Source organism: Pleurodeles waltl, chromosome 6, assembly GCF_031143425.1.
Source record: "Pleurodeles waltl isolate 20211129_DDA chromosome 6, aPleWal1.hap1.20221129, whole genome shotgun sequence".
Lineage (NCBI taxonomy): Eukaryota > Metazoa > Chordata > Amphibia > Caudata > Salamandridae > Pleurodeles > Pleurodeles waltl.
In genome coordinates this window covers 1,403,699,459-1,403,771,547 of record NC_090445.1, presented here as the reverse complement: position 1 = coordinate 1,403,771,547, position 72,089 = coordinate 1,403,699,459, and positions in this window count along the sequence as shown.

Genomic DNA, 72,089 nt, shown 5'->3' with positions numbered 1-72,089 from the left:
GTCAATAACCCCTCCCCACTCTAAGTGAGCCATGGGATAGACCTTAGTCACATTGTCAGCAGTGGTGACTGGGTAGGTTTGTCCAGCCAGATAACATCCTGGGGAAAAGGTTTTTTCTGTCACCATGGTGACACTGGCATCTGTGTCCGTCAGGGCTTCTATCTTAGTCCCATTAATCAAGGGATGCTGTCTGTATTAGTTCATATTAGAGGGCTAGACAGCAAGAGTGTCAACATCTACCCCACAGTCAGAAAATACAGTAGCTTCAGTGTGGACCCTGATTTGCTCTGGGCATACAGTTGATCCCTCCTAGACACTGGCTATGCGAGTGCTAGCTGGTGCAGTACTAAGGGGATTCTTTTTGTAATAGGCCAAGTCTCCAGTTTGGTGACTATGCTGTGTACAGTTGAAACACCAGGCCTTACTGTGATCAAAGTGTTTACCCTTGTACCCATGTGAAGATTGAGAAGAGGCTCAGGGCCCACCCTCCTGCTCAGGTTTAGAGGGCCATTAGAAGACACTACTTTTATCCTTAGGAGCCTCACCATCCTTCCCCTGGGAAGGCTTTGTAACCCCTTTCTTTTGGTCACCCCCAGTAGAAGTCTTGGTCACCCTAGTCTTGACCCAATGATCTGCTTTCTTTCCCAATTCTTGGGGAGAAATTGAACCTAGGTCTACCAGATATTGATGCAACTTTTCATTGAAGCAGTTTCTTAAACGATGTTCTTTCACAAATAAATTATAAATCCCATCATAGTCATGCACTCCACTTCCAGTTATCCAACCATTTAGTGTTTTCACTGAGTGGCCTACAAAAGCAATCCAGGACTGGCTCGAGGTTTTGTGAGCCTTCTGAACCTAATTCTATACTCCTCAGTGGTTAATCCGAAGCCGTCAACAAGGATGGCCTTCATGTGGTCATATGATTCAGCATCTGCACCAGTGAGTGTGAATAACCTATCCCTACACTTACCGGTGAACAGTTCCCAAAGGAAAGCTCCCAAGTGAGACTTTTTCAATCTTCTTGTTCCACAAGCCCTCTATAAGGCTGTGAACGACTCGGAGATGCAATCACTGTCCTCATACTTGGGGACAATCTCTTTGGGGATTTTAAGGGTGTCAGAGTTCCCTTTGTCCCTAGGTATTAAGTTGCTGCCACCATTAATGGGTGCTAAGCCCATTTCTGATCTCTCCCTTTCTATAATCAGGAGCTGTCTTTCCAGAGCTAATCTTTTGTCCATCCTTGCTAAAAGGAGGTCCTCTTCTTTGAGGCTGCTCTAAATGTTCCCAGATGAACTGGACTCCCCTGTTGGAGATCCAGACCCTGTGAGTACTACCCTTGGAGTCAGGGCATTTGGACCCTGTCCTTCCTAGTTAGATTAAGAAGGGGGAGTTCATCCTCCTGATCCCACACTTCCTCCCCATCTGAGGGGATGTGTTCCTCCTCAGTAGGGTGTTCCTTTGCATACTTTGCCAGGAGCTCCTGGAGCTTCGCCTTGCTAGGGTTGCAACCAGTTTTAAATTGTTTCAGTCTGCAGAGGGACCTTAGCTCTTTCACCCCAAGATGGAGGTAAGGGGTGAGGTTCAGCTCCACAACAATGTCCTCTGAGCTGCTCATTTTCTTACTAAGGTTGGGGATTTCTTTTAGGAACTAAAAACTACTTCTAGCTACTTACTACTAGCTATGGTAACCTTTAAATCTAAAAAAGAAATTCTAAAAGGGACTTAACCAAGGCCCTAGCAGGACTTTTAAAATTTAGAAACATTGTCACTTCAAATATCAACTGAATCTAAAGGCAAATGTGGAACTTAGTTGTGTGATCAGATATTGGCTGAGTAGTCCAGCAAATGCAAGGTCGTAGACCCCACCACTGAGCTACCAATTTAGGAAGCTGGCTCTGTACAAACTATACCAAAATAAAGTATCATGTGCACAGAGTCCAGGGGTTCCCCAGAGGCTTAACAGAGTCTAAAGTAGATAATACTAATGCTCTCTATTGTGGTAGTATGGTTGAGCAGTTAGGCTTATCAAAGGGTAGTGCAAAGCATTTCTTCTACACACACAGTCAAAAAATGAGGCACATACTAGGGCCCATATTTATATCCTGTTTGCACGGATTAGCGTCATTTATTTTAACACAAATTCAGCACAAACTTAACTCCATATTTATATTTTGGCGCTAGACCCGCCCAGCACCAAAGTTATGGAGTTTTAGTCATTTTCTGTACGTGAAAACCTACATTGCGCTAATAACATACAAGATAGGTGTTCCTGTGCAAAAAATGACTATAAGTCATGTGCATCTTATTTATCCTCCGGCATCTAAATGACGCACAGGAGGAGGCGGGCCTTAAAACAAGGCACCCAGCCGGATTTGTGCAGCTTTTTAATGCCTGGGTCAGGGCAGGCGTTAAGGGACCTGTGGGCTCATTTCCATGGTGGGAGACCGTGGAAGCAGTCCACAGGTGCCCTTCCCTGCACCCAGGGACACCCCCTGCCACCCTAGCCCACCCCTGGAGGACACCCATGGATGCCATGAGTGCAGGTAAGTATAATTGTTTTGTAAAAAGTGGCATGGGGGGGACTAACTTGGGCCCCCGTACATGCCACTGTGCCCAATGGCCATGCCCAGGGGACAGAAGTCTTTGCTAAGACAGGAGTCATTTCCATGTGGGTTGTGCGTAAAAAAATGGCGCAAGTCAGGTTAGAGTCAATATTTTTTACTCTAATCTGACTTGCACCATTCTTTGGCACACAACCCCAGTCTTCCCTTCGCCTCCGCTGCCTGGTTATCATCATTTCTTTTTTACGCAAACCAGGCCGCAGCACCGGCTAATATAATTCCATAAATAAGGCACCTGGCGTTGGAATGGCGTTAGCCAGCGGTAAACTTTTTGACGCAAATCTGCCCTGGCACTGATTTGCATCAAAAAGTATAAATATGGGCCTAAATGACTAAATCCAGGCCAATTGTTTTATATAGCCAAAATATATTTGGTTACTTTATTTCTAGAACCAGAAGGTCTTTGTTGCAGGTAAGTACAGTTGTCACTAGGTATCAAGCATATGTATCAAATGTACTTTGTTTGGTTTTTTAATATAAAGCTGTTTACAAGTAAGTAACAATTTTCTATTTCAAATGTTGACAGTGCAATTTTTCACAAGAGTCAGTAGAGTCTGAGGGGAGGGAAGTGTTAGCAAGGTTAACAGGTAAGTACACAACTTACGATTCCAGTCTTTGTGGGTTAGGATGTCCACAGGTCAAAGTTTAGACTGCCCCCTAAAGTGCACCACCATCACACCGAGCCCGCTGGTAGTTCAGGAGTCCTTTTGGAGGGTTTCTTCTGGACAGGGCAGCTGTCCTCAGGAGTTCTTGGTCTTCTGCTGAGCAGGCAGTCCTCTGGCAGTTTGTAGAGGTTGCATCACCTTCTTGCAGCAGGGGTCTTTGAAGCTGCAGACAGGCCGGTAGGGCTGGGGCCAAGTTAGTTGCCATCTGGAGTCTTCACTGCTGGGGTCGGCTTGGCAGTCCTTTTTCTTTCTTCTTGAGGTCACCTGGAAACTGGTGAGTAAGGTTCAGGAAAGCCCCTAAATTTTAGATTTAGGGGCGCTACAAGGGTCAGAGGGAAGAAGCCAATGGGTGGGTGCACCCTGAGGGTGGGTACACCCTTCCTGTGCCCACTCACTTTGGGGAGGATGGCACATTACTAACCTTATTGGCCCCTATCCTCTAAAACAAGGTGGAGGATTCTGGAAAGAGGGGGTCACTTCAGCTCTGGAAACCTTAGGGGTGGTCCTAGCTGCAGAGGTCACTCCTCCCTGTTTTACCTAATTTTCCCATTAGACCTGCTGGCAAAAGTGGGCCTTGGTCCGGGCCAGACATCTCCACTAGCTGGAGGGCCCTGCGGAAAGGTAACAGGAGGCCTTAGCCTTTGAGGCTCACTGCCATGTGTTGTAGTTCCTGCAGGGAGGAGGTGTGAATCACCTCCATCCAGAGCAGGCTTTGTTTCTGAACCCAGAGAGCACAAAGGCTCTCACCTTGGGGGATCAGAAACGTATCTGTTAGTGGCAGGCTGGCACAGGCTAGTCAGCCCTGCACTAAAGGGTTGGGTAAAATACAGGGGGAATCTCCAAGATGCCATCTGTGTGCATTGTACAATATATCTAACACTGGCATCAGTGTGAGTTTATTGTGATGAGAAGTTTGAAACCAAACTTTCCAGACTTCAGTGAGGCCATCATGGAGCTGTGGAGTTCGTAATGACAAACTCCCAGCCCATGTACTTAATATGGCCACCCTGCACTTACATTGTCTAAGAATGGACTTAAACACTGTAGGGGCATATTGCTCATGAAACTATGCCCTCACCTGTGGTATAGTGCACCTGCCTTAGGCCTGCTATAGGGATGAGTTATCTATGCTACAGGCAGAGGTTTGTGGGCATGGCACCCTGGAAGGTGTGGCATACCAACTTTACTTTTTTCTCCCCACCAGCACACACAATCTGCAATGGCAGTGTGCATATGCTGGGTGAGGGATCCCTTAGGGTGGCACAATACATGCTACAGCCCTTAGGGACCCTTCCTGGTCACAGAGCCCTTGGTACCAGTGCTACCTTTTACAAGTGACTTAGCTGTGTGCCAGGGGTGTGCCAATTATGGAAACAATGGTACAGTTTATGGAAAAAACACTGGTGCTGGGGCCTGGTTAGCAGGCTCTCAGCAGACACTCAGTCAAGTTAGCATCAATATCAGGCAAAATGTGGGATGATAACCATGCCAAAAGGGGCACTTGTCTACACACCCCACTTCCTTTCAAGGAACATTATAAGGCATTATCATACAACCCATTTCATGCAACCAATTTCAAGAAATATAGGTGATTTTTAGAGTGACCACTGAAGTGGAACTGTTACGACTCTATCGTCCCATTTCTAGGGGGCACTGTAAGGGGACTGTCAGTAGCCTGGGAATCACCTTGAACACTTATCTAGAGTCCCTTGCTGACTCCTGTTTGTTTCTCTTTTCGCCATAGTATACTTTTGTAGTATTACATTTGCTTCCTGGGACTGCAAATCCCATAATGCATAGCCTGGTTGTCAGGAAAGCATGGATTCTGTTTCTCATTGTTTTCTATGGGAGAAGTCCAGTTGCTTCTTTTCACCGGATCCTCTCTTTCAGGACTTGTGAGTGTCTGAAATTACACACACCTGAGACCTCTCTGTGCAGCCCAGTCATGTGATTCCACCTGGGGTTTTCTGCAGCCTGGAACTGCTAATAAGCAGCCATATCCTCAAGATCCCCGTCGTGCATTGGAGTTCGATTCCTTTGTGTTACAGACCCCTTATCGGATGGTGTTCCAGTCTTGTTCCTGTTCTGTTCCAGCGTGAATCTGTTTCCTGTTTCTCTGCCCTGCTCCTGATTGTTCCAGCCAGAGTCTGCTCCCCATCTCTTAGCCTTGTACCTGTTTGTTTCTTCCAGAGCCTGATCCCTGTTTCTCTGTCCTGCTCCTGCCCTGTTTCAGCCTGAACCTGCTCTCTGTTTCTTTGTCCTGTTTACTTCCTATTCCTACTCCTTGTATTCCAGCCCTGTCCTTGCTTGTTCCAGCCAGAGCCTGCTCTCTCTTTCCCATTCCTGTCTCTGTTTGTTTCAGCCAGAAGTTTGCGCTCTGTTTTCCAGTCATAGGCCTGCCTTTGCTTCAGCCTGAGCCTGTTCCCAGTTCCTGCCTCTGTCTCTTAGTTTGTGCCTTCTGTTTCTGTTTCCTTTCGGTATTTGTGTCTGGTAAGTGTCCTATCAGCCTTCATCAGTGTATAAGTGTTTTCCTTTGTTCTGGGATTGGCTCCTGGGTTCCAGGAGGCAATTCCAGCCCCCATCCTTGTTTTGTGTTATACGTTGTCTTTCGTGCCTAACAGTGACAGTGTGCTATTGCTCTTTTTCCAGGAATTGCCACTGTGTTTCCAGCTGGAGCCACAAGAGCTTGTCTTGTGTATGTAAGTACTATCCTTGTTTGTGCTCTAGGGTCTAGAGACAGAATCACTTCTGCTGCCTCCTTTCTATGGGGCTGGCAGGGTGACTATCTGTAAGAGCAAACTGCACAGAGGCATTCCCTGTCTCTGTCGGAGGTTCTGCTCCCTACTCTGTGTACAACCCCATTGTGTTTGTCCATCAGTAATCCGTTTCCTGTTTGTTCACACAAGGGTTGCTCTGCTTTTACTTTTCTGTTTCCTGTGTCTTTCTATAGCTGTCCTTCCCGTGTATGCCTTTAGCTGCTCCTCTGGCGCAGTACACTACCTGTAGGAAGTTGGCTCTGTATGTACTATTTCAAAGTAAGAAATAGCCTGCACAGAGTCCAAGGGTTCACCTTAGAGGTAAGATAGTGGCAAAAAGAGATAATTCTAATGCTCTATTTTGTGGTAGTGTGGTCGAGCAGTAGGCTTATCAGAGGGTAGTGTTAAGCATTTGTTTTACATACACACAGGCAATAAATGAGGAACACACACTCAAAGACAATTCCAGGCCAATAGGTTTTTGTATAGAAAAATATATTTTCTTAGTTTATTCGAAGAACCACAGGTTCAAGCTTTACAAACAATACTTTAAATGAAAGGTATTTCACTCAGGTATCTTAGGAACTTTGAATCATCACAATAGCATGTACAAAAATGGCAATAAGCTATTTTAAAATTGTACACTGCAAAATTCAACAGTATTGGTTGGTTTTGCAGGTAAGTAAAGCACTTACAGGGTTCAAAGTTGGGTCCAAGGTAGCCCACCGTTTGGGGTTCAGAGCAACCCCAAAGTTACCACAACAGCAGCTCAGGGCCGGTCAGGTGCAGAGGTCAAAGTGGTGCCCAAAACGCATAGGCTTCAATGGAGAAGGAGGTGTCCCGGTTCCAGTCTGCCAGCAGGAAAGTACCCGCGACTTCGGAGGGCAGGCCAGGGGGGTTTTGTAGGGCACTGGGGGGGGGCACAAGTCAGCACAAAAAGTACACCCTCAGCTGCACAGAGACGGCCGGGTGCAGAGTGCAAACAAGCATCGGGTTTCCAATTGGTTTCAATGGGAGACCCAGGGGTCTCTTCAGCGAAGCCACCACCTGGGCAAGGGAGAGGGCCATCTGGGGGTCGCTTCTGCACTGGAGGTCGGATCCTTCAGGTCCTGGGGGCTGTGGGTGCAGTGTCTTTACCAGGCGTCGGGTTCTTTGAAGCAGGCAGTTGCGGTCAGGGGGAGCCTCTGGATTCCCTCTGCAGGCGTCGCTGTGGGGGCTCAGGGGGGTCAACTCTGGCTACTCACGGGCTCGCAGTCACCGGGGAGTCCTCCCTGTAGTGTTGTTTCTCCGCAGGTCGAGCTGGGGGCATCGGGTGCAGAGTGGAAAGTCTCACGCTTCCGGCGGGAAACGTGGAGTCCTTTAAAAGTTGTTTCTTTGTTGCAAGTTTCAGTCTTTGTGGAACAGGGCCGCTGTCCTCTGGAGTTCTTGGTCCTTTTAGATGCAGGGTAGTCCTCTGAGGCTTCAGAGGTCGCTGCACCCTGGGGGACGAATCGCTGTTGCAGTTTTTCTTGAAGTGGGGAGACAGGCCGGGAGGGCTGGGGCCAAAGCAGTTGGTGTCTCCGTCTTCTCTGCAGGGCTTTCAGGTCAGCAGTCCTTCTTCATCTTCAGGTTGCAGGAATCTATTTTCCTAGGTTCTGGGGGGCCCTAAATACTAAATGTAGCAGTGTGTTTAGGTCTGGGGGGTTAGTAGCCAATGGCTACTAGCCCTGAGGGTGGCTCCACCCTCTTTGTGCCTTCTCCCTGAGGGGAGGGGGGCACATCCCTAATCCTATTGGGGGAATCCTCCATCTGCAAGATGGAGGATTTCGAAAAGTCAGAGTCACCTCAGCTCAGGACACCTTAGGGGTTGTCCTGACTGGCCGGTGACTCCTCCTTGATTTTCTCATTATCTCCTCTGGCCTTGCCGCCAAAAGTGGGGCTGTGGCCGGATGGGGCGGGCATCTCCACTAGCTGCGATTCCCTGTGGCGCTGTAAGAAAGGGGGTGAGCCTTTGAGGCTCACCGCCAGGTGTTATTAGCTCCTGCAGGGGGAGGTGAGAAGCACCTCCACCCAGTACAGGCTTTGTTACTAGCCACAGAGTGACAAAGGCACTCTCCCCATGTGGCCAGCAACATGTCTGGTGTGTGGCAGGCTGGCAAAACTAGTCAGCCCACACTGGAAGTCGGGTATGTTTTCAGGGGACATCTCTAAGATGCCCTCTGGGGTGTATTTCACAATAAAATGTACACTGGCATCAGTGTACATTTATTGTGCTGAGAAGTTTGATACCAAACGTCCCAGTTTTCAGTGTAGCCATTAAGGTGCTGTGGAGTTCGTGTTTGACAGACTCCCAGACCATATACTCTTATGGCTACCCTGCACTTACAATGTCTAAGCTTTTGCTTAGACACTGTAGGGGCATAGTGCTCATGCACCTATGCCCTCACCTGTGGTATAGTGCATCCTGCCTTAGGGCTGTAAGGCCTGCTAGAGGGGTGACTTATCTATGCCATGGGCAGTGTGAGGATGGCATGGAACCCTGAAGGGAGTGCCATGTCGACTTAGTCATCTTCTCCCCACCAGCACACACAAGCTGGCAAGCAGTGCGTCTGTGCTGAGTGAGGGGTCCCCAGGGTGGCATAAGACCTGCTGCAGCCCTTAGAGACCTTCCCTGGCATCAGGGCCCTTGGTACCAGGGGTACCAGTTACAAGGGACTTACCTGGATGCTAGGGTGTGCCAATTGTGGAAACAAAGGTACAGTTTTAGGGAAAGAACACTGGTGCTGGGGCCTGGTTAGCAGGCCTCAGCACACTTTCAAATCATAACTTGGCATCAGCAAAGGCAAAACGTCAGGGGGTAACCATGCCAAGGAGGCATTTCCTTACACTACCTCTTTGGGATATTATGTGACCTCAAGGGGTGCCCCAACCCGAGTCATGATCAGATCCGCCCGAAACCGTGACAGGAACTCAACATGGGCTACATAAACGAGAAAGAATATGTGTTATGAACAGGGCACACCCCAGGTTTACAAGTCTACATATGCAATTCTGACTTGGGTTTAAATAAAACCCACATAACCTTTTGTGTTAGTTTTCTACTTTCTCTGAAGCACATGAGGGCAGAGTCTACCTTGTTGCCAAATAGGTGAAACTCGTCAAAAGGCATATCCTAAAGCAATGCTTGAATGACACTTTGCAAGCCCCTGGATCTCAACCATATCATGCTAGTGTTGACCGCTCTACCAAAACAGTCGGTCATGTCAGGATTGACCATATGACATACTTGGCTGCATGTTGGTCCTCTTGAAAAGTCTGTGAAAATCTGGTTCAAAAGTCCTTAGTGACTGCTAGCAGTATCTCAGTCACCATGCTCCACAAGGCATGGGGGTACCTTCCAAGCAAACAGCTCCCCTGACTGATCTGAGCGTGAACCTATCTGAAGAAAACATCATCTTCCCAAATGGCTCAATTCCTTTTGACTCTCAGTCTGGGGAGAGGTCATAAGAAAAGAAATGGGTTTAATCCTGCTAGTAGACGCCTGTACTATCAAGGTTTCAGGAGTAGGGTGCTCCATCAGAAAAGCAGTCACCCGGAGTGGGTCTGTGTTGACATAACACATGTCTGTTTACAGGTGGGCAGGATTATGGTATAGACCAAGTGCTCATGAGAGTGTCAGTCAGGGCTACGTTGAATGAGAGTTAAGGGTTCAGATAGGTCTCTCCAGGTTGCAAAACCTCCATGATCACGTTGATTTTTACCTCAATCAAAGACTACTGCAAATCAAAGACTACTGCCACTCCTCTAATGAGCATGAGGAAAGAAGCTGACCCTTCTGTGAAAGAGCCAGAGGAGAACCCAAAACTCTGTCAGTGAAGTGTCTAGCTCCCTGGCCTCTTGAAGATCCAAGTAAATATTGTCATCATCTTCATCATCATACTGTGGGGAAAATTCATCCCCACCATCATCACCAATACCTTTTTGGCTCTGGTCAGAGTCCAATCTGAACAATTGTTGGAGTACTGGAGTGAGGCTTTTAGTCAACGATATAGTTCTATCAAAGGTAGGGTGTACTTGGATTGGGAGCATCAGAGCTGAGTTGGGACACAGCTGCTGCTGAGGTTGAGACATATTAAGGCCCATATTTATACTTTTTGCCGCAAAACTGTGCTAATGCATTTTTTTGGCAAAATGTTGAGCGCCGGCTTGTGGCATTTCACAACGCCAGCCGGGCACCATATTTATTGAATTACGCAACCCGGAGCTAAACTTGGGCTACCGTCTTAAAAAAAGACGCTAGCCGGGCGGGGTGGCGGTAGGGAAGGAGGGGGCTGTGTGTCAGAAAATTACGCTAGCCTGGTTAGAGGCAAAAAAATGCCTCTAACCAGACTAATGCACAACCACCAAAAATATGACTCCTGTCTCAGGAAAGTAAGGAGTCATGCCCACCACCCCAATGACCAGCATAGGGGACAAGTGTCCCCTGGGCATGGCCATTGCACCCTGTGCCATGCAGGGGGCCCCAAGTTATGGCCCCAGATGGCAAAAAATATATATTTAAAAAATACTTACCTTGACTTACCTGGGATGGGGTCCCCCATTCTCCAGTGTCCCTTCGGCAAGGGTGATCCTGGGGCTTGGGGAGGGCACCTGTAGACCCATTCCATGGTGTTTAACCATGGGAATGGGTCCACATGTCCCCTAACGCCTGGTCTGACCCAGGCCTTAAATAATGGTGCTAAGCAAGTGCAGCACCATTATTTAGCCCCCTCCTCCCACCCGTGCGTCAATTTAGCATGGGGGGATAAATATGGGGCTATGGGGATAGCACCATTTTTTGGATGGGAACGCCTACCTTGCATCTCATCGACGCAAGGTAGGTTCACTCATCCAAAAAATGGTGCAAACTCCTAAATTTTGTTGTTAGACGTGTGAACTATAAATATTGAGTAAGGTTTGCACCGCATTTGCGTAGAAAAAAAATGACGCAAATGTGGCACAGAAAAAGTATAATTATGCGCCTTAGTTTGAAGTCGGACAGAACTATGGGATCATGTCCTCCTCCCACATAGGCAGTATCGTGCCTGATGTAGACACAGCAGGAACAAGCGTAGTCTGTGGTTTCTGATGTGGAGTTGGCCCTGAAGTTGGAGCTAAATCCAAAGGAGGTTCATGTGGCATAGAAAGTATTGAGGGTGGACCCACCGGCGGTAAGCTGACTGAAGGTCTCTGTAAATCTATGGGGACTGAAGGCACACTATAAGGGGCTGGTGCCAAAAAAGCAAAGCATGGCCTCCTTAAACACCTCAATCTCTTGTGGCATCACTGACAGCTCTGAAATTTGAGGTGCATTGTAATGAGCTACAGAATCAGCTCCTATTTAAGGGACCTGGAGTGAGATTGAGGGACATCTTCATTTGTTTGCAACTTCTCAGATGGTGAGGTGTGAGGCTGGGACGAGGCCTACTTGGACGTCTTGTAATTCTTTTTAGATCTGAATTTACTAGAGGACTTGGACCATGATGATGACCTTGTTGCGGAAACTAATAAGTATCTTTGACTTTCTGCAGGAGTGGGCCTTATGCAACTTAATGCAGTGCTCAGCGACATACAGCTTGACTTTGTGTGTTTCTGTCACAGACATCCATTTGTGACAGTCCCTACAACGCTTAAACCATGTAATTATGGCAGGGAGTATGTTCCGTAGCACAATGGAAAATACATTTTGTAGAGAAAAAGCTCATTATTTGGTGAGAAAAGGTTAGGCTAGGTGCTAACGTATAAAGGCACAGAAAGAAAGCAACTGATGTCAGCAAACTTAGGTAGCACCTATACTCGGCTCCTGCTGTCACTTCCGGGACAAGGCAGGGTTGATGTGGCACCCCAAAATGACATCTACACGTGAGCAGGAGCTATACTGAAAATTCTCCTAGATCCAGTCTGGCTCCCGTGGATTTGATGAGGAACCTGCAGTTAGAAGTAGCTATCAGAAATATTTTGTGGCCATGTACAATGTAGATGTGATTTTTGTCAAAGTGCACTTTTTGACCAATACTTGGGCCCAGATTTACTAAGGGCTTGCATTGCCATTGAATCAAGCAAGGCAATGCAAACCCTTAACTGAGATTTACTATGTCATGCGGAGCCACCTTGCGTGGCTCTGTGTGGCATAGTAAATCTTGAATAATGTAAGACATCGCAAGTTGCTGGCTTGCGTAACACTTCCCTAGGAAGGTATTCCATGGGTGGACCGTGGATGTTCTCACCCATCCACCCACGGATTTTGGTGCATTCCCAGATCTACTGGCACTAGTCAACCTGGGACTGTGTCAATATGCTACACTTTCCCATGGAGGTGTAACGAGGAGAAATGTGTTTATTTATCCTCAGTTTTTCTTTTTTTTTTGCAGCACACATAGAAAGAGGAAAAAGCATCAGAGGATTTTTTGTTTAGGGAGGTGCCCCTTTCTGCACAAAAACAATCCTGCCTGCATCACAGGCATCTTTAATCCGTGGAACAGGGGTGCCTGAATTGGAGTTAGGCTGCACTCAGTGTGCCAGCACAGATTGAGACCAGGAATGCGCCATGTCTTACTAGATATGACACATTCCTGCTCTCTCCATTAGACGCAGTACAGCAGACTGTCTTGCTGCGTTGCACTGTGTCAAATGCTAGTAAATCTGCCCCCCAATGTACAATAACTGCACTGGCCACAATTTCATCTGCCTTCTTTACTACTGCCAAATAAGTTTTTTCTGTCAATACAATATAAACTTATCACTGTGGGGCATATTTATACTCCGTCTGCGCCGAATGTGCATCAAAAAGTTTGACGCACATTCAGTGCAAACCTTGCCCCATATTTAAACTTTGACGCCCGAGCCTGCGGACGACAAAATTCCGCTGTGTGTGTCATTTTTTGGATCCGGCAACCCGCCTTGCGTGAATTATATGCAAGGTATGCGTTCCCGTCCAAAAAAATTACTTAAACGGGCGTGCGTCGTATTTATGCTTTCGGGCAAAAAAGACGCACGGCCGGGAGGCGGAGGCGGAGACGGAAAATGACGCACAGCCCGATTTGCGTCAAAATTTAACGCCTGGGTCAGGGCAGGCGTTAAAATGGGGCAAACACACCTGTATTTAATCAGAACACACAGAAGCAACACCAGAGCAGCAGAGCAGCAAAAGGGAGACATGGAGGTGCTTTTCATCCAGCGTGCACGCAGACGCAGAGCCCAGCAGCAACAACAGCAGCTACCACAACACCAGCAGGGACCCCAAAGGCAGCGCAGAAGGCTGGAGAGGATATTCGGCCCCAGAACAACCCTTCATGGCCTCAGGGAACATGACATCATCCAGAGGTACAGGTTGAACTGGCAGGCCATACAGCAGCTGCTGCGCAACATTGAGCCACAGTTGGCACCCACCTTTTCTGACACCCCGCGCACCATCCCAACAGAAACCAAGCTGCTTGCCGTACTTCACATGCTGGCAAGTGGCTCTTTACAAACAACTGGTGCCCTGGTTGGCGAAATATCACAGCCATCATTCTATGCCTTTTTGCCCAAAGTGCTGGATGCCATCATTGGACTCACACCCCGCCCCATCTGCTTCCCTAACACACTGCAGAAGCAGCAGGAAACAAAACAGGGGTTCTGCCTCATTAGTGGCTTCCCACATGTCCTTGGTGCAATCAACTGCACACAAGTACGCCTTGTGCCACCTGCTGCAACTGAACACCTCTACCGCAACAGGAAGCACACACATTCCATCAATGTGCAGCCCATTGTCGATCACCAAGGATTGATCACCAACATCGTGGCTAAATATCCTGGGAGTGTCCATGACTCATTCACCTTCTGTCACAGCACCATCAATCAACACTTCCAGGATGGACGGTATGGCAATAGACTACTTGTTGGTAAGTACAAAACAAAAACCCACTTATATACACACTGCACAGCAACCCTCTAGGACACACAACACATACACCACAACAGCAACATGTCGACAGGAACACACTGAGGTTGTGACACTGTTAGCCATGTTTCCTAGGTCACCATTGAACCTGTCACACATCTGAAATTACTGTACTGCCTAATGTTAAGACGTCAATGATCACAACATTTGGAGTGGCTTGCCTAAATGTCACCTTGCAAATTGTAAGCGGCTCAATTATGTTTAGATTAATCCATTGCATAAGTCTAAAAGTATGGAATGTCCAGGGTAAATAGAAATGAACGTGTTACCACCACTGTCAATTTTAATCTGTGTATGGAACTATCATCTCGCCCCCAGTGAAGCCACAGGGACACTTGTATCACAAGTCACAAGGCTAGGGAGGGCACATTGTACTGCAAATCCCAAAACATACTGCTGGCAACTGGTTAGCAGCCAAACACTCGTTCAGCCAAGGAAACAACACAATGTAGATGGTACATCCTACTAGCCTAGGATGTGACATAATAACACAAAAGAGTCACAGACAACACAAGACAACTACTGCCATGCAAGGTGATTTCAATGGGGCTAGCTACATCAACATGATCCCATTCATTTTCTCTTGCAGCTGATCAGGGGTATGGCATCCAGCCATGGATAATGACACCTATTGGCAACCCGAGTACTGCAGCAGAGCATGCGTACAATGATGCACATAGGAGGACACGCACCATAGTCGAGAGGACCTTCGACATCCTCAAGTCGAGGTTCCGGTGCCTCGACATCACTGGTGGTAGCCTCCTATATTCCCCGGAAATGATCTGTAAGATCATCCTAACATGTGCTATTCTGCACAACATTTGCATTAAAAGGAACATTCCCCTCCTGGAACCCAAGCCACACATGCCTGAAGAGGAGGAAGAGGATGATGGTGGCCTGCAACATGAGGGGAAACAACAAAACACGGCCGCTGGTTTACGTAGGCGGCAACATATCGTGAACAATTTCTTTTAAATATAATCACCATCACCACTTTATGAACTAATTTAAATAAACACCTATAATAATCACCATTTCATGGTTTGGCTATTAATTTTTGCCCACCTATATATCTAACTATCAGATTAAGAGTGTTGCCTCATGGAGCATTGCTGATATACCGATTAGGACACTGAAAGTCCCAGAGCAAATCTGATGCGTACGATACAACGGTCACAGACACACACAGAGTAAATGACATATATCCTGTACATTTGACCTTTGAAGGGCAATAGCAGAGGACCACACCTATTTCACACATACCTGTTGGAAACATGGTTCATCGCAGCATATGGCTCACAACTAAGACACCATCACTCAATAAGGGGAAAACAAGCCTCATACATGAGGCAGTTGATGTGCTTTTGCATCAGTAACAAGAATGTCTGACCAGACCCTTGACAGCAGTAAGTCCAACTGTTTCCAATCTTTGCAAGGACTATCTGTGACTAGAGTTCCATATAAGCAGAACATAGACAGCACAAGTGCCACACATATGAGCAGCATTGCGCACATGACATTCCATGTACATGTCAGCCCATTTCCTAACTCCTGACACACCGATGCACCTGGCCACAACCCACCTGTCTGAAGAGGTCCCTGGAATAGTAAGATGTGTACCCTGATATTCCCTCCTCTACATACACAGCTTGTCAATAGCAATCCAGTGTGCTACACCCTTTCCTATGGTATACCATTGTCATAGAACATCTGACTGCATGGACGTCAGGTCAATTAATACACTGGCTTCTAGTTTCCAAGCCCTGTTAGCACCTGTAGATTGCTTCCCGTGTGAAAATGTCTGTTGGCCATTAGAATGCAAATCTCACCTACAGGACTTGTGAGAAACCGATGCAGTCCGCACCTGTGATCACCTCCATGCACACCACCCATTTCAACTAGCACTGCCCCTGCTGATGCCTGGAACAGCAGAGGAGTTGCCATTTTGTCAAATACACCGTTAAGCTTTGCTACTAATTAAGCCGTGTAACACAGCCCTTGGGTTCATTTGTCACCTTCAAAAACACAGGACATACACATGTCAACTGTCTAGTTTGTCCTCCACACAGTCGTAGTCAGGCCATTGATGATGTGACTTGTTTAATTGCTGGATCCTGATTCACCCTGCATCCTGTCAGCCTGACTGGCATCTGTCTGTGCGTCACCCTAAAGTTTCCCTGTGGCTACATATGTACCACACTTGCGTTAGCAAAACTCTCATTCCTCAGAGCCTATTTAAGCATGTGCTTCATCGATGCCTACCCAAATACATTGTATAGCATCATCTGCCTTTTAATTGTACCATATGAGTTAAATCCTCAGTGAATACAAAAATTCATGGCCCATCCCTTGTCTGGGTCTCATTTATGCATGGACGACAAAGTGTGACAGTGTCCCAGGGCCGTATGTAGGGATTGGGTACCAGGCCTTCAGCAGAACCAGCAACCTCTGATAATGTCCACGAAAAATCCACACATGTCAGGACCCTGACAGTTCACACACAGAATTACATTGCTCACAATATTTTGATGGGCCGTGTGTGGTGAATAGCAGCTAGAATAATCAGCACAGAGGCTATGATGTTCCCAGATGCAGTGGGAATTGCAGAGGCTAACCTGTGTACAAATGTTGTAATGACACCTGCCGGAACATGACACCTGAGACATTATCTCACTCGGCACACCAAGGTTGCCCTGTTGACAGTCTCATTACACGTCTTCAGTGACAGGGTGGAACCATCCCCATGTAGGTTCTCATGTACACATCCACTTTATTCACATTGATCAACAAAGGATACTCAGTAGATACAGGAATAGCTGGCACTGACTCATGATGAGACCTGGACCTAACGGTGACAAATTACACCCCTAAAAATATACAGGCTCAACATTGGACCACACACATGAACAAGACACCTCTGTGCAATTGATCACTGGAAATATGTGGACACGTGCTGCCTCATCTGCTGGTCCACCAGAGCCACTGGAGAGTTGTGGCTCAGTTATATGACCTCAACTGTGGCATCATATTACATTTATGGTTCACCTTTGGCTGTCTGGGCCAACTACATGGTACCCACTTCCTCAATGCATGTGTCTGACTCACTGTGGGATTCACCAACAAGTGCCTAGGAAGCTGTTACCAAAAATCTAGGACATAGGATGGTGAAAATGTGGACCATTGACATGAACAAGCCTCTGCCATCTATCTGGTGCATGCTTTGTCATCTGTGGTGTCTACGTTACCCAAAATCTTGGAAGTGCACATAACGGATGTTGCTTCATGTATGACTAACACATGTCCTCTCTCATTTCCACAATGACTTGCAACTAAGGTTTGGACGCATTGACTTCACATTCATACAAGCATATGTTCACTAATGCACACACACTCGGTCAACAACTACATTAGTTGCCACTGCACACACATTGAGCCATAGGCATTGAGGTATTGTACATATGTGCGTCACATTGCTATCCTCTCCTGATGCCAAACATGCCCACATTGTGCAATACATATATGTAGGCCACACATATGGCCATCTAGTGCGTCAGCCAACCGTCAAAATCCTGTTAAGGAAGTGGCGGGTCATGGTCCGCTGCAGTATGATGTCTCACATGTGAACAGACACCATCAACACCATAGTGGGTGCCATCAGCCTATCTCTGATGTGTCCCAAATGTAATATAACATAGAAACAGAAAAAATGCCCAAAACCAGGTCATGCACTGAAATTTTGACGTTGCTAGCGTTATGCGTCATTTGTTTTCCACCAACACAAATTGTGCGTATTATTTTTTGACGCACAGGAGTGAAAATAAGGCCGCATCCAAATAATTGTACAGATTATTTACTATTATTTGGATGCGGGTTAATTTTCACTCCTGTGCGTCGAAAAATATGACGCACAAACTGTATGCGTGAAAAAATATGACGCATAATGTGAAAAACAGCGCCCATTTTATGCAGGAAGTGATGTAATAGGATATCCTGTGTACAGATTATGTACAGTGGGTGTACTTTCACTTTCACTTTGCAGTCTGTGAATCTTCTAGACTGTGTGGCTGTTTTCTGAGTGGTGTCCAGTGATTTTGTGCTTTTGTGTCCTGTGTGCTATCTCAATTGTCATTTTGTGAAATAAATATTGTTGGTGTATAGTGTCCTACTGTGTTTTGTTTACATTTGTCCAGTATTCTAGTGTTTTTGTTGTTTGTGGGAGTCTGTTGTGGGTAGTGCTAGTTTGGGGATAGTTGGGCTCTTTTAGTGGTTAAGTTTACTTTTCAGCTGTTTTTGTACCCCTACTTTCCACGTTTCCCCTTTCTACTTCTTTAACCCGTATTCCCCTTTTCATTTGCAAGATGTCTGATAGGCCATGTCTTGGCAGGATGGGTGAAGAGGAGTTGGGGGACTTTACACGGCTTGTGTGCCATTTCCTACCACTGATGATCGAGGCAGGGGGCAGGGGGATACAGGGGTATCACACTGAGGCGCGCAGAATCCGGTGGGGTAAGGTGCTGCATCACCTGCAGGGCGTGTATGCCAGCCAGAGGAGTGACCACCAGCTGAAGCACCGGTGGGCTGACCTCATCACCAGGGAGCAGGATCTCTTGGACCACCTGGGAATCGTGATTGGTGGCCCTGTTGGTGAGTACTAATCAGTAAATGTGTGTGATTAATGCTCTGTAGTGACATCAGATGATTTGTACAATATCTGCCAGCTAACTTGCTGACTGTGTGTAATGCTGTGGAAACATACAGGGTACTTGATGCACTATGTGAAGGATCACAATTGCTAGCTGTCAGGAAGCATGTGCTCTGCAAACTTACAAGATACTTTTCCGTTAAGTAAATTGGTGCTGCCTTTGTGTTAGACAACAAAACTAAATAGGAGCCAGTCATGTCTATATAGGTCACATTTGCCAGAGAAGTAAAGATGTACTAAAATATTGGCTAACTTTGTTGATGCAATAGCTAGACTGACTTTAGAAACACCACATGATGCAAAAAATGAGTGCTGGCTTCACGTCAATTGATGATAGCAAAGTGGCCCAGACATATGTCTCATGTGAGTCTGGTGAGTATGGAAGGAAAGCGTTCACGGAAGTTTTATGAATGTTAGGGATTATTGTGGTCCTTCATCTTTTTGGATACATGTCAAATCAGGATTTGAAAACATTGTGAAAAGGTGTAAGGTGCCCTCAGCTAACATCTTAGACTGGTATTTGGAGTTAGTTGTGCCACATTCCAATTAGGGATGGCAGTCCAAAGGTATGCACATGGCTTCATATCTCCATGGTTGGTGCAAATCACCATTGCAGGGCCACATCAAATGAAGAAACTGTAACAACAGGAGGGCTTACAAAAGTCCCTGCCCCTCTGTACATTGTACCTATGTGTAAGAAATGTGTCATGGCCACATAGGCTTTTTGACTGGTAATGCAGTCCTCAAGTAACCAGGCTTTGGATATCTCTCTTGGATGCACAGGATGAGACGATTACACTCCATTATTATTTCTGAACACTAATGACGGGGCATGTTTGCCACCACATGATAGTTAGGGCCAATGCATGTGTGCAGATATGTGTGTAACTGTCACAGGAGACCCATGCTATGTACATGTTGGCCGTGATATATCAGATGCAGTATCATCATGTCTGAATGGCTGTCATTTCGTTATTCAGCTTACACATTGATTATGTCTTTGAAATTGTTGGTCAGTGCACAGATTTTGAGCACATTTCTTCCTTCCATGCCTTACAGGTGGATTTGCACCCTACACTGTGGGAGAGGTGGCTACATTTGAGGACCCCGACCACTCCAGTAAATGTTGATATGTCTGTTATGTGTTGTGTTTGCTGGTGATGTGTGATGGACGTGTGTGTTGAACGCATAGCAAGGTGTAATGCGGTGGCCAATCATTTGTCTTTTTCCATGAGTGGGATTTCAGTTTCTCAAAAGTTTTGAGTTGGCCAATGCTTATCCTATTGTATTATCTAGGGATTGTAGGTCATTCCTGTAGGCCCCACAATGAGTATTGGGGTGAGTCATGTGGATGGCAGTTGTATCAACAAGAGTCGCACTGGAACTCAGCTCAGATTTAGTCAGCCTGCCAGAACCACATTCTCCCAGATTGGTACTGCAAATCGCTTTCCAACAGACATCTACTTCCCTATTCACCAAAGTACTTATTAAACTGAAGGTAGATCTTCCTAGCAGCATGAACTTCCACATGTAGTGCTACAGGTATGTGGAACTTGAGTGCAATGGCCTAGGTGTGCATGCTAATCATGATCATGGGTGTTCTGTGTCTAGTGTAAGTCATGCCTTACCGGAAGTATATGTTGTGTAACAAGCTCTGCATGTCCTGACGTGTGGCGCTATGATTGGTCAAGGGTTTGCAGACTAATTGTTGATAGACCTTACCTGTGGTGTGTGTGTAGAGCCAAACACGTGTGGAGTTTTCTATACACTCCTTGGTGTCCATGTTGTTTGGAATTGTTAGTTGTTTCTCCACCCCCCCCCCTCAAACACAGGCATGGGTTTGTGAATAGGGTACCTAGGACTGATGCTACCAGTATGTTACACATATATGTGAATAAGTGACTGTTTGGTCGTAACCTAGTATACACACTCAGGTATGGCACATGGGTACTTTATTGGCAAGTCCAGTTACAACTTGCAGACCATGTGGCTTTAGTTTTGCATTCCGTACACTGACATTTGTAGTCCAGGTATTGGCGGAGGATATGTAGCATGATTGTTAGCTGATAACTGGCAGAACTCAGATGGCAAGTCAATGCCAGTTGTTACCCATCTCGTAGGTTTTGGATGTGCTATGTGTGATGTGACCTTTGTAGGCTGGCCTGCCATGTACTTCCTCAGGGACATTCAATGATCTGTATGGTGATATGAGCTGTTACAAGTACAGTAGATGTATTGTATGATTGACTTCTTGTGCCATTTCACACAATGCAGTTCCTAATGTAAATTATTTGCATTTGTCTTCACAGCTGCAAACATGACTCCCAACCAGGGCCGTGAGTTCCAGCGGCGGGCCATGAGATACCAGCATATCCTGCTGGTAGAGTCGGGGTTCAGGAGGATGGCCCGTCGATACCGCCATGAACAGGCCTTCGGGGCATGGAGGGCTTTCCCACAAGGTGGTCCTACTTTGCCCACCACAGCCACCACCAGCACAACCACCAGTTCTACCCAGGTGGCCCCACCCACAGCTGGGACTGTTGTCCCTACGGCTGCTGTAGTTCCAGGCCCCAGCATTGCAACAGCTGCAGGACATACCACTGGCCTTGGCTCCACACACCCACAAACCTCCTCCGCCAGTACCCAGACTGCCCCAGCTCCAACAGTTGACCCTGCAGCATTCCACGAAATGGAACGGAAGATGGACCGGGTCTTGAGGAAGATAAGTAATCTGAGCCGGGATGTTCCCCACATTAACAGGCGTGTGAAGTCCATAAAGCGGACCCTCCGGAGGGCCAACCTCTAGACTTTGGTGACAATGGACATGATTCCCTCTCCTCCCTCCTCTTTCCTTGTTCTCATACTTAGTGGGCTTAGGGGGATTAGTGTTAGGTTAGTATAATCTATTAGTTTAGTTAGTGTTAGTGGGTGGGGGGTCCTGATTCGCTCTATTTTTACCTATTAAGTGTGTGGGTGGGTGGGGGGCTATGTTGGGGTTCTTGTATGTTTAATAAAAAATAAATAAAAAGAATAAAATAAAAAAATACAAAAATATATATATTTGTTTAGGATAGTAGAGTATGTGTTTAGGTTAGTATGTGTTGTCCTCCATGTGTCCCGTCTCATAAGGGGGGTGGGGGGTTGATGTTTAGAACGTTTTGTTACATGTGATAAGTAAGTTTAGATTAGGTTAGTTAGGGACAGTTGTGGGTAATGAGTAGTCGGGGTAGATTAGGGTAGGTAAGACTTTTCCCTCAGTTTCCTCTTCTGTGATTACCATTTAATAAATATATAGTTAACCCTTTACAGTATGTGTTAAATGCTACTTGATCATGGCCTTGGCATTAGTGTACATGAATTTTGTTCTATTACATTTGTGTCCTATGCTACGAACAATTCCAAACTGAGCTGTAAGATTGGCAGCTACCCCAGAGCTACCTTGCAAAGATTCCAGCATTCGATGCAACCACCAATCACAGTTAATATGGACCCCAACGTGTTTTTGTCGATAAGTATGTTTTCTACGTCACAAATAGTGCTTCCAGATTGGTATTGGGGGAACAGTTTTAGGTCGACTGCAGTGTGATGTTCAAGGACACCCTTATAAGATGAGTTCTAATAAGCACTCTTGTAGTATTGTCTTCATGACTCACATAGATCATTTGTGACACTGTTCAGCATGATTACCTATTTGGATGTAAACTCAGACAGCTTCATTCATGCAGTTTTTGTAGTGTTAGCTTAGATTTGTGTGCACTGTTATATGTGTTAGAATTGCATGGAGATAACATTTTGCTGCCACTATTTTATGACTTAGATATCCCTTGAGGAAGCATTATTCTATCTAACACAGCATGATGGTGTATGGTTTCTCACTTCATCAGATATTACCCTCAGGAAGGGCAGAGTATGATGCAATCATGGCCACTGTGCAGATTTATCTGACTACATAATATTAGGACAGTTGTATTGACAAGCTACGTAATTTGACAGTAGGCACATTTCAGATATCTACTGCACAGTTGATGTGTCACATTACCCAGAGACAGATTTGTTGTGTAAGCGCTATTTATTGAAAAGTGCTGTAGTGCTTTATGTACATTGTCCATGATTGTGAGTTCATTATAGTGACATCTTACATTGTGATCCTACACAAGGGGTTAAGGAAATGCTTTTGACATGCTGGGGTGATGTTTTAGACAGTGCAGAGGGACAGGATTTGCCAATGAGTAAGAGGGAACCAATCACTGGGCAGGCTGACAAGATATACAGTGGTTAGCAGAACAGTCATTGAGTAGAGTTGTTGTAAGACTGGCATGTTTCAAAACGCAGGACCTTGGTTGGCCATGTGGCAGTACTTTTCTGTGTGAATGTGATATGCTCCATGTCTTCTTCTTCTGATGTGTGTGTTGCCTCCTCTGTCCTTGTTGGTGGTGGTTGTGAAGGGGCAACACACACCTCAGTGTTAGAAGACGTGGAGTCAGACATCCCGGTCGCTGCTACCTGTAAAGGTCTTAAGGGCAGTACTGCAGCAAGGAGGATCTGCTGATTCTTAAGAATAGCAGCCACATCACGATGGTAGGCAGCCAGGTCGGCCCTGAGGGGTTCAATGTTGCATTTGTGCACGCGTTGACAGGATTGCTGTTGTAAGTGTTGGGTCAACTGTATTACAGCCGTGCTGATTTCCTTCAGGCTTTTTTGCTGTTCCTGCAAGATAGATGTTAGCGCTTGCATAGCTGCTGCCTGATCTGCAGATGACATAATGCACGAACGCATCCCCTCAAGGCTGGCTGCCATAGTTTGCATCCCTACCCGCTCCTTATTGGCCAGATCCCGCTGTACCCCAACTACAGTTCTCTCAAAGCTGGTGCCTGTGTCGTCTGAGTTCTCAACTGTGTTGGAGCTGGCAGGTCTTACAATTGGGGTGGTGGGTGGGTCCTCTGTGATGGCTGCTTGTTCTGTGCTCCTCCTTGTGACTGAAGGTGGGGTCTGGAGGGTTCCAAGGACCTCTTGGATGGTCTCCTGGGGAATGTTTGTCAGCTCGTCATCTATGTCATCAGGGTATTCTGGGACAGGCATATCGGCAGGAGATCCATCTTCCTCTGCAATGAAACGGGGTACAATTAGTGGGTCTGTGTTGTGCCATTAGTGATGTGACATGCCTGCCTTGTGATGAATTCACATTGTGATCTTGTTTAGTGTTCATTGCTCCAGTCTTTCAGATGGTATTCTCCCAAGCCTATGGCCCACCTGCATGTCACATGTATAGTATTAAGGTATTGGACTTCTCTGCATCATCTCCTCTAGTATTGTTTTAGGCCAAATAGTGAATTGCCACCTTCTTGTCCTACTCAACCCTCTGTCTACATCCATTCTCATGGTGAGGCCTTTCACTGGCTGTGGGTGTTCTGATGGCACTGGCAGCACACTTGACAATCTGGACCTGCCCCATTCTCTGATCTTTCACATCCACTTAAATGTAGTTGACATGTAGCATATCCTATGCATAGCAGTGTTATGGCACGATATGGATGTTGGCATTGGTAATGTGTACAGCTGATGTTGGGAATGTGTGGTACATTGGATTGCCCTGATAATCGTAGCAGTGTCCTATTTCCTCCTCTGACTGTGCAGGTGTATTTCAGTGACCAGTTACATATGTCCTCCCCCTCAATGCTGTTGTCTGAGCAGTATGACATTTGGGATGTTACATTGTGACCCAGGCACAGGATGGACCCTGACATATGCAGCATGGGTATGTCCTTAGTGCTGTGTAGCTCCTTTTGTTGTTGATATTGGCTGATGTTTGCGACAACTATGGGCATTGACATTTGACAGTACTGGGGCCTTTGTCTTTTTTCAGGGGATTACTGGAGCTGTCATCCTCAACCCTCTAATTTAGGTGTGTATGATCCATGGGGAAGTTACTGCCATTGGCTACCTGAGCTGCACACAGAACGGAGGTGGTAGTGGCAACTGTTGTCACAGTTACATTCCAGTTGTCAGTATGGCTAGAGGTTGTTAATAGGGCCCTAGTTAATGTAGGGGGTATGGTGGCTGACGTGTGCTGGGATGTTCAGTTTGACGTTGTGCCCTTCCCTCCTGGCGTGGCTTTACCTTTGCTCCATCCTTGGAATGGCAGCATGCCCCCATGGGACTGTTGTTGGTGTAGTGTAATGGTGTGCCCCAGCTTCTGTCTGTGCAGGCCATGCCCCCGTTCCGTGCCCCTTTACCCATGCCACTCCATGTATATGATGACTTCCATGCATTTTGTGGTCAGTATCCCCCCCAGTTGTAGTTGACATTAGTGCATTTTAATTCCCCATGCGACTTACCCTGCATGTGCGTTGTCTCGTGGTAGTCTGCGCTGTCCTGTCCTTGAATCCCTGTGACGATCTCCTCAGGAATGACGGCTGCGACCATCTCCTCCATGTGGTCCAGGGCCTCCTGGTGTGCTGGACTCCCACCTCCAGTCTGCAGTGCTGCCTTCCTGTTCCTGGCCATCTTTTCCTTGGTCCTGCGCTTGCAGTCATGCTACCGTTTTTTGCACTCGATGACTGTTCTGCGTACTTTTGCCACACTGTTGATCTTGTCAACAATTTGTTTCCATATAGCCTCTCTCCTACTAATTGGCAATTTTGAGGTGACAAACAGTTGGTGCTGGTGTTCCGTCACCTCTTTAACCAGAATTTCCTGTTCCTCTGCACTAAAGCGACACTTTCTTTTCTTCTTAAAAGTGTCCTGGTTCTTGTGTGGGTACTCCTGGCTGGTTCCTGGTCTGTTGTCATCTTCCTGGGGTCTGTAGAGGCATCTGGGATCCATTTTGGCTCTCCTCTGCTGAAATGGCTGTGTTCGTGGGGATTTTTGACACCATTGCGCCAAAAAACGCCGCATATCCAGTTTGCGGGGTCGTAAATCGACCCACAGTCATTTCCGCAGCGTTAACGTCATTTTTCTTTACCACTTGATGCTGCGTGTGCGTAAAAAAAAATGACTCACACCTGTGGTTTGCGCCGCCGTGCATCAAAGTATAAATTTGACGCCCGCACGGCGCACCAAAATGGCGTTAACCGGCGGTATTATTTTTGACGCAAAATTGCGCCGGCGCAGTTTTGCGTCAAAAAGTATACATTTGGCCCTGTATCTTTTGAAGGACCAGTAAGTGCCCCAAAATACACAAAAACAATCTGTCCCCAACTAATCCACCTAATATTTAGCCCATAGCTACTTTATCTTTGTTAGCTGAAAATACTGAGGTCTCGTATCTGCAGCTTCTCATGAAATATAATAATATCCTATGGCCCATTCTGTTATGTTTCAGGCCATGAGTGCTCCGGATGTGGATTCTGGAATTGCAGTCTGCGGTTTGTGCCTGCTTCAGGACATGAAAGAGTAGGTGAATAATAACTATCATCGCTCAGGGGTTCCTGTTTCTTCTACATATGCTGGACCTCTCAGTGGCTTTTGGTATGTCATACAATGAACTTTTGCTGGAGTGTTTGCCCACTGTGCAAGGAACAGCAGTTGAAACCATGAAATAGCTCAATTCCTTTTGGACAGAGTCCAGCAACCAACAAGCGTTGACAAAACCAAAAGATCTGCAACTGGCAACCAACTTTTTGCTTTCTCAATATGTTTATATTTTTTTTATACAACTGTGTAAGGGGACTACTTTTTGTGTGTAAGTGCATACTGTGCAAGAGTAGAATGCCATCACTCACAGAGAGCGAAGACAACCTGTGAAGTGGGTTGATCCTAGTCCCATTCTGTATACTGTTGTGAGGGTAACAAAAATATGAATGATAAACTGACAGGCAAATAGATAAAGAGAGCTGACTGAAAGCCCCTAACTAAGTATATCATATACATAATTTTATTGAAATCGTGCTTTTCATACGCAGCCTTGTAAGTTCTGGTTTCCATTGCACGGGTTGCAGCTCTCTCCCACCTCTGTCTTCGACTTTTTTCGACCTTGGCAGCAACTACAACATTAAAATTCAGCTTTATACCAATGACATACATATGTTCATTCAGTTTCCTAAGATCTGCAGCCGATTGAAGAACGTTCATGCCTGCTTCAGGAGGGGAACGAGTAGTTGAACACATGATCAAGCTAAAACCAAACTCATCATCTTTGGTTCCAAAAGTCGAGCTAGAATACCTGATGTGTTTGGACAACAATTCATCCCCAGAGAAAAGGTCAAAAACTTGTTTTTGTGTTTGACTATGATGCCACTCTCAAATCACAAATTCAAGTTGTAATGTGTTTTTGGGAAAAAAGTTAAAGGCTTACTTATTTAGGTAGGCAATTAGAAAGGTCAGCGCTAAGAGACCCTACTTGGGGTTGATGGGTACTTAGATGGTTTATGCTTGTGTTTTATATTCTCTAAAAAGCTGCAGTCTTGCATTATGAGATTACTTTGCTGTTATATACGGGATAAAGTACCCCCTATTGCACATTATACGGCTACTGAAAGTTAGCAAGGACTTCCATGACAATGTAGAGGAATGAGGCCAAAGGCAGGTCAAGTTCAAGGAATTCCAAGGTGGCTTGCAATATTGTTTTAATGTACTGCTGACAGTATTTTATTTCTTATAATATATGGTCACACCATCACTCTTCCCACAAACTGCCTACATCTGTGGTGTCATGTTTACTGCGGACAAGAAGAACGCAAGGAGAATCTATACTACAAAATTAAACACACCAAAAAATTATTATTTGTTGCACAAAAGATACTAGAATCAGTCTAATGTAAGTCAGGTTAAAATGTTGTGACTTCTACTGTTTAGAAAAATACAGATATTCTGTCTTTCCTTTAGTGATCTGTAGGAAGGGGGAAACATGCTGCCATAAATAACTCTTTTCTGCTGATCATATTTTTTACTTTCTAGAAAAATATATCAGAAGGGAACACCAGCATAACTTTTATGGGAAATACCTAAAAAGGAGCGGATGCTACATGCTCCACAGAGCACAATTTGTGACCCCACAAATCGATCACAACTCTTGATAGAATTCTTCTGGCTACTAATGCTTAAATAACTGGTTTAAGTTAGATAGCCCTGGCAATCAAACCTTTCCAACAGGTAATATGAAACAAATGATTATGTAATTATCCAAATATAGTGTTTCGACCTGTGTGAGAATTTCCAGCTTATGACATTCAGAGACAGCGATCAGTGGCCCATGTCTATGAGGCTACAATTAGGGATCCAAAATAGGGAGTGTGTATTACCTCTGCAAATAGACTATCATAGACACTTGACTACCCGCATAAGTGAGATAAAACTTGTATTGTTAGCTAGTATGCAATTTTCTGAGGATTTAGAATGAAGCAACATGAAAGCTGAGAATATAGTGCCTTGATTTGACACAACGCAGTTGATTGTCTGGTGGTTACGCTTAGGAAAAATCTACTTTTCCCACTAAAAAACAACCTAAGACTCGCCCGGCCTGATTGGTTTAACCAACAATGCCAAGATGTGAAAAGGAAGTTGAGAAAACATAGACAAATTAAGGGTGTAGTACTAAATTAAGAAAGGTAGGAGAAAATCTGAAAAACAAAAATTGAGTATGACTCCTTGATTAGGGAAAGGAAGATAGCACGTTACAAAGCAAATCGGGGTGGAGTGTTATCAGTGTTAGCCTCAAAGAATATTAAGGAATTCTCGAAAGTGGTCAAGAAAGGTTCAAATAAATATAGAAATGCCCAAAGTTCTATGATTCCAGAAGATGTATGTAAGTTAGTTTTATGTCAGAGTTTTTTATGTCGAAAATGTGGTCCTCTTTGGGGATTGGATATGTTCAGATGAGGATCTGGTATACTGTATTTCTATATGTGCAATAAAAAAGACTATAGCTAGTGTAAAGCTTACTAGGGATGTGGGACAGGATAACTTACCTGCAATTATTGTCAAACCCAGTCCTGATTGGTTGGCCAGTTTCTTTCAGACAGCGTTCAATAAATTCATGAACACTAGAAGCTTCCTGGAAAGTTAGAACAGAGCTATAATTACACTATTTGTTTTTGAAAAATGATCCTTCTGACCCCAGAAATTATCACCACTTCAGTTTAATTGGTGTGGAGGCAAAAATATTCTCAAAACACATTCTCCTTTTCCTGAAAGACTGGATTGATACCAGTAAGTTCATATCCATTGAGCAAGGTATTTTTAAAGAGGAGCATTCTACCCTTGACTATTATTTTAGTCTCTGGGCACTGGCCCGTAAATCAATAGGAAAGAGAGGGAACCTGTCCTGTTGTTCCCTGACTTTCAATCAGTGTTTGGTCTGGTCAACAGGATGATTTTATGGGAAACGTTGTCAGGGATGAATATTCCGGCTCCATTATTGGCAGTGTTGAAAGAACTACATAGAGAGAATTGGGCCAAGGTTGAGTTAGATTCAAATGTTGCCCTGTGAAGAAAAGTCCCAACTAATAACGGCCTGTAAAAGGGTTGCCTTCTTGCCCCCCCCATCCCCCCCCCCCCCCCATTACTTGCTCTGTATCTGGTAGATTTGTCATGTATCTTAAATAATATACATTCTTTCTCCCCTTAAAAGGTGGGGACACCATATACTATGTTTATTGTATGCAGATGACCTTATATTTGATGTGACGCAGGTGAGAATTTAAAGAAAACTGAATACTTTTAATGCATATTGCAAGGCAAATGATCTAATAATAAACAAGGAGAGAAAACAAATATTTTGGTTATGGGGAAAACAAATCCAGAGTGTGGTCCATTGGGGAAACGATTAAAAGGCAACACTGTAATATAAGTACCTTAGTATGCCGTTTAATAACAAATTGCACTGGACAATGTACTTAGACACTTTAAGAATGAGAGCACTTACATCTGTGGGAGGCTTAAAGAAATTAAAAAGCGAATCTAGATGGCTGTCATTATAGCAGTGATCACTGCCTATAATGCTATGGTCCCCTCCTCCCCACAAATGGTATAGGGTGCAGGGATTATAAATTAGGGATCGAGATATGATTGGGACAAAAACGAGGGGTATTGCCATGAAAATCTATTAGACCTTCCCTTATCGATCATGGTACAAGCAATCTGTGTAGAAATCGATTTAACTTCCTGGAACAGTGCATCTGCAAAATTAATTGAGTGCTTCTGGAAAAGAAGGCATATGTGTTTGAAAATAAAATATCAAAGCAGAGCACGAAGGAAATCTGCCAGAGCGAGCTGTGTTGAGCAAGAGATTTGAGGTGTCATCCCAATGGTCTACCGTTTTTGCTTAACCTAGAACATTTTAAAACTTATGCTTCTATACATTATACTAAAAAAAAATAAGAAATAAAGAAAGTAAAAATGTACTATAAAATTCAGCGTCAGAAATTTGAGCTATCTTAACTCAGAATTCCATGCAGGGTTTAAGAAACTTGTCTGGACCACAGACTATCCCCATGTCTTTCAGGGGTACCAAATCCAGGATGTTGGCGAGAGCTTCTGAAATTTCAGATAGGATTAAACCAGGCATTTGCACTACTACTTGATGGGAAGTGTTTGATGCCTAAATATTACAACAGCAGCTGGGGATTAAATATGAAAGCTACTAGTGTGCACATTCTAATGGACTGCTTATATTTCATAGCAATTAAGAGAAAAATCACAAGACCAGTTTTAATTAAGTATGGCGTAAAGTCAAGTCGATATTGGAGCATTACGATTTTTTTATGACTTTCAACTTTTAACTGTAACGTGCTAGGGGTAGGTTTTTAGTAGCTTTAATCAGATCAAAAAGTACGAAGTGCAGTATTGAATTGTGAAATTGTGTTTTATTAATAGTTTCAATTTGGAAGTTATGCAAAGTTTTGTACATACTATTTTAACATATGTAATTCTATGGAAGTTTCAATTTTAAATAAACTTTACTTTTTTACTACTACTACTTGCTATTAAAGGGAGTCAATAGCAGTTTGCAAATTACAATATGTATTTTGATCCCCAATCTGTACACTGTGCATAGAAAAACAGTTTTGGCCAAGGCGTACAGTTTGGATGCATAGTACCAGCACAAGTGCTCATTTATCTAGACCTGTATATCTTATGGCGAGATCGAAGTGTGTGAGCGTTCTGGAAGAGCCCCGTCTCCCACAGCCCCTTAGCATGGTATTGAATAGCAGGGTTAGCAAGTTCTCCATTAATCTTGCTCACGCTGCTGTGAATCTCCGAGATCTCAGTCTATATCTCAGCATGTAGCTGGCTTAGGAACACGGCTTGTTGTCCCTCTTTTGTTATCGTGTGCATGTGAACGCCATTACCACGTGATAATAAGGCACCTGTGTCAAGTATTTCCAAAAAAAGGAAAATTTCACTGTCCAATTTTGCAAAACCCAACCGCTCATATATCAGAGCAAAAAACAAAACCTGCTAGCAGGCTTTCATGTAAATCATCGATTCTCATTCATTTTAATTTATATTTTTTAATATAGCTATCACATTGACTTACACCTCCACTAAAAAGTGTAATTTATAGCGCTAAATCCATTCTGTAAACCGTAAAATGTTATAGGCATATCGGCTATTCTTACACATCGCAAACAAAAAAATGCCAGCACAGCTGCCGCCATTATCCCATGAACTTTTACTTCCACTAAACAGTCACAAACAAAATTTACCGTTTCATCTCTGAGATGTAAATCTGACACCGCTGCTACCTATGCATTCAGCTCCGGGTTGCTGGAGAAAAAAAGACAAGTAACCTTTGATGCATTATTTATTGTTACTTCCCAACACCATGGAAAATGAACTTTAAAAACTTCTGCTCTGATGGCAAAGACGGGCACGAAGAAAACCCGGGAATCAGCGGGTCCATTGTGTGGTGCTGACAGAGGGATACTGTTACAACACACTTTAGCTGCCAACTTGCTGCAGTCACTCCATCCATCACGGTGGGCCGTTGGATCACGAGCCAGTGGAGCTCAGTCTGGCGTGTTATTTTAGTCTGAGAGGACGGTGAGATAAACGGGGCATGAACCGGCCCCCTAGCGGGGGGTCGACCTCTGGCGCCCTCATTAAAGTGCCAATCAAAGAGAGTAATGGAAGAAGGCATGAAGGCCTGGCTCCGAGGTCTGCTGCTGCTCCAAGGCCTATTTACCGCTGTGTTCTTGTCTACCGCTGCTGCTATGAAACCTGCTGCTGCACTCAGGCCCAACCGGCGTATTTCATGCTAGTTGATCTCTTGGGCCTATTGCTTTTATTTCAAGCCTACTTCTGCACTCTCAGGCCTATTCCCCCTCTTTCAGGCCAGTTGATTCTCTTTCAAGCTATTGCTGATATCGCACGTCTGCCGCCACTGTAATCTAAAGCGACTGCTACTCTCTCAAGCCTTATACTGAGCTCTAGACAAGGCACAGCCAGCTAACCAGCAAACTTCCTTCGGGAAGAAAAATTGTTGCGATATTTGGGCATCTCTACCTTAGGAACTTAACAAAAAAAATAGTACATCAAGACAACCTAAACTCCAAGGCAGATTTACTGCTGCTCATAGCTGGCTTTTCTGGTGGTGGCTTGGAAAGTGGAACTTAATGCTTAGTGACTTCCCTTTTGGCTACCTGCGTCCACTGCAGCTCCTTATAGCCTTGGCCACAGGCGTGCTGGCACAGAGTGCAGAAGATACTTCAGCACTGTCAGCCGGTCTCTGAGATGGCGATCTCCTCCGGCATGAAGTTCCAGGATTGCCTTGCTTACTGTGGTTGGATCCCCACATCCATGAGGTAGCTCTTTTCCTTTGGCCATGTGTTTTTTTCCCAAACACTCACTACTAACCCCTTCCTGGCCCAGGCTGTCATGTTACTTCTCAATACAGGTTCTGTTAGCACAGTAGCGAAAGCAGCAAATTATAATAGACTTCCAATCTAATAATCTGCTGTAGTCTGTTGGCATTTATGCAACCAGACTATAGCAGATGGTATAAAGAACCGTCTACTGTAGACTGATAGAAAAACTATTAATTGATCTTGTACCTCAAAGTCTTTCATAGTACTCTGAAGCATTATTCCTCTCTAGCTGAAAATATATTTGTGGGCCCAGACAGACAGAAAATATGCCAAAGATGAAATGGTGCTAGATGCTGTTCAGGTGTGACACTAATTCTGTTCAATTATGCCTTATTGTGGAGCTCAGCAGTGTTCCATGTGCTACTGAATGTTGCATTGTGAGGCAGTTCAATTCTAATACGGTGTTCAACTCCACTAAGCCCTACTGTACAGTTCACTCATGCCTTCGGTGCAACTCAATTGGGTGCTGCATTCAGAAGGCCTTGGCACAGTTGCCATGTAAAAATACATTGGTCCTTATTACAAGTTAAGGATTACATTCGAATCTTTGTGCAAACATGTTTGCACAAGAATTACCAGTTGTGTGAAAATGATCACACCCTTTGTCTTCTCCTGATAAATTCTGACAAGTCAAACTTGCTAAAATTTATCACACATGAGAACATGGTATGGTATGTGTAGTGATATTTACTACATGTGGTAAATACCTGTGGTGATATCATGCATTCTACTTTGTTGGTGTTCTGGAATTCCTTCTTCATGCATCTAGTGATGGAATTGCACCACATCTGTGTTCCAAGTTATAAATACACTCATCCGACTGCATCCTGCATTTTTAATTATTCAGTAAATACGACAAAGCTGGCAACAAGCAACCAGCAAGTAACATTAGAACTGCTGAATATTTCAGAATTGGTCAGTTTCATCAAGCTGGCCTCGGGAAGTCTTATCGGAAATACTTGTGCATCGGAGAACCTAGTGTAGGAGTAAATGAGGCTAAACTCTGGGATTTACTTGCTGGTCGTTTGTGGCAGTCCAATCTATGCAGCAGATGCTGATTGCACTCTAGCACTCATGGCTATGACTCGTGTTTTGTGCTGCAACAGCAGTCTTGCTTGGGACAAGGTTCAGGGGACAGACTTGGTGACGAAAAGCTTCACACCTGGCCTCAGACAGGCTTCCAGCAGTGGCAGTTGTGTCCTCCAGGGTGCATCCCTCACTCACAGTGGTGTCTTTGGGTACTTGTGGCATCTGGGCTAGTTAGAGCTGGCTGCTTCAACAGTGACAGCTTCCCTGGGCTCAACAGAAAAACAAGTCTCTCGAATCTCACGCAGGCTGCCGGGCAATAAACTCTGTCACAATCTTGATACAGGGTACTCATCAAGTGCTCATAGAAACTGGGGATCTCCAGATAGCACTTGTTGCACTTGGCTCACTGTGTTGGGTCATCAGCTTTCTCTGGGTGGCCCACATATTGGGAACAAGCAGGGCTTTGTCTCCTGGACAGTCTCACCTCCTGTATGCTCAAGCACACTTCTACCCTGTACCAACAGAAAGGCAGGATTTGAGACTCTTTAATAGACCCTCAGCTCCACAGGCAGAAAGTGTTGATTTCAAGTGATGTCTCTTCATCCCTGGGAGACTGGATGTCAGGCAGACACCATTCCCATTTGCACATTTTAGAGTTTAGAGACTTTAGAGTACTTTTTTGAGCACTCCTATTCTGGGTCACAAATATCTTGGTACTGGATGCAAGAGGAGGCCTTCTTTTTTCATGGTTAGCCCCCCACTTTTTACCTGATGTTGATGTGTCCTACAAGTTGTAGTGCCCAGGGCCCCTGCTAACCAGGTTCCCTGGGCTAGAGCTCTTTCCCTAAATCTGTTGGGATGCTTGGCACAATTGGACACATTCTTAAATATCGCTGTAAGTCCCTAGTAAATGGGTACACCTGTACCCAGGGCATGAGATGTTAGGGGTAGGCCCCTGAGGGCTGCAGCACTGATTGTGCCACCCTCTAGGGACCTGCATCCAGATGCATCCAGCACTTCCATTGCAGGCTGTGTGTTCTGGGGCAAACCTAAAAAGACAAATTCAACATGGCACACTCCCTGTGTGCCCTGTCCACCCTACATTGCATATGTTATGGTTAAGTCACCCCTCTAGCAGGCCTTCCAGCCCTAAGGCAGGGTGCACCATACTATATGTGAGGACATAGTTGCATGACCAATAGGCCCCCACTATGTCCTTGCCAAACCTGGGACATAGTGAGTGAACACAGCAGCCATTTCAACTACATGTACCGGACACTGGTCAAACATTAACAGTTACATGATGGCCACTCTGAACCCTGGGTTGTTTGGTATCAAAATGTACCCAGGGTTGACCTTAGAGGCACCCACTGCAAAAGCTAACCTAACTGGCATGGTTGCTGACTGGTTCTGTCCAGCATGCCACCTCCAGACAGCCAATATACAAACCCTGGGGGAGAGCCCTGTCTCTCTGGTTTGTAAGACAATGCCCTTCCTGGGTGGAGGAGCTAGCACCCCCTCCCTCAGGAATGTGCAATCCCCTGTCAGTAAGCTTCAAAGGGCTACCCCCCCTTGAAACTCGAGCCCCCAGGCCTGCTACTGCTACTTTTGGTGGGAGCAAAGGCGGGAAACCCCACAAAGGCTAGGAGGAGGGGTCTCACTGAACATGGACCACCCCTAGTAGCTTGCAGGTGAGGTGGACCTTCCATTTCATTTTCCTCCATGTTCGGTGGCAGGAAAATAATCAATGAGCTTTAGGGTAGTGACTCTTCCCACAGGAAGTGGTCACTGTAGTGGGTGTAGCCACCCAAGGGTAAGTGTCCCACTGACCACTACTAGGTTACCTGTAAAATGCCCACTAAATTCAGTATTTAGTGGGCTCCCCTAGACCAAGAAATCAGATTCATCAGGAAGAAAAGAAGACAGCACAAAAGAACCCAACAAGATGAGAACAGAGGACGTGCTGCACCAAAAGAGGCTCCAAGACCCATGCTTGCTGCACCAGAGTCCCAACAATCGCCGCTGAGGAGGAGCTGACCCCTTGACTGACCTCAAAAGGCCCAGAGGACCTCCAGGCTTTGAAAATAGCCCGAGAACTCCCTCCTGAGTGGAGGCACCACTCAAGAAGCAAAAGAAACCAGCAAGAGCTATCAAACTGGTAAGGGTCACTTCACTGACTGGACGATATCTCCACAACTGGAAGTTGCAGCTGGACCTGATGACACACCAACAACAGCCCAGATAAGACCTACAAGTGTGCCAACGTTTGTGGCACTGCCCCTTCCCGTGGCCACGTTGTGCCAATACCCCAGGTGCTGGTCATTGCATGTTGGACAACGCAAAAACAGCTCACCTAGAGATGGAACTGGACCAGGAGGAAGCCCCAGTCGAGGGACTTCTGGAACACTGTGGACGTCCCACTAGAGTGCTCTCGTCCTCTGCAAAGCCCCCAGAAGAAGACTTACCTCCAGCTCCAAAGGGTTCCATTGCACACAGCTTCCAAGACCTCCAACTTGCCCTGCATCTGGCCGCCCTGAGCCCTGCATCACGGAACCTGTTGTGTGCCATGGGTCCCCAACCCCTTGTGACCTTGACAGCCCAAGGGGACCCAAAGGTACCACCTTTAAACCAGCAAACCAGCTTCTTTTCCAGGTGGCCCCTCCCAGTGTCCCTGTGACTGTGCCAAGAGACTTTCCAGCACTGCTCACGCCGGAACCGGGAGCCACCTGAGGCTCTCCAGCTGGCACCGTGTGCCCACCAACCTCATCGACCATCCTGCAAATGAATAGACTGGTAACTCGCCTGTGTGATTTTAGATGCATTTTTCTAGGTGGCCTTCCATTGATTCCTGTGGTGTGTAATTACGCACAGAAAGACTAACTTTATTAAAACTTGGAAAAATCGTAACTCCAAAAGTACTTAATGTATCTTAACCATTTGGGTCTGAAAATTATATAAAAGTCTGAAGTATTTTTATAAATGTGCATGATTGATTTTGTGAGTACAACAAATGCTTAGCACATCTCCTGGATTAGCCTAACTGCTCAACCAACACCCTCTGCATGCTTCAGAAGATCTACAAATGGATCCCCATGGAAACCAGAAGAACGGTCACCCAAACCCTCGTGAGCAGCAAGCTGGACTATGGCAATGCCCTCTACACAGGAACCACGGCCATATTCCAGAAAAGACTGCAACTCATCCAGAACGCCTACACACGCCTCATCCTGGACATCCCCCACCACTGCCACATCACAGCCCACCTGAGAGACCTACACTGGCTCAATGTCAACAAGCGAATCACGCTCAGACTCCTCACCCACGCTCACAAGGCACTGCACAATACCGGACCAGAATACCTCAACAGACGGCTCTCCTTCTACACCCGACCCGACAGCTCCGCACCACCGACCTTGCCCTCGCCACCGTCCCATGCATCCACAGGAAAATGGGTGGTGGCAGATCTTTCTCCCACCTCGCCACCAAGACGTGGAACACTCTTCCCACCCACCCACCTGCTTCAGACTAAGGACCTACTTACCTTCGGGAGACATCTCAAGACATGGCTGTTCGAGCAGTAGCAGCCAACCCCCCCTCTTAGTGCCTTGAGTCCCTCACGGGTGAGTAGTGCGCTTTAAAAATTCTCTGACTGATTGATTGATTGACCAGCTACTTTAAAAATTGGAGCATAAGGTGGTCTAATTTTTACCTCTGGAAACCAACGTGTGGTTGCCTGGACCTCCAGCACAGTGTGCCTAGTTTTGCATGCTACATGGAGGGCCAGCCTCCTACATTTGGTGTATCAGATGTGGGATAAAGACTTTGCATTTGCTGATACCACTTTTTCAATTGTGTGAACACATGAATAACTATCTAAATTGTCTTTACATAAATAATTTAGATTTTCTAATTACCTAACAATGTTTTGCTAAATTTTTAAAAATAATTTTTAGTGCCCTGGTTAGGTACCTACAACTCTAGAAAAAGCTTTTAAAAGTCTTTGCTTTAGCTGGTTATCCAAAAAGGGTAATTTTTAAATTCTTAAAAGGTCCCAACTTCAGTAAGATAAAAATGTCAGAAGCAGAGTCCAGAACCCGGGAGCTCAACCTGGAACTTTATGAGGCATATACCTATGACCAATTAAGGAAACTCTTCATATTGTACAAAATTCAAACTGGAAAAAGCCCCAAAACAGAGAAACCTTGATTTCTGGTGGCCCAGTATGAAAGAGATCATCCCCCAGCTGAAAATGATGATGATACATCTGACGTGGATGAAAATCCTGTGGATAATTGGGATGAGGGTAGCTCCTCTTCCCTCAGAAGCTCTAGAGTACCCACAGACTCAAACCTGGACCTTCTCAGGCTGACGAAAAGACTGGCTTTAGAAAGACAGCTTTTGGAGATAGAAAAGCAAAGAAAAGAGTTGGGCTTGGCACACATCTCTGGTGGCAGCATTTCAAGTGATGAAAGAAACAGCTTTCAACATCAAATTCCCAAAATAAGTTGTCCCTCCTTTAACTGAAGAGGATGATATAGTGAAAGATTTTCTGCCTTTGAAAGAGCATGCATTGGGTGAGAAATTGAGAAAAACACTGGGGCACACTTATGTGGGAGTTATTCTCAGGAAAGTGCAGGGATAGGCTCCCGACACTGAATGATGCATATTCTAAATCCTATGACCTCATGAAGGGTACCCTGATTGAGGGCTTTGGATTTACAACTGAAGAGTACAGGATAAAGTTCAGGGAGGCTTGAAAATCCCAGAGCCAGACTCTGTGGACTATTCAGTAAAAATGCTGGGTGGTTGGTTAGCTGGGAACAAGGCACAAGATTATGATGGGCTGCATAATTTGTTTGGGAAAGAGCATCTGTTGAATAATTGTTCCATTGATAGGCTACATCAACATCTGGTAGACCTGGGTCCACTTTCCCCTCAAAAGTTGGGGAGGAAGGCAGACCACTGGGTCAAGACAAGGGTGACCAAAATTACCACTGATGGGGGAGACCAAAAGAAAGAGGCCAAAAAGCCCCCCCCAAGGGAAAGGTGGGAGCCAGGGTAAAAAAAATAGTCTTCTCAAGGCCCCCAAAAATCTGCGCAGTATGGTGGGCCCAGAGACTCCTCACAGTCCAGGGAAGGGTACAAAGAGAAACACTTTGACCCCAGCAAGGCTTGGTGCCAAGATTGTAAAACCAAAGGGCACCAAACTGGAGACTCTGGCTGTAAAAACAAATAGAATTCCTCTAGTCAACCTGCAGTAAATGCAGTTGCCAACATCCAGATGGGGTCAGAGGTATGGCCTGACCATGTCAGTGTCCCCACAGAGGCAACATTAGTCACTGGGGGTGGGGTAGATTTATCCTGTGCTGCCTGGCCAAGTAACATGAAAAAATACAGGCAGCACCCTGTGATTAATGGGGAAAAAAACAGAAGCTTTGAGTGATACAGGGGCTAGTATCACAATGGTATCTCAGCACCTGGTTCCCTCAACTCAGTTCCTGGTCTCAGCTCTTATCCTGTCACCAATGCTGATAATGAGACCAAGTTCCACCCCATGGCTATGGTAAACCTTTGAATGGGGAGGAGTAGCAGGGCAGAAAGAAGATGTTGTGTCTTCATCCATCCCTGTAGATTGCCTGCTTGGAAATGACCGCTTGGAAATGACCTGGAGCATTCCCCCTGGGCTGAGGTAGAGCTAAAGACATATGCAGAAATACTAGGGATCCCTGAGTGGGCGTATGTCCAGACTAGGGCACAGAGCAAACGTCAGATAGAAACAGGAGAGCTGGATCCTGAAATAGTGGACCAGCCTCACAAGAGAAAAGGCAGGAAGACTGGGGGACCAGCTTCAAAACAGATCCCAAGACAGGACCCATCTTCTCAGGAGGACAAGTCACACACCTTAGAGGGAACTGAGCCTGAAGAGCATGGGCTTTGCCACCCAGAGCTCTTGGGCCCAGGGAGACCGTCTAGGGAAGATCTGTGCAAGGGTCAAATAGAATGTCCCACTCCTAAAGGACTGAGACAGCAAGCTGCTCAGGAGGAGCTAGGAAATATCAGTGGTGCCCACACAGTCTACTGGGAGGAGGGGCTCCTGTTCACTGAGGCCAGAGACCTCAATCCTGGTACTACCAGGAGGGTGGTAGTGCCACAGAGTTCAGGGACTTCCTTCTCACTTTAGCCCATGACATCCCCCTAGCAGGGCATCTGGGCCAGAATAAAACATGGAGTAGTTTGGATAACCCCTTCTACTGGCCAGGTATGTCACAAAAAGTGAAGGACTTTTGTCAGTCCTATCCCTCCTGACAAGCCAGTGGCAAGGCAGGAGGGCACTTAAAGGTCCCCTTAATATCACTATCTGTAGTTGGGGTGCCCTTTGAAAGGGTAGGGGTTGACATTGTTGGCGCCTTGACCCTCCAACAGTATCAGGACATAGATATATCTTAGTTGTAGTGGATCATGCCACTAGATATCCTCAGGCTATTCCCCTTAGGACAATCACTGCATCTGCAGTTGCAAAAGCCCTCCTGGGTATCTTTACCAGGGTTGGGTTCCCAAAGGAGGTAGTATCAGACAGGTGGTCAAATGCCATGTCTGCATACTTGAAACACATCTGGCAGGAATGTGGAGTGACTTATAATTTCACTACCCCATACCATCCACAAATAAATGGGCTTCTGGAAAGGTTCAACCAGACCCTAAAAGGCATGATTGGAGGACTCCCTGAAAAACTCAGGAGATGGGATGTCCTACTTCCTTGCCTGCTGTTTGCCTACAGGGAAGTGCCACAAAAGGCAGTAGGTTTTTCTCCTTTTGAACTTTTGTTTGGGCACCCTGTTAGGGGGCCACTAAGGCCCTCATTATGAACGTGGCAGTGTGGGCTGCCAAGCCGGCATGGCGGCCCACACCGCCACATAATGAAGCCATGGAGGGCTGCGATAGGCGGCCCTCACCCACCGCCAGGCTGCCTCTGTCAGGCAGCATGGCGGTGGACGGCATCATTATCCGACAGGGCAGCGCTGCTGCTCCTTGGATAATGATCCCTTTGCCTCCAAGGCTGGCAGAATGGGTGCTCTGGTGCACCCCTGGGGGCCCCTGCACAGTGCCCCATTGCGCAGGTCACTGCCCGATTTACGGGCAGTGATCTGCGCGACGGGTGCAGCTGCACCCGCCACACAGAGACATTGACGGCAGCTCCATGTGGAGCCGCCGACAATGTCCCGGCCAGGCATTCTTCTGGGCCGGCAGGCGGAAACAATGTTTCCGCCCGCAGGCCGAAAAGAATGTTCATTATATGGCCGGCAGGGTTCTGGGGGAGCTGGCGGTCACTGGAAAGACCGCCAGCATGAACACGGCGGTGTAAACCTTGCTGGGGCAGCTGTGCGCGGTACAAATAAAAATAACATAACATAACATAACATGTTCATAATGATGGCCTAAGTCTTGTAGGGGAAGCCTGGGAGAGACCTCTTAAAGAGCCCATACAAGATATTGTAGACTATGGTGGTCATTCTGACCCTGGCGGTCTTTGACCGCCAGGGCGGAGGACCGCGGGAGCACCGCCGACAGGCCGGCGGTGCTCCAATGGGGATTCCGACCGCGGCGGTAAAGCCGCGGTCGGACCGGCACCACTGGCGGGGTCCCGCCAGTGTACCGCGGCCCCATTGAATCCTCTGCGGCGGCGCAGCTTGCTGCACCGCCGCGGGGATTCCGACCCCCCCTACCGCCATCCAGATCCCGGCGGTCGGACCGCTGAGATCCGGATGGCGGTAGGGGGGGTCGCGGGGCCCCTGGGGGCCCCTGCAGTGCCCATGCCACTGGCATGGGCATTGCAGGGGCCCCCGTAAGAGGGCCCCTACATGTATTTCACTGTCTGCTGCGCAGACAGTGAAATACGCGACGGGTGCAACTGCACCCGTCGCACAGCTTCCACTCCGCCGGCTCGATTCCGAGCCGGCTTCATCGTGGAAGCCTCTTTCCCGCTGGGCTGGCTGGCGGTCTGAAGGCGACCGCCCGCCAGCCCAGCGGGAAAGTCAGAATTACCGCCGCGGTCTTTCGACCGCGGAACGGTAACCTGACGGCGGGACTTTGGCGGGCGGCCTCCGCCGCCCGCCAAGGTCAGAATGAGGGCCAATGTGCTTGGCCTATATTCTAGAATGGCTGAGTACATGGAGAAAGCCAGCAAAAACCTTCAGGCCAGCCAAAGCTTCAAAAGCTTTTGTATGACCAAAAAGCTGCTATGGTGGAGTTCCAACCAGAGCAGAAGGTTTGGGTGTTGGAGCCTGTTGCTCCAAGGGCCCTCCAGGACAAATGGTGTGGGCCCTATCCCATTCTTGAAAAGAAAGGGGAGGTCACTTATCTAGTGGACATATGCAGTTGCAAGAACCCCAAAAGAATCATTCATGTCAACCACCTAAAACCCTTTTATGACAGAGCTGATGTGACCATGCTTATGGTTACAGATGAGGGACAGGAAGATGAGAGTGACCCTCTCCCTGATCTACTCTCCAGCCACCCCCAAGATGGTTCTGTAGATGGAGTGGTCTTGTGAGACACTCTCTCAAAACAACAGCAGACTGATTGCAGGCAAGTCCTCAACCAGTATGCTGGGCTATTTTCTCTGACCCCGGGGAAGATAGACTGGTGTACCCATGATGTAGACACTGATGACAGCCTGCCTGTTAAGAACAACATTTACAGACAGTCTGACCATGTCAGAGAAAGCATAGAAGCTGAAGTCAAGAAAATGTTGGATTTGGGTATCATTGAAACCCTCAGAGAGGGGTTAGCTCAGTAGTGTTAGTCCCCAAACCTCACTCCAAGGGTGACAAAAATGAAATAAGGTTTTGTGTGGACTACAGGGGCCTCAACTCAGTGCCCAAGACAGATGCACACCCAATCCCAAAAGCTGAGGAGCTCATTGATAGATTAGGGGGACCAAGTATCTGAGTAATTTTGATTTAACATCAGGGTACTGGCAGAGTGGTCTGACCCCAAGAGGAAACGAGAGGTCAGCATTTTCTATGCCTAGTGGGCATTATCGGTTCACTGTTATGCCCTTTGGATTAAAGAATGCACCTGCCACTCTCCGAAGATTGGTGAACCAAGTCCTTGTTGGACTGGAATCTTTTAGAGCTGCTTACATAGATGACATAGCTGTCTATAGTTCCACCTGGCAGGATCGCCTGAGCCACCTTGGCAAGGTCCTAGAAGCTTTGCAAAAGGAAGGCCTCACTTTCAAGACCAGTAAGTGCAAGATAGGGCAGGGAAAAGTTGTATAGTTGGGCCACTAAGTTGGTGGAGGCCAAGTGCAAACTCTCCAACCCAAGATTCAGAGCGTTCTGGCTTGGGAAGCTCCGACAACCCAGACATAAGTCAGGGCATTCCTAGGCTTACCTGGATATTACAGGAGATTTGTGAAGGATTATGGCACAATAGTTGCCCCCCTCACAGAGCTTACCTCCAAGAAGATTCCCAGAAAAAGCAACTGGACAGTGAGTTGTCAAGAGGCCTTCAAGCACCAGACTACTCCAGGAAATTCATAATCCAAACTGCTGCATTTGAAATGGGGATAGGAGCAGTCCGTTCCCAAACGAATGACAATGCTCATGACCAGACTGTTGCTTTTATTAGCAAAAAGCTACTCCCTAGGGAACAAAAATGGAGTGCCATAGACAGCGAAGCCTTTGCTGTGGTTTGAACTCTGAAAAAGTTGAGGCCATACTTGTTTGGCTCTCACTTCACTGTTCAGACTGACCACAGGCCTTTCAGGTGGCTACAATAAATGGAAGGTGAGAACCCCAAACTGCGTAGGTGGTCCATTTCCCTACAGGGGATGGACTTTAAAGTGGAACATAGACCTGGGACTGGCCATGCCAATGCAGATGGCATCGCCAAGTTCTTCCACTTAGAAGATGAAGACTCGCTAGGGAAATGGTAGTTTCATCCTCTTTCGTTGGGGGGTAGTGCGAGAGGAGGCATCATTTTTCATGGTTAGCCCCCCACTTTTTGCCTGATGTTGATGTGTCCATGAAGTTATAGTGCCCTTGGCTTCTACTAACCAGGTATCCTGGGCCAAAAGTCTTTCCCTAAATCTGTTGTGATGCTTGGCACAATTGGATACACTTTTAAATATCACTCTAAGTCCCAAGTAAATGGGTACACCTGTACCCAAGGCTTGAGATATTATGGGTAGGCCCCTGAGGACTGCAGCACTGATTATGCCACCCTCTAGGGCCCTGCACCCAGATGCACCTAGCACTGCCATTGCAGACTGAGTGTTCCGGGGCAAACCTGAAAAGACAATTTTAACATGGCACATTCCCCGTGTGCCCTATCCACCCTACCCTGCATATGTTATGGGTAAGTGAACCCTCTAGCAGGCCTTCCAGCCCTAAGGCAGGATGCACCATACTATAAGTGAGGGCATAGTTGCATATGCAATATGCCTCCACTATGTCCCTGCCAAACCTGGGACATAGTGAGTGAACAGAGCAGCCATTTTAAGTATATATACTGTACACTGGTCAGACACAAGTTCCCCAGTTACATGATGGCCACTCTGAACCCTGGGTTGTTTGGTATCAAACAACTCAGGAAGATAAATCCAGATTGGATTTATCCCGAAATGTACCCAGGGGTCACCTTAGAAGTGACCCCTCCAAAAACGAACCTAACTGGCATGGTTGTTGACTGGTTCTAACCAGCATGCCACCTCCAGACAGCGAATATACAAATCGTGAGGAAGAGCCCTGTCTCTCTGGTTTGTAAGACAATGCCCTTCCTGCGAGTAGGAGCTAACACCCCCTCCCCCAGGAATGTGCACTCTCCTGGCGGTGAGCTTCAAAGGGCTACCGCCCTTGAAACCTGAGCCCCCAGGCCTCCTGCTAGCAGTAGATGGCTTCCCCCTTTCTCAACCCCCAATTTTGGTGGGAGCAAAGGCGGGAAACCACATAAAGGGTAGGAAGAGGGGTCTCACTGAACATGCACCACCCCTAGGTACTTGCAGGCAAAGTGGACCCTCCATTTAACTTTCCTCTCTGTTGGATGGCGGGAAAATAACCAATGAGGTTTAGGGTAGTGAGCCTTCCCACAGGAAGTGGTCACTGTAGTGGGTGTAGCCACCCAAGGGTAAGTGTCCCATTGAACACTACTAGGTTCCCTGTAAAACGCCCACTAAATTCAGTATTTAGTGGGCTCCCCTAGACCAAGAAATCAGATTCATCAGGAAGAAAAGAAGACAGCACCAAAGAATCCAAAAGGACGAGAACAGAGGACCTGCTGCACCACAAGAGGCTCCAAGACCCCTGTTTGCTGCACCAGAGTCCCGACAATCGCCGCTGCAGAGGAGATGACCATTGGACCAACCTAAAAAAATGCAGAGAACCTCCAGGCTTTGCAAATAGCCTGAGATCCCTCTCCTGAGTGAAGGCACCACTCAAGAAGCAAAAGAAACCAGCAAGAATGAGCAAATCGGTCAGGGTCACTTCACTGACCGGACAATATCTCCGCAACCGGAAGATGCAGTCAGACCCAACGACACACCAATGACAGCCCGGATAAGACATACAAGTTTGCCAACTTTGGTGGCACTGCGCCCTCCAGTGGACGAGTTGTGCCAATACCCCAGGTACTGGTCAGTGCACATCAGACAACATCAAAAACAACTCACCCAGAGCTGCAACTAGACCAGGAGGAAGCCCCAGTTGAGGGATTTCAGGAACACCCTGGAACTCCCACCAGAGCACCCTCGTCGTCCTGCAAGGCCCCCTAAAGAAGACTTACCTCCAGCTCCAAAGGGTTCCATGGCGCAATGCTTCCAAGACCTCCAACTCGCCCTACGTCCGGCTGCCTGAGTCCTGCATTGCGGAACCTGCTGTGTGCCATGGATCCATAACCCCTTGCGACCTCAACAGCCCAAGGGGACCCAAAGGCATCACCTTTAAATGTGCAAACCAGCCATCCTTTTCCAGGTGGCCCCTCCAAGTGGCCCTGTGCCTGTGCGAAGAGACTTTCTAGCACTGCTCCCGCCGGAACCGGGAGCCACCCAAGACTCTCCAGCTGGCACGGTGAGCCTACCAATCTCATCGACCATCCTACAAAAGAATAGACTGGTAACTCACCGTTGGGATTTTCTATGCATTTATCTAGGTGGCCTTCCATTGATCCCTACAGTACGTAATTACGCACAGAAAGACTAACTTTATTAAAACTTAGAAAAATCATAACTCAAAAAGTACTCAACGTATCTTAACCATTTTGGTCTTAAAATTATATAAAAGTCTGAAGTATTTTTATAAATTCTGGTGTTGAATTATTAATTGAGTATGTATGTTGCATGATTGATTTTGTAAGTACAACAAATGCTTAGCACATCTCCTGGATTAGCCTAACTGCTCGACCAGCTACCTTAAAAATTGGAGCATTCAGTGGTATAATTTTTACCTCTGGAAACCAACGTGTGGTTGCCTAGACCCACTGCACAGTGTGCCTTGTTTTGCACACTGCATAGAGGGCCAGCCTCCTTATCTGGAACAAGGTGGTGTGGTTTGGATCCCACCTTTATACACATTTTCCAGAATGGGGATGTGGATCCACTGCTGAAGACTTAAGAACTGTTTTTAGTTGGTTCTCTCTCAAATGTCATTTAAAGGCTTCTCTCATGGTGCAAAGTGATGGCTACCACAATAGGTAGCAGTGAGAATGACTCAAAGCAGGACTGCCTAAATCATGGGCACACATAAGTGTGCATCTCACTGTCATCAGCATTTCTTACACAGCAATCAGAGCCACACAAAACAGCAGACCCAGTAATCAGAGACACACAAAATGGCAGACCTAGCCCAGAAACTTCCTGACCTTGACAAACAAGATTTGCATGTACACCCCTCACCATTACTAAACAGGAGTGTCCTGCAACAACTAATCAGCAGTGCTTTGCTAACGAGGAGCTCATGGAATTATTCAAGGTAGTCCTGTCTCCAGTCTCTTCACTTCGTTGTCCAGATCTCCACCCTCTAGCCACAGGAATGCAGGAAGTTGTCTCCCACTGTCAGGGGGAAGTTGTCTTTATTCTGTCTATTGTACCATGCAGAACTAGGGGCAACCAAAATTAATCCCACTGGCCCCAGTATTCAAACTCACACAACAGACAGAGCCATACTACCATACATGTGACACACCTGCACTGCACGTACATGTATTTATCACATGCACAGGATATCTGTGCAAGGTTCTGAATTTCACATCATAGTGGAACATTAAATGAGAAGGATAATTAGACCGCACTCACTGTCACAGGAATAAGGTCTAATCACACTATAGATTCAAAACACAGTATGCTTTCACCAGAACGCTTTGTCAAATACCCAGAGAGCATACAATAGTCTTCTGCCTACTATGAGAATACTCCAGGTGTGCCTCCCTAGGTTACAGAGCAGGTCCTGGACCTTGCGTTCTCAGGGACAGGCGTAAGCCTCTGTGCACACGCTAGCTTAGCGTATTGCAGGGGTTAAAATAAAAGTGTGGATACCTAGTCACTTGCAATGCGACACTTAAGGCAGGGGAACATGCCTGTTTACCATGCAAAGAATATTCCTGTCCCAGTACTGTCTACTATTACCTTTCAGATATCATGGCCCTGTCCTGGCAGGCTGCCCCCACCCACTAATTAATTTCATGGATCACTGTCCCCCACATAATGTGTACAACGGCTGTGTGTAGTGGCATCAGCAAGCACCAATCCACCAAAGTATAGGGTCTCAGCCTACTCCCCTCAAACCTCCTGAGCAGACACCTACCCTCTGTGTCAGCACTGAACAGCTTCACAGTAGTTTCTAGCAGCTTCTGTTCCTGTCGGAGGCCAGTCCCAGTGCACCAAACCCAAACCTACTCTGCTCTGCTCTGCTCTGCTCATAGATGCGAATATAGTCAGCAAGTGGTGCAAAGTTCCATTCAAGTGTAGAGTATATGCGTAGTGCATTGAGTTTTATGGGAGCGGCTAGGTCACCACCTGGCAGGATCACTGTTCTACACATGTGCTAAAGAGCATATACAGGCACAAGCACCAAAGAGTGCTATATTTGTGTACTAGATAAGCTAACATAGCAAACCGTGTATCCCCATCCACTGCTGTCATCAGCTCCTGGAATGGAGTGTGGTTGTTCTAGTGGCAGCTCAGGAGTGGTAAAAGTAAACAATCAGTAATCATGGCGAGCCCGAGAGCACACCAGCCCTTTCCAAATATTACCACATCATTAGTTTTGCACAGGGCGGGCATTTTAGCAGCAGGAACTACACACCAACCCATGCCTCAATATAAGAGCCCTGCTGCTACTGGCCTACTTAGCATGATGCACTATTACTGTTTTTTTAGTAGTGGCTGACACTGCAGATGTTGGCACCTGTGATCCCGCAGCAGGTAACGCTGGGGAGATGGACAGTAGCAGGACTGGTTGCTACAGAGACAGTGGGCATTATCAATTAGCTTTGATGGAAGTTCATGTGAGACCTGGGCAGGGGGATCCTAGGGCAAACCAGTAGCTACTGGACTCGAATTATGACAACTGGAGGCTTTTACCTCTGGTGCCTTACTATTGGACTTCTCAGTGATAAACAATGTAAAGCTTTTCCTAAAGGTTTTTCAGACAGAAGTGGGTACTTAGAGCTTGGTAGAGTGGGAACAGAGCCATCATCTGTGGCTCTCCTGTATCACCAATCCCCTGGTTCCCCTGCTCTATTTAGATTTGGCAGATAGTTTGTTTACACTGGCACAGCCTCCAATGCCTATGTCAGTGTAAACCTTTGACCTGAATGTTTGCCACTGAGCTGTCATATTGGTGGTTTCTGTGCCCTGTTTACAGTGAGGTGACATCACTAGTTTGCCTACGCTGACCACCATGTCAGGCATCACAGTCTTGGGTGGGGAAAATGCGTAATGACCCTTATGCAGAGGGAGAACATTCCTTGTGCATCAGGGACCGTTGCTTTATTTTTTTCTGAAAACAAACTCTTACTTTGGAAGGTTTATTTTAGAATGTGTAGGAAAGTGCCACTGTTGGCATGGTTACCCCTCCCACACTTTTTGCCTAGTGTTGATGCCAACTTTGATTGAAAGTGGCCTGGGACTTTGCTAACCAGGCCCCAGCCCCAGTGTTCTTTCCCTAAAACCGTACCTTTGTTCCCACAATTGGCACAGCCTTGGCACACAGTTAAGTGTCTTGTAAAGGGTACCTATGGTACCCAGGGCCCTGTGCCCAGGGAAGGTTTCTAAGGGCTGCAGTATGTATTATGCCACCCTAGGGCGCCCCTCACCCAGCACATGTACACTGCCATGCAGCCTGTGTTTGCTGGTGGGGAGAAAAAAAGACAAAGTCGACATGGTTACCGCCCCACACTTTTTGCCTAGTGTTGATGCCAACTTTGATTGAAAGTGGCCTGGGACCCTACTAACCAGGTCCCAGCCCCAGTGATCTTTCCCTAAAACTGTAACTTTATTCCCACAATTGGCACAGCTTTGGCACACAGTTAAGTCCCTTGTAAAAGGTACCTATGGTACCCAGGGCCCTGTGCCCAGGGAAGGTCTCTAAGGGCTGCAGTATGTATTATGCCACCTTGGGGGACCCCTCACCCAGCACATCTACACTGTCTTGCAGCCTGTGTGTGCTGGTGGGGAGAAAAAAAGACAAAGTCGACATAGCACCCCTCTCAGGGTGCCATGCCCACAAACCACCTCCTGTGTAACAGGTAAGTCACCCCTGTAGCAGGCCTTACAGCCCTAACACAGGGTGCACTATACCACAGGTGAGGGCACAGCTGCATGAGTAATATACCCCTACACCATCTAAGTCCATTCTTAGACATTGTAAGTGCAGTGTAGCCATATTGAGTATATGGCCTGGAGTTTTTTCATTATGAACTCCACAGCTCCATAATGGCTTCAATGAATACTGGGGAGTTTGGTATCAAACTTCTCAGCACAATAAACCCACACTGATACCAGTGTGGGATTTATTGAAAAATGCACACAAAGGGCATCTTAGAGATGCCCCCTGTATGTTAGCCAAACTGCTAGTGTAGGACTATCCAGTATGTGCCAGCCTGCCACTTTCAGACAGGTTTATGACAACTCTGTGGTCAGAAACAAAGCCTGTCCTGGCTGGAGGTGCTTCACACCTCCCTCTGCAGGAACTGTAACACTTGGCGGTGAGCCTCAGATTACAGTGCCCCAGGGCACCCCAGCTAGTGCAGATGCCCGCCCCCCCCCGACAAAGCCCCACTTTTGGCGGCAAGTCCGGCAGGAAAATTAGGGAAAACAGGGAAGAGTGACCACCTCAGCCATCTTGGTTTGGAAGACAGGGACCAATAGGCTTAGGGTTGTGCCCTCCTCCTCAAAGGGAGTGGCGAACAAGGAGGGTGTAGCCACCCTCAGGGACAGTAGCCATTGGCTACTGCCCTCTGACCTCTAAAACAGCCCTAAATCTAGGATTTAAGGGCCTCCCTGGACTCAGCTCACCAGATTCCTGGTGACCTACAAGAAGAAGAAGGACTGCTTAGCTGAAACCCTCAGCAGAGAAGAAGAAAGACAACAACTGCTTTGGCCCCAGCCCTACCGGTCTGTCTCCTGCTTCAGAGAACCTGCAAAAGACCAGCGACGCGTCCACCGGAACTAGCGACCTCTGCCCAACTCCAGAGGACTGCCCTGCACCCAAAAGAACCAAGAACTCCAGAGGACAGTGGCCATGTCTAAAGAAACCTACAAACAAATACTCCCACCTCACTCCGGATGCGTAAGTCCTGACCCCTGTACACCTGATGCCCACAACCTGTGTTCAGGTGGTCCAACCATTAAGAGAGGGACCCCCCAGGCAATTGAGAGCAAGTGCCCACCTTGGGTTGACCTCTCCTCCTCTCCACAACGATGCCTGCAGAGGGAATCCCGAGGACCCACCTGACTGTGAAGTTCCGGATGAAGATATCCGATGCCTAAGAACACACTGCACCCACAGCCCCTAGGCCTCAAAGTTCAGCAGGCCACCCTCCTCCCTGTCCAACTGGTGGTGTGCCCAAGACACCCCCCTGTACCTCGCCTGCAGCCTCTGAGTGACCCCCAGGGTCTCCTCGTAGACCAGCATTGGAAACCCAACATCCTGGTTGCACCCTGCACCCAGCCACCCCTCTGCAGCTGAGGGTGTGTTTGGTGCCTACTTGTGGCCCCTCCATTGCTCTTCTAATACCTCCTGGTCTTCTCTCTGAGTTGCTGGTACTTACCTGCTGGCCGATCGGATTCCGAGTACCCCCTGTCTCCATAGGAGCCCACATTAAAATTGCTCATCTTTAACCTCTGCACCCGGCCGGCCCCGTGTCGCTGGAGGTGGGTGTTAGGGGTTAACTTGAACCCCAACCGCTGGACTTCCTAAAACCCAGAGACTGAAATGGTAAGTATTGTACTTACCTGTAAAACAATCTAACTTTTCTTCCGCCCAGGAACTGTTTCTGAAAATTGCAGTGCCCATTTTTTAAAACAGATTATTGCCAATAATTCAAAAACTGTATTACTTACCGATTTCAAACAAAGTACTGTTGATACCTGTGTGAAATACGAATCTTTTGAAGTACTTACCTGCAACTTGAATCTTGTGGTTCTAAAAGTAAATGAAGAAAATATATTTTTGCAATATAAGAATAGAAAATTGTTACTTACTTGTAAACAGCACATTTGATACATATGCTGTACTTACCTGCAACAAAGACCTTCTGGTTCTAGAAATAAAGTAACAAAATATATTTTGGCTATATAAAACAATTGGTCTGGAATTAAGTCATTGAGTGTGTGCTTCTTCTATTGTCTGGGTGTGTACAACAAATGCTTTGCACTACCCTCTGATAAGCCTAACTGCTCGACCACACTAAATCAAAAGAGAGCATTAGTATTATCTACTTTAGCCTTTGTTAAACCTCTGGGGAACCCCTGGACTCTGTGCACACTATGGCCCTCATTATGACCCTGGGGGTGAGTGATAAAGTGGTGGTAATACCGCCAACAGGCTGGTGGTAATTACTGTCAAATTATGACCATGGTGGAGCAAACTCCCATGGACAGCCAATGTACCACACCAACCGCCAGGGTGTTAACAACACTCACCACGGCGGTAGCCAACAACAGCCAAACGGAAGACAAGGTACCACCCACCATATTTAAACCCTTCAATCCGCCAGGATTTCCAGGGTGGTACCAATGACATCAAAAGCCTGGCAGAAACACTACACAGAAGAGCAAAGACTCACCATTAGAGACACAGGGAAGAACAACGCCACCATGGAACCGGAACTACAAGTCTTCCCGATGCTCATCTACGTCATGCTCCACCTGGAACACCAACGCCGACGAAGACGACGACAGTGAGTACAGCCGCCTAGCACACAAGGGAGGAAAACATAAGTGACACACATACGCACGACATACAGCCGACACACACACACCATACACACAACCAGCTGCAGATGAAAAACAATGGCATACGATACACAGCAGAATAATACAAGGACAACAAGAATGCAGTAATGAGAATGTATTGATATAAACAGCTGCCAAATAAACCAATTGCACAAGAAACTAATATGTACAAATGTACACAAAGGGCCAATGCCCAGTCCAATGTACTAAGGACCCACATGGCCACAGTCCAAGGCCCAACTCGAATCCTGACTTCATCCGGATAGAACTCTGCAGGGGCATCAGTTTGCAAGTGGACAGGCACCTCAAGGGGATGGAGGGTGGGGGGCACCTCAGCAGAATACAGGAACAAGCCCACTGGTTCTGGAGGGGACTCCATGCCCACATCTCTGTGCTGGGGACTGCAAGGCCACAGTCTTCCAGGTGGGTGACTTTCTCACTGGTTCTGGAGAGGGCTCCATGCCCATTATTCTGTGCTGGGGAGTGCAAGGCCACAGACTCAGGTGGGTGACTTTCCCACTGGTTCTGGAAGGGGCTCCCTGCCCATTACTCTGTGCTGGGAGTGCAAGGCCACAGTCTCTGGAGTGGATGACTTTCCCACTGGTTCTGGAGGGGGCTCCATGCCCATTACTCTATCCTGGGGAGTGCAAGGTCACGATCTCTCTGGTGGGAACATCCCAACTTCTCCTGGAAGGGGCCCCTTGAACAGCAGTCCCTGGAGAGTGGCCTACATGGCTTCCGCTGGTAGTGATGGCTGCACTGTGTCATCTGGAGGTGAGGGCTGCACAGTGTCAGCAGGTGAAGGTGGGCAGCCTCTGCTGGTGGTGATGACTGAACTGTGGTGGCAGGAGGAGGTGTCTCCTGGGCAGCCTTTGCTAGAGGTGAAGGGTGCACTTCCTCAGCTGGCGGTGGGGGCCCGTGACCACTTGTGGTGGTGTCACCCTGAAGCCTCCACTGGAGTTGAGGGCTTCTTCCCCTTCATGGCAGGAGGTGTTGGATCCTTACTCTTCCTGACAGGGGTTGAGGGCTTCTTCCCCTTCATGGTAGGTTGTGCGTGTTCCTTAGCCTTCTGGGCAGGAGTCAAGGGCTTCTTCCCCTTCATGGCAGGAGGTGCAGGCTCCTTCCCCTTCATGGCAGGAGGTGTGGGATCTTTAACCTTCCTGAGTGGTGGAGTGGCATCCTTCACTGACTTGCCACCACGACTACGTGGTGCCACCACTGTCCGTAGGGACTGTTTGGCTGAGGTGCTGTGCTGGGTCATCTTACGGGCAGTACAGGGGGAGGGTAAGGAAGAGATCGAGTTGGGCAAGGAAAAGCTTCTTAGGGACGGTGGGGCAGGATGAGTGAGGAAGGATGGGAGTGGCGCTTGAGGGAGTTGTTGTAGGAGGCGTATGTCTGCTGGATTTGGGTGCAGGTGCATGGGCAGTGTGCTGATGTGAGGTGGATGACTGTTGGGTGTGTGAGTGCTTGTGTTTGTGTCCTTTAGGAGGGGGGACAGACAGGGTGGGAGAGGAAACAGGGGACGCGTGCATGGATGTTGTGGAGGTGTCTGCTGGTGAAGTGTATGTGGTGCATGGTGTGGTGATGCTGGTGGTGGATGTTAATGCAGTGCATGCAGGTGTGAGTGTAGACGAGATTGTGAGGGAGGTGGAGGGGGAGGAGGAGGGGTAGGCAGTGGAGGCAGTGGATGTGGTTGTATCTGCAACTGTCTGTTTTTTTGCGTGAGTGCTTGTGGGATGAAGTGTGGTGCCTGTGTTTGACTGTGCCACTCTTGGGTGTTGTCTTGTGTGCATGCTCGTCTGTATGTGTGCATGGGATGGGTTGGGTTGAAGAGACTGGGACTCGGAAGGGGTAGTTGGAGGAGGGACGGTAGGAACAGGGACAATGGCTGCCATCAGAGAGGAGGCCAAAGCCTGAATCGATCTCTGTAGGGCCCCCAATACACCGGGAATGTCGTCCAGGAATGCACTGGATTGCTGCATCTGGGATGCCAGCTCCTGGATGGCATTCACAATGGTTGGCTGCCCTACAGAGATGGATCTCAGGAGGTCAATAGCCTCCTCACTCAGGGCAGCAGGGCTCACTGGGGCAAGGCCTGAGGTGTCTGGGACAAAGGAGATGACCACCCTCCTGGGGGAGCGGGCATGCGCTGAGGGGCTACTGGGAGGGCAGTGCTGGTACGGGGGAAGGATGTAACTGCAGCTGGGGTGGTCACAGAGGTGTGCACCACCACCAAGGAGCTTCCATCAGAGGAGGTATCTGAGTCTGTGTTGTCACCTCCAGTCTCCACTGTGGTGCTTCCCTCGCCCTCCGTCCCACTGGTTCCCTCGGGGTCGGTGGACTCTGCCTCCTGGATCCTCTGGGATGCAGCTCCCTCTGTCACTGGTGCCCCTGCTCCTCCACCAGATGATGCTAATGCACACATGGACAGGATGACAGAAAATAAAGGGGCAGAGAGAAAAAGGAAACACTGGGTCAATTACTGCACCAACAACACAGTTGACATACACAGCACCGTCACACACAGAGATCAGGCTTGAACACTATGCATTGATGCCAGTGATTTGGCTACATGCCACGACAAGGTGAGGGCCACACACCACCAATTGCACCCCTCCTGGAACCCACAAAGCCCTGACTGATATAGAATGCTAACAAGCTAGGTTACCTGCATTTGCCATACACCCATTATCATTGAGCTGAATCGCGCTACAATGTCTGGCCTGGCTTTAGAGGCACCCACTAACTCACATCCACCACCCAGATCCCATTCCACCTGCCAATTATTGTAATAATGCCCACTGTACTCACCCCCTTGTTGCTGCTGTGATTCCCTCAAGCGCCCATCCAGCTCTGGATAGGCCACCGCCAGCATGCGGGCCATCGGGGGGGTCAAGTTCCGACGGGCACCCCTTCCTCGTTGGGAGGCCATCCCCAGCTGGGCCTCCGCGGTCTTCCGTGCCCAGCGTCTTAGGTCCTCCCACCATTTCTGACAGTGGGTGCTCCGTCTGCCATAGACCCCCAGGGTTCGCATGTCCTTGGCGATGGCACGCCATAATCCATTCTTTTGATGGGAGATGATCTGCAGAGGTAATACAGGAGGACACCATTACACATACAATCCAGCCTGTCACACATATGGCCCACCAATCCTATTTCCGTCACCATTGGCACACACATTGGCCGGCGCACACCATGTACACCACCACAAGACATTCCCCCCCCCATGACACGATGCTTGCACACACATCTCCATGCATCCTTCACACATGCATCGTTTCCAAGGTGTACTCACCTGTTGGTCTGGAGGCCCATACAGCAGTCCCTACTGGGATAGGACCCCATCCACCAATCGCTCCAACTCCTCTGAAGTGAAGGCAGGGGTCCTTCCCCCGTCACACGGGCCATGGTAGGTTCCGGACACAGGTCACAGCAGCACACGCAGTGTTGGTGTTCTCCTGTTGAAGGTCAGGAAACAAGTGAGGACTCAGTTAGAAAATGGCAGTCACGTCCGCGCAGTGTACACCATCACCGCCGGTGCAGTTCCTTATTGGCCACCGTACTCCATAGAGCCCCATATTATCCAATGAGGAATTGCACAGACACACATAAAACCTTTATATGACTTAATAAGTCCTGACATTTCAAGTAAATTTTGGACAGTCGAACATACACGCATTTTCAGAGATCTGCAAACACACATGCTTGCAGCACAACATTTACACACAATGGACAACAAAACATATTTGGTCATCAGAGTAATTGCTGGTGCCATTGGTTTCACCTATGTAACATTCAATGAGGGTGAGACAGTCCCGATTGCATACAAATCACATTTGTACTCAGCAGCAGAACAACGCTTAGTTCCCACTGAAAAATTTCTTACTGCTGTACAGATGGCTGTCATTAAAGAAAGACCTCTGTCCCAAGGCAAACGCATTATTGTTGTCTCTCCAATTCTAGCCCTTGAGGCTGTCACCAAAGCTAGCATTCCAAACGCTAAAGCATTACATCCACGTTGGAAACAATGGGCCACGTCTTTGACAGCCACTGATGTAGAACATTTTTGACCCAAAATTACAAATGCTAGAATATTTCCAATATGAACTAGAATATCCAGTTCCGGCAAACACACTGCCTATTGATCAGTATCAAAGAGTCATGTACACCGATGGCTCAGCACAACCTGCAATTGGCACAAAGCATCAATACTCTTCTGCTTGCGCAGTCATAAGTGGCTTCATGGAGGATAGTAAATTTTGTCCCCAACATACATACACGCAAACCCTAGGGGATTGCACAGCACAATTAGCAGAGCTAAAGGCTCTGGTGATGGCACTGAAACATACGGATCCTACACAGTTAACACTGATTGTTTGTGATTCGTACTACTGTGTCCAGTCCTTCAATGAATAACTGCATTGTGGAGCCAGAATGGGTTCAGAGATTCTGAAGGCAACACCATTAAACACAGACTGCTGTGGGGAAAAATAGCAGATCTGAAGGAAATGCTACCAAATGTCCATGTTGTACGCACACTTGGACACCAGCGCATTGGAATACACGTTGCTGTAAATTCATTGACTGATGAAGCCACAAACTCAGCAGTTGCTACGGCCACTGTTGCTGCAGTAACTCGCCAAGGTGCGAAACCGGACAAGGACATATTGGCTGCCGTGAAAGCTACGGCTGAAGGTACGCCCTACCCTAAAGCATTTCCTGCTAAATATTTCTACAGAAAGCGAGACATTCCCAACAAAGATATAAGATCAGAGTTGATTAAAGCAGCGCATGAGGGGGCAGCATCTGTCCATGCTGGTGTGGCGGCTACAATATCATTGTTACAAGCCTGTTTTTGGTGACCAGATCTCTACAAAGAGGCCAAGCAGTAAGTCCTTTTTTTGTGACATCTGCCAAGAAATTAAAGTTTCCACTGCCTACCACAGACACCCCTCCTAATTTCCAACAAACCATTACAATCTGTGTACTTGGACCATTGTGGTCCCCTAACACCAGGCAGTGCATACAAATACATCTTAGTCGCTGTTGACACCTGCTCCAGATTTCTATGGGTGTGGTCACAACGCTCGGCTGACGCTCGGACTGTTATTAAAGATTTGCAAGTCTTTATCGGTACATATGCAGTTGCTTCTTTCCACTCGGACCAGGGCCCTGCTTTCGCCTCAAGGGCATCCAGGGAGCCCAGGGCTTCATTGGGGGTCCAACTCCAGAACTCGTCTCCTTTTCATCCCAAGGGAAATAGTGTTGTGGAGCGATTAAACCGTGATTTAAAGCAGTTCTTAAAAGCCAGAGTCTTAGGTACGGGTCGTAGTTGGCCTAATCACCTGTGTGGAGTCGAGAGAGCACTTAACAATCCGCCTAGAAGGTCCCTGGGGGTGTCGTACTTCATATGAGTGCATGTTTGGAGCTCGAATGTATGTTCCAGAGCTTGATGGACCTGGGGTGGAGGCAACAGAGTCAGCCTTTGACATAAATGAACGTGTTACTGTCGTCATGAATTGCAACAGTTCCGTGACGACAACACTTCTGCAAGTGCTGCCTCCACTGGAATTAAGGACGTACCTGTAACGCCTACAGGCTGGATTCCTAAAGTTGGGGATCTAGTATGTGAAAAGATTGCTGTGAAAAAGGAGTTTGGTCCTTCCTATCATGCACCGGTCCCAGTTTTGGGAACACAAGGTACCAGAAGTGTCATTCTACCACCGTTGGCTGGTGCTAAAGAAAACCGCTTTGTATCTATGGACAATGTCATCTTACACCACGTGGCCAATCCTGCACAGCCAACCAAAAGGAACAGCCAGTAGCTCCCAAATCCCTCTCAGTAGAGGTCAAGAAGTTCCTCTACAAGTTGTAAGCAGCAACACTGACACCTCTCCGAGCTTGCGGAGGGTGGAAAATGATCTTGCATTGGTTCCACTGACATCAAACAAATCAGAAATAACTGATCGATATGACACAACTTCAACACCGACGGATGGGGTCATTTATTCTGAACCACCACGGGAAACACCCACTCCACCTACAAACACAGCTCCAGCTTTTGCACAAACTGCTTCTGGATCTTTGCCGACATCAACGTTTCGGACTCATTCGCCTCTTCGACACCTGAACTGTCTAAAACACGTAAGCTGATAAACTGGCTTAGTGCAGCCTACTTTGTATTTCCATGGAACTATCTCTGGCTTTTCTTGACTGTACTTGCTTTCCTGCTTTGGATTGGGTTTGTTATAACATTCTTTTTACTAATACACAGTAATTTTCTTCCCGTAAAATCGACTGTTGAACTGGTGGATGAGGTCCTAAAACCAAATATTTCTTCTCACAAGGTCTGTAGAGACTTGTATTTTGTGAACATTTCTGCTATACCAATTCCTGATGGGATTGTTTGGGATGAGGTAACATTTGATACATACGGCCCCACAGAGGTCATTCAAATACCATGTGTGTTTAAACTTTCAATGAATTATATAATAATACCTGGAGTTGTTTCTGATGATTGGGATGTGAAAACAGTTGATTCTATGATGACTGAATTGCAGTATTACACTGTATTTGAAAACGAAGATGTTTACCAATCTAAAGAGAATTATGGTGATGTGTTTTTCTATAATTATTATGGGCACCATTACATTCACAGAGCAAGTAACCCAAAGATGGTTTTTAATTACACACAATGGGAACATTGTCTGACTCCGCCGCAAGGGAGTTCTAAAATATGCTCTGAAAAGTTTACATATTTTTATGGGCACAATGTCAAAAATGCTGAGTCATATTATTTTAAATTGCCACGGATAGAAAATGAACCCATATTATTGACAAATACGAAATGTATTTATTTGTATTCCTTTGTTTCCTGGTTGACTATAGAAGGCTATGAATATTGGCTAAAGTCGATTGACTTAAAAAGTGTGTGGGGAACTAGACACTGGAAAATACGGAGGAAGGAAGCTTTGTTTAGAGCATGCCTGATACCTTTTCAAATAATATTTTTAAATGAAACTGTACAACAAACAAGTTGTTTAGGCTTAGCAAAGATTAAGGAATTGAACACGCTCACTATTCTTGCACCTGCAAAATTTCATAAATGGCAAAAGTATATTAGTGCGACTGAAGATCAGCTCGATGAATGGGTCCAGAATGGCATTTCTAATACTTCACTGTCGCATCCTGGTGGGTGGGCATTGTGGCCAATAGATACCAATGGGTGTCATAAATGTTTTATAAACTCCACGGGGTTTAAAACTAGTAGGCGGGACCCTTGCTATATATCATCTGAATATGCGGATATAGTAACAACATACAGTGTAGGGAACTTCGCCAGCAATGGTTAAAGTGGTCCTCACTAGATGCGGTTAGAGAACACCTCAGTCTCCTGTCTAATAACACTTATTTACAGGACTTTCTGTTAGGCCCCAGGAAATAACACAGAAAAAGCGCTTCTTACAGGAAGTATATAATACAATTTTGAAGCTTTCCCAACAAGAGACCGCTGCCAGGTTAAGGCAAATAGACCAAGAAAGTTTACAGAAGGCATTAGCTGTTGTAGATAATGGGATTAATACCCTGTCCTACCGGATATACACCTTAAATAACATTGTCTCTTCTGCTATAGACATCATACAAACAGATATGTCTTCCTTACACCATGGACAGAGTCAACTAAGGTCCATTATGCAGTTGGGTTGTACACTTTAAACATTGAAGGCAGGTCGTGTCCCCCTAAACACTTTAGTGGAAGGCACATATTTTCTACATTTATTTTAACGCGACAACAACAACTAATGTCTAGGAAAGAAGCAACTTATGTCATGCTAAACATCGAAAAAGTTAGAAAAGTTGCCTTTTACTGTGGCTGAAATACCATCTGCTGAGTCATTAATCTGCCTATTTCCACACTTCAATTCACGTCCTGTTTAAAACACTACGGTAGGCAGATATGATAGGCTGGGAGATAGTTACATCCATGAGGTGTGGGAGCTACCCTTCTTGTGCAAATGTCTCAGTGGCATGAAATAAGTCTTTCTTAGTAGTGGTGAATGCAAGACTTGTCAGCCATTCAATGGTTTGTAAACAGCTGTACTTGCACGGGGCTTGTAATGCATCTGCAGCGAATATGGCTTGCTATCTGAAGGGGGTTCCAGTCTCCTTGATTAGACCTACGATCCAGGTGCTTTCAAATGGCAGCTATGTTCTCCTCAATGGTGAAGACTGTTGTGGGATGTGAGCCGGAATAGTTTATATTGTTCTGTCTCTAAGATTGTTACATGCTGCAAGAACTTACTTTTCCTCCCACTAGATTAAAAGAGGTAGCTGACATCTGGCCCCATATTGCTACTTCTAATATGAATTTTGACAAGTTGAGCAGACTCAAAGCTTTATTGTTTCAAAAACATGTGGCTCTCACATCTGCACGCAAGACCTCCACACTTCAGGTAGCAAGGTCGCCAGCAGAGATACAGTCCCTTTTAAGTACCAACTTTCACAGACACTTTGGTGAACTTGTGGGACGAATATTTAATGCATCCAGTACCACTGGAATCGCAAATTTCTTTAAGGCTGTTGGTTCTAGTTTCGTTCACATTTTCTCCTCCATATTCGGTTTGATACCATCAGCAATCCACTCAATATTCTCCAGTATTTTCAAGAGATTTCCAATAACTTTGGCTCTAATAGTTGGCATCTTGCTGTTGTTACTTTTCATGTGCAATGGCTGTCCCGCCGCAACAAGGAGGAACGAAAGCGCTCCTACCAGCGCAGCTGTGTCATGAATGCATGATGCAGTATTTTGGAGCAACACTCCTGGAAGAATTGTAGTGTGACTGGTCTCTGTTATTCAGATCGGTTTTGCATTGTGTGCAGCCTGTGTTTCGGTGCCTTTGGTGCTCATTCGTACATGCACTAGAAGTTTGTCTTTCAACGCAGCGCTTGCTTTCATTGGACGCTGATCTGTTGATGTTCTCGCTGAGGGTTCATTACCGGACATGCGCGCTGATGGTGCATTTGCTAAGGGAAGCTGCTTATGGATGGAGGATGCGGCTCTGAACTCATTACTGGGCACACCACAGAATGCTGCTGCCTTGGCTGAGGCTCAGGCTATGGAACATGATTGCTCCTTGGTCCTTCTCGGCGATGCCGTTCCAACTTTAACACTTGCCTAAGTGGAAGATTTTCTCTCCTCCATTGTCCCGGATTCCATTGGCAATTTTTAAAATTACTCTAACTCTTGAAATTCTGCCCTTTTTATGCCACATGTTAACATTTTAAATTGTTCTGTTATATATGCTCATGTGTCCTTTTAACATGTCATTATTGACACCTTTTGCACATATATCTTAGGTTGAGTTTTAGTAGCTTTTATATATGCTTATGCTTTGAACCACCTTCAACCGACAAGGGGAGTGTGTTGTGTAGCCATTTTATTTGTAGCTTCATGCATGTTATTTTAGCACACTAGGACTGCCGTTGTGCACTTTAACCTAGATATATTTTATTCACCTTCATTTATTATTTTAACAATAGCCACTTTTGCGGTCTTGTTTTATTTTCTCTCTGTCTAGCTGTTCTTCCTTAGGCAGGCACTATGGGGCATATTTATACTCCGTTTGCGCCGAATTAGCGTAGTTTTTTTCGACGCAAATTCGGCGCAAAACTAACGCCATATTTATACTTTGGCGTTAGACGCGTCTAGCGCCAAAGTAGGAGTAAAGAGCGTAATTTTTTTGCGTGAACGCCTTCCTTGCGTTAATGAGATGCAAGGTAGGCGTTCCCGTCCAAAAAAATGTCTGCGACGCAAATGCGTCGTATTTATACTCCCGGGCAAAAATCACGCCCGGGAGTGGTCGGGTCAAAAAACCCCGCATTTGCGCCTCTTTTTAACGCCTGGGTCAGGGCAGGCGTTAAGGGACCTGTGGGCTCAAAATGAGCCCACAGCTGCCCTCCCATGCCCCCAGGGACCCCCCCTGCCACCCTTGCCCACCCCAGGAGGACACCCAAGGATGGAGGGACCCACCCCAGGGACATTCAGGTAAGTTCAGGTAAGTATACATTTTTTTTTTATATATATTTTTTTTGGCATAGGGGGGCCTGATTTGTGCCCCCCTACATGCCACAATGCCCAATGACCATGCCCAGGGGACATAAGTCCCCTGGGCATGGCCATTGGGCAAGGGGGCATGACTCCTGTCTTTACTAAGACAGGAGTCATGTAAATGGCGTCTGGGCGTCGTTAAAAATGGCGCAAATCGGGTGGAGGCGATTTTTTGCGTCAACCTGACTTGCACCATTTTTAAGACGCCCTAGCGCCATTTTTCCCAATGCCGGCGCTGCCTGGTGTACGTGGTTTTTTCCCACGCACACCAGGCAGCGCCGGTCTGCTTGCGCCGGCTAACGCCATTCAATAAATACGGCGCCCGCATGGCGCTTCAGAATGACGTTAACCGGCGCAAAATTTTTTGACGCTAAACTGCGTTAGCGCAGTTTAGCGTCAAAAAGTATAAATACGGGCCTATGTTCTTAAACAAGACATTCTTGTTCACTCTGTGCTTCTTTCAAGGCTGCACTAAGATAGGTTGCCGGTGAACGTGGTACAAGTTTTGTCCTTGACATTCATAGAAAACACACATCCTTATGTAGGGAATTTTCTCAGAATATCAGCTGTTTTATTATATAAACACTTCCCTGTCCCTAACACGTTAGAGGGAGATTTCAGCCAGAGAACTACGACTGTATCCTGATTGCTGGACGCTTCGCTACAGCTGCTTATGCAGACTTCAGGCCTTTGCTCAGGTATGGGGGATGATGTCTTCCCAGGGGAACCTGAAGGGCAGAATTGGAGATTAACGTGCTGTGCTCTATTATAGCCTCAGTAGGAATTAGTCTATTGACTCTAGTGACAATATGGTAGCCTTATTTCTATGCTTTACTTTCCTTGTCACCATATTAATCTTGTCATGCTTTATCGTCCTGTTATTGCAGCCCACGTTTTGCTATCTAAGATGCAGTTGCTTCATTAAAACCTTATTGAAACATATGCTGCCTCTGTTTGTCAATGTGTATATGAGACTAATGTAACTAAGAGAAACGGATAAGACCTGAGTGACCATGATTTCCCTGAGAAATCAATTATGCCATGTGCCCAGCTGCCCAATCATCCCTGCCCTTGGGTAGAGATGAGGCGCTGCTAGCATGCCGGAGCAAAACCCGGATTGGGGCGACAGGTATCACCTGTAGTGGGTCAGACTCAGTCTCCCTCACCGCAAGCGATTCTGCCACCAAAATCCAGTAGTTTCATTAGAATAATGAGAGCCTCAACGCCCAAAGTCGGTGGGGAAACCTCACTTCCACCCGTCCCTACATACAGGACAGGCGGTCACCATTTCATGGTGATGGACAATGGTCATATCAACCTTAACTGCGTCACAGCCTAGATTAGCACATACCTCGTCATTCTCACTGTCCCATAACATAGATGCACTATGTACACTGAGGTTGTGGTTCTATTGTTCAAATTTTGACAGCCTACTCACTCGTGTCCCTTAGATACCTATCACTGCGGATAAATAGGAGGAGGAGACATACCTCTGTGTACACACCCCTTGTGGACTTGGCTACACTGGAGGACAGGCACATTATACTCACCTATAGACTGGACAGGGCCACAATCACAGAGCTGGAGCCTAACCTGATTTCTGTTATCCGTCATCTGACTGGGATCCGCCCTCTTGTGCAAGTGCTATTAGTACTCCATTTCCTGGCAACTGGTTCTTTCCAAGTAACAGTGGGCTTGGCAGCAGGAATGTCACAGCCAATGTTCTCAGTCGTGCTGGCAAGAGTTTTGTCTGCCCTGGTGAAACACATGTGCAGCTACATAGCATTCCCCCAGGTGGAGGATCTGGCCACTGTGAAGGCTGGATTCTATGCAAGGAGACATCTACCCAATATTGTTGGGGCCATTGTCATTACACATATTGCGTTAGCCCCCCCCCCTCCAGAATAAACATGTGTTCAGGAATGGGAAGAGTTTCCACTCACTGAATGTGCAAATGGTGTGCCTGGTGGACCAGTACATCTCCCATGTCAGTGCTAAGTATCCTGGGTCGGTGCATGATGCCTGTGTTCTGAGGAATAGCAGCCTCCAAAATGTGATGGAGCAACTACAGAAGCACAGGCTGTGGCTAATAGGTGAGCCATGGTCCCCACCCACTGTATGTTAGTGTATGCCTTCAGGTGTCATCCCCAAATCATTGTGTGAGGATAAATGTTGTCCCTTTAATACTTGCAGGTGACTCTGGCTACCCAAACCTATCATGGCTGCTGACCCCTGTGAGGAAAAACAGGCCAGGGGCTGAGGAACATTATAATGAGGCACATGGGCGAACCGGAAGGATCATCAAGAGGACGTTCGGGCTCCTGAAGGCCAGGTTCAGGTGCCTCCATCTGACAGCTGGATCCCTGTGCTACTCACCCGGGAAGGTCTGCCAGATAGTAGTGGCATGCTGTATGTTGCAAAACCTGGCCCTCAGATGGCATGAACCCTTTCTGCAAGAGGAGGAGACTGGAGATGCCCCTTTGGCAGCAGTGGACCCTGAGGACAGTGAGGATGAGGAGGCTGAGGATAAGGATGAGGAAAACAGAACATGAGTTATCCATCAATACTTCCAATGACACACAGGTGAGACAGTGCAACTGACAATTCCTCTGACTATTGATGTATTCTGTGTGGCTGAAGCATGATGGCATTAACTTCCAGTGCATCAAAACTTACTGTCACCTATGGCTTGTCATTTTACAGATGTTGGTGAGATAAGAGCTGTGTACTGGTGTGATGACTACAGACAGCTACATGTCCTTTTTTCTATGCTCTCACAGTGTTCAGATCATTTGCACTAGATGTGACTGTTTCCATAAATGCACATTTTCAAAACATAAAATACTAGTAGTCAAGTTGTGTTCAAAGGTGTTTATTGTAGTGCTATGAAATATAGGGAAAAGTGCAATGGAATGGGGTGATGATGGAGGAAAGTCCAGGGTATTGTTCCAGTCTGTTTGTAGCACAGGTCCAGTGACCAAGGGGCCATAGAAAGAGGAGCAAAGGCAGTTCAAAGTGGACAAGATGACTGTGTGGGACACAAGGGGTACAATCAGGAGAGTCTCATTTCCTGGCGGTGGTCTTGGCAAGTGTCTCTGGCTTCTGTCTGGGTTGCAGGGAACGTTTGCGAGGTGGTTCACCTTCTGCAGGGGGAGGGGTGCTGGTGGCCTGTGGGTCCTGTGGCGGGGACTCCTGCCCACTAGCTGCAGCGGAAGTGGAGGGCTGATCAATGGACTGGCTAGTGGTAGCACCCCTGCTATGGAGATCAAGGTGATGTTAATGGCCAGCAAGTCCTCCCTGATCCTCTGATACTGTTCCTCCTGCAGCCGCCTATTCTCCTACACATTGTCAAGGATCTGGCCCATCGTGTCCTGGGAATGTTAGTAGACTCCCAGGATCTCAGTAAGTGCCTCCTGGAGAGTCGGTTCCCTGGGCCTGCCTTCCTAGTGTCCCCTGAACAGTGTGCCCATTGCTACCGACCCAGGTCCCTGATTGTCTTGGGTATGAGGTGTGGACTGGTGTCCCTGTAGAGGTGGGCACACTGCTGATTGACATGTCCTGGGGACGGAAGTGTGGGTACGCAGGGGGGGGGGTGCTGTGGTGTTGGATCCTGATGGGAGAGGCTCTGTGGTGGACTGTGAGTGGTCCCTGATGGCCAGGTTGTTGGTCCAGATCCTGAAGTCCAGAGTTACTGTCACCACTGGGGGCATATTCTATGTGGGGGACTGGATAGTCGTGGCACCTCCTCTACGCTGTCATTGACTGGGGCACCTGTGGGGATGTAAGTGATGTATTATGCTAAATGCTTATGACATTTTGTACATCCCTGGCTTACCCTTTATCGTTGCTGTTGCCCTGCCGCCTTTGTTTGTGTAGGGTGATGTATTATGGGATTGTTAGTTTCCCTATGCTGTGCATGCTTTGGTGATAGGTGTCCATGCAGGGCTGGGAGGGCTGTCCATGCATTGGTATGGCATGCAGGGCTTGGCATTGGGGTTAGTCATCTTGGTTGGTGCAGTGTGTGGGGTGGAGTGGAGAGGTAGGAGTGAGGGTGAGGGGGAGTGATGGTATGCAGGTATGGGGGGTGATTTGTGGTAAACGTTGACTTACCAGTGTCCAGTCCTCCGGCTACTCCAGCAAGTCCCTCAGGATGCAGTAATGCCAAGACTTGCTCCTCCCCTGCTGTGAGCTGTGGGGGAGGAGGTGGGGGTCCACTGCCAGTCCTCTGTATGGCAAGCTGGTGCCTTGCTGCTACGGAACGTACCTTCCTCTGTAGGTCATTCCACCTCTTCCTGATGTCGTCCCTTGTTCTTGGATGCTGTCCCACGGCATTCACCCTGTCCACAATTCTCCACCATAGCTCCATCTTCCTGGCAACAGATATCTGCTGTACCTGTGCTCCAGACAGCTGTGGCTCTACTCTGACAATTTCCTCCACCATGACCCTTAACTCCTCATCAGTGAAACAGGGGTGTCTTTGTGTGGACATGGGTGTTGTGTGGTGAGTGTTGGTGAGACTGTGTTGAGTAATGTGGTGGGGTGTGTGATGTGGTGTGCATGAGGGATGTATGGGTGTATGTGGTGTGTGTGTCTAGTTGTCTCCGTGCTGTTCGTGTCAATCTCCTGGCAGTAATTGTTGCTTGTAAAGAGTTGTGGGTAATGTGGGTGTGCTTTCTGTAGTGCTGCAGGTGGGTGTGGTGTGCGTATGAATGTCAGTTGTGTGTTTTTAGTATTGGCCAATGTGGTGTTGTTTTGTATGTGGGTGTCCATTCTGAGCACGGTGTTATGTACCACCAATGGTTTACCGCCACTTAATGTCCGCCGTGGTGATTCGTGGGTCATAATATGGTGGGCGTTGTTCTGTTGGCATAACGGTATGGGTGTTGGTTCCCCCACTTTAGCACTGACCTTTGGGCTGGAGGATTTGTGTATGTGGCAGTATTCTGTCGGATTGGTGTGTGTGTCATAATATGGCGAACGGATATTCGTCATCACGGCAGTATGTTGGTCACCGTCACCGCAGCGGTAAGCAGGATTTACCGCCAATGTGATAATGAGGACCTATATCTCATTTTGATATAGTTTATACAGAGCCAGCTTCCTAAAGAAAACAAACAACTTTGCAGCATGGTTGCATTAAACACAACACCTGCTTGACAAGGGATTAGTGTCTTTGAAGGAGACACTGCCATCATGAATGCAATTTGCCTGAGCAAGGAAGATTGGCTCTTTCAACCTACTGACTTTCTATTTCAAAAGTTGTTTTGTAGAATAATGACAAGCGTTTGAAGGTGACTTGCATTATGCTATTCTATGATCTCAGACACCCTGGCCCATATTTATACTTTTTGACGCAAAACTGCGCTAACGCAGTTTTGCGTCAAAAAAATTAGCGCCGGCTAACGCCATTCTGAAGCACCATGCGGGCGCCGTATTTAAGTAATGACGTTAGCCGGCGTTAGCCGCCGGCGCTGCCTGGTGTGCGTGGAAAAAAACAATGTACACCAGGCAGCGCCGGCGTAGGGGGATATGGGGCTTGGGCGTCAAAAAATGGGGCAAGTCAGGTTGAGGCAAATTTTTCGCCTCAACCCGATTTGCGCCATTTTTTCCGACTCCCAACCCCCATAGAGATGACTCCTGTCTTAGCAAAGACAGGAGTCATGCCCCCTTGCCCAATGGCCATGCCCAGGGGACTTCTGTCCCCTGGGCATGGTCATTGGGCATAGTGGCATGTAGGGGGGCACAAATCAGGCACCCCCATGCCACAAAAAATAAATAAAAAAATAACTTACCTGAACTTACCTTAATGTCCCTGGGATGGGTCACTCCAGCCTTGGGTGTCCTCCTGGGGTGGGCAAGGGTGACAGGGGGGGTCCCTGGGGGCATGGGAGGGCACCTCTGGGCTCCTTCAGAGCCCACAGGTCCCTTAACGCCTGCCTTTTGCAGGCGCTAAAAAACGGCGCAAAAGCGGCCGTACGTCATTTTTTTTGACCCGCCCACTCCCGGGCGTGAATTTTGCCCGGGAGTGTAAATACAGCACACATGCCGCGGAGTCACTTTTTTAGACGGGAACGCCTCCCTTGCATATAATTAACACAAAGTAGGTGTCCACGCTAAAAAAGGACGCAAACTCCATGGACTTTGGCGCTAGACGCGTCTAACGCCAAAGTATAAATATGGAGTTAGTTTTGCGTCGGAATTGCGTAAAAAAAAACGACGCAATTCCGGCGCAAACGGAGTATAAATATGCCCCCCTGTGTGGGCACTTCAGTGAAGCAAACACAAAGGGCCTGATTATGAGTCTGGCAGTCTCAAGACCTCCAGAAACGCCATGGCAGTTGGACCATCATGGCTGTGGCGGTCCAACCTCCACATTACGACTCTGCAGGTCCGACCGCCAGGGGACCACCATCTCTACCAGGATCTCTGCCTCCGACGGGAAGACGGCAGTCTTGGTTGTGATCAGCCAGGGCGGCACTGAAGTCAGCACCGTCCTGCTGATTACAACCTTGCCCTCCACCAGCCTTTTCATGGGGGTCTAACATGGGCAGTGAGGGGCCCCCCTGCCACGCACTCTTGAAATGTGCACTGTCTGCTGTGCATACAGTGCGCATTTTAGGAGTGCTGGTGAATCCTGCATACGCCAGCATTATCACTGGCTCAATTATGAGCCAGAAACAATGCTGCCACACCTTTCCCACTGGGCTGATGGGTGGAAAACTTGCTTCCCACCCATCATCCCAGTGGGAAAGTTGTAATGAAGCCAGTGGTGGTCTCCTAGTTGGGAGTTTGGGGGTCGGATGTTTCTGACCGCCATACTCGTATTGGCCCCCAAAATACTGAAGAAGTCTCCAGGCATGGGAATCTGCCTCTGGACAGCTGATGAATGATACTGATTAATCAGATCATTGAAACAGCTACTCCCAATTGCTTCTTAACATGAAGATGATGCAGACCTCTAGCAGGTTCAGTAGCACCTGTAGAATGGTTCAGACTGGACAGAGGCTTCACAAGGCAGGCTTAGTTTAGCAGGACCTGTTTATTGAGGGAATCTGTGGAATGGCTAAAGCTATGAGAAAGGCAAAATAATTGGCAGGACCACAGGGGGTGCCCATTTCAGTGAAGAGGCCCTGTCCCAGTTCTTCTGTTCGGTTAGTTGCTCTGCCATGTAAAAGCTGGCGGAGACAGGGAGCCTGGGGCCCCATGTGTGCCTCTGCACTGTCCATGTACTTGGCATGGGCAGTGCAGGGGCCCACGTGGACAGTCCAGTCGCGCTTTTCACTGTCTGTCTGCCTAGCAGACAGTGAAAAGCGCGACGAGTGCTGTTGCACCCGATGCACCGCAACATTGCAGCCGGCTCAATTACGAGGGGCTGTGGGAGGGCTGCTGCATAGGCGGTAACCCGACCACAGGAGTTTGGCTGGCAGGCTTTTCCACCCGCCAAACTCATAATAAGGGCCTGAGTTTTGCAGGGCTTTGTCAATGATCAAAACTGATACTAAAACATTGAGCAAAGCCCTGGCCAACAAGCTGCTTAAAGATGTAAAGACCCCTGTGCATGAGGACTAGTTTAGGTCCATTACAGGATGCAATACTGCCCTGAACCTTAGAAAGCACAGACACATAGCACATGTTCTGCACACAGAGGAGCAGGATTATGCTTTGGCTGCATTAGATATAGGAAATGCCTTTTATACACTGGCCTTGACATATATGATGCCAGCCTTAGGAGGTGTAGGGCATGGTCCCAACTTTTTAGGATGGATCAGGCCTTTATACACCACACCCAGGGTGCGGGTCAAATCAGGAGAGTTGGTGCTGGATTGCTGGGAGTTTGAGCATGGCACCAAACAAAAGTGTGTGCTGTCTCCCTTGCAATTCACCCTCGCAGCACAGCGGCTAGGGATAAGGCCCTTATTCACAGAAGCACCGGACAGTTTAATCGGTATGCCAAACTGGTTGGACAGTGAGGGAGAGAGGGCAGGTTTTAAAAAATATCTGTGTAGAATATTTCTTTCCTTGCGAGTATCAAAGTAAAAGTTGTTATCTACGAGTGTGGTTAGGTTCTTATAGGCAATTAAATTTAGTTCGGAGTATCATTTAATTTTTGTGGAGGGGCTGGGGTGGGGATAATTGGTGTTTATTTTCAGTCATACCAAAGGCAAATGAGTGGGTAACAACACACATTGAGGATTGTCCTTCAGAAGTTTTAAACAAAAAAGGAGATACATATCTGTTTAGCAGTGTAATCATCAGTGTAATCATCATTCAGTGGCAGAAAGATACACTTTTCAAAAAGTTTTCAGGGCTGGTATCTGATAGTAATCTGTGGGTTTCTGGTTGAAACATCTGAAGATACTTAAGAAAATAAGAACTGTAAACTAATTACTAAAATTCTGATTTGCAAAGCTTTTCATTGAGTGGTTGTCGTACCACAAGCGTAAATAGGTCTACATTTCTAGGACTTAGGCAATCATAAGTCAAAGAAAAATAACATTGGAATCAGCTTCTAAATCGTCATTTATTCTCTGTTCCTCTCCTGCTTCCAAGTGAAATGGTTGTACCATGAATTACCCATGTGTGCAAACTGTGCAGACATAAGACTTGTATTACCTCAACTATGCAGGTGACGCCATTGCTACTGATGAACTCAGGAAAGTTCTGAAAGCTGAAATAAGTTGGTAAGCTCCAATTCGCAATATACGTGCAAAAATAAAGGCACTAATCAAAGACTTTCCACAAACAGGTGAAACAAAAAAAGTGATAGGTGGAATGCTTGAATGAATCTCAGCCATTAGTAATTGCTCTGTGCTACATGTGAGTCCATTGTTTTTTACCATCTCAGACAGGAATCAGCCATGTTCAGCCTTGGCCCTGTTCCAGTGGGATGCATAGAAAAAATACAACAGCCTTTTTTGCTCCCATGTACAATACTTATACACCCAAGAATGTGCTACATTGAATTGCTGAATTCCCATATCTTTATATTTGTGTTGATTTTCTTAAAACAAACAACACAAATCTCTTCCCAACTATAGGTTGCATGCTTCATCTTGGAGTTTTTCTTATTCTGCAGTGTATATTTTCCAGGTTGGCTTACCTTGAGCTCTTTTGTATGGAGTCTTTTTGGTACAGTTGGAGTGGTGTTGCTGGTCAAACAAGTGGAGTGGAAAGGTGACCCTAGAAGGGCAAATACTTTCTTTTGAAGTTCCCTCTGTCAAAATATTTAAAAAGAATACAGAGATAAGGGTTATTAGGACTCTACATAGCTGATAAAAATACAATGTTGCATACCTTGTACAGAGCCTTTCTGGGTCAGGGCTGTCTTCAATCAGTCAAGGTTTGTAGAACACGACTACTCACCTGTTAGGGTCTCAAAGCACTGAGGTTGGTGGGGAGGGGTTTTTGGGGGGAGGGGGAGCATCCATGGTTCAGTTGAAGAGACAGGTATGTCGGTCCTTCCTGAACTGAGGCAGGGATGGAGCTTGCCTGAGATGCAAGGAGAGGGAGTTCCAGGTCTTTGCCGTGAGGTAGGAGAAAGATCTTCTGCCAGCCATGGTTTTGCAAATGCGTGGGGGGCTGGCCAGGGCCAGCTGGGCAGAGCAGGGGTGTCTGGTGGGTGTGTAGAAGGAGAGGTGGTGGTTGAGGTATTTGGTTCCAGCATTGTGGAGGGCTTTGGAGGTGTGGATGAGGAGTTTGAAGGTGATCTTCTTGTTGATTGGGAGCCAGTGTAGGTCTCGCATGTGGCTGGAGATGTGGCTGCAACGGGGATGTCTAGAATTAGTCTGGCAGCGGCATTCTGGATGTTCCGGAGTTTCCTTTGGATCTTCAGGGTGCTGCCAGCGTAGAGAGCGAAGCCATAGTCGAGTCTACTGCTGGCAAATGCGCGGGTGACCGTTTTCCTGGATTCGATGGGGATCCATTTGAAGATCTTCCGGAGTAAGCGGAGCGGTGTAGACCTGGCAGTTCATAGAGAGTGAAGAGTC